We start from the raw sequence: 56,515 nt of genomic DNA on the forward strand, positions 1-56,515 counted from the left end.
TGACCATAGATAACCCCCCTAGTCTCCTCGTGTGGTATGTAACATCTCTCTTGATCAGGTTCAACCTATTCCCCCACAACGTTAGGAAGAACAGGTTGTAGACCCGGGTCCAGAGACGCTCTGGCAAAATGCATACGCTGCCCAGGTAGATGAATAAAGGGAGCAGGTATGTTTTGATCAGGCTAACTCCTTCCCGAAGGGTTAAAGACCAACCCTTCCACTGATTAACCTTGTGAGTGGCACCGTCCAGCCTGTCTACCCAATTTTGCATGGGGTAATCCCCCTGGCCAAATTTGAATCCAAGAACTTTTGCTGAAGTCTGGGGCACAGGAAGAGTGTCCGGGAGATCAAACACAGGATCCCCCCTTCCTAACAAGAGACTTTCGCACTTATCCCAGTTGACCCTGGACCCAGATGCCTCTGAGTAGCCATCCACCTCCGACACAACAAACTCCGTCTCCTCCCTTGAGGATACGAAGAGTGTGACATCATCGGCGTATGCCACTGCCCTCAGGGTAGCCTCCGGCACCGCCCGGTCCATCCCAACCCCTGCTATAGGTCCACGATCAACCCTCCTAAGGGAGGGATCTATCGCAAACACATACAACAGGGACTTAGAGGACAGCCCTGACGGACACCGGATCCCACCTCAAAAGGGCGGCCAAGCCAACCGTTCACCAGCGGGAAAGTCTCAGCCCCTGCATACAATGTTCGCAGCCAATCAACAAACCCCACTGGCTGTCCGTATCTCAGAAGGACTGACCAGAGGTACTCGTGATTAACCCGATCAAACGCTTTGGCCTGATCCAAGGACAGCAAGTACCCCTCCCAGTGACCAGCCCTACCCTGCTCCACTGCCTCCCGGACACCGAGAACAGCGCTAAAGGTGCTACTGCCTCTAACAGAGCAATGCTGGGCCCCCGAGAGGAGACGGGGTGCAAACTTGACCAACCGATTAAACAGCACTTTTGCCAGAACCTTCCTGTCCGTATTGAGAAGCGCTATGGGATGCCAGTTCTCAATACGGCTCGAGTCTTTTCCCCCTTGAAAGAAGGATCAAAGCTGACCTCCTCATTGACCTAGGCAGAGTGCCCGAGGAAAGACACTCATTTAATACCTCAGTCAAGAGGGGACTCAAGAGGTCCTTGAAGGTCTCATAATACTCGGATGTTAGGCCATCCGGTCCTGGCGACTTTTTGAGCCGGAGCCCATCAATCGCCAGTCTAACTTCCTCTATTCTGATCTCTTCTGTCAAAACATCAAGAGAGGTGTCTACCCCCGGCTCAGGAACAGTTTCAGCCAGGAAAGCCGACATCACTTCCGAATTTAGATCCCTCTTTCCCAAGAATTGCGAGTAGTAGGATCTGACGACCTCCAGAATCCCTGATTTGGATCGATTCAGGGACCCCGTACTGTCGATCAGTCCAGTGACCACTTTACTATTCACTGACATCCTACAGTTTCTGTAAGGGTCGGGCGAGTGGTACTTCCCGAAATCCCTCTCAAAAATCAAGGATGCGTGTCTATCATACTGGCACTTCTTGAGCAAAGATCTCACTCTGGAGATCTCCTCACGGCTACCTCCAGTCAAAACGAGATGTTCAAGTTTTCTCCTCAGGCCGTTGTACAGGCGGTACCTGTCCAGGCATCTGAGGTTGGAGAGCTCACGGAAGAACCTCGCCGCCCTCCTCTTGAACATCTCCCACCACTGACTTACTGCTACAGAGATCCAGTAATGGTACCTGGCTCTGCAGAAAATCCTCAAAGGACTGTCTTATCTCTACTTCCTCCAGGAGTGACGAATTCAGTCTCCAAAAACCTCTGCCCATCCGGGGAGTCTCTGCAACATTCAGTGAAAACAATATTAGACAGTGGTCGGAGAATTCTACCTCAACAACGGACACTGGTGAAGAGATGGCTTCCTCCTTCAAATAAAACCTGTCTATTCTAGACCTGCTCTATAATAGGTGAACCCCTCATGGCCTGGGGTGTGTCGGATGTGGACATCCACCAGGCGAGCCTCGCTAGCTATGCTATTAAGTACGACGCTGTCAAAAGTTAACCACCTGTCTCCAGAGCCTTCCCTATCGCGGGCTCTTGTGACTGCATTAAAGTCCCCTCCAAAGACAACTTGGCGGCTGGTAAAAAGGTAGGGCTTGATCCTCATAAAGAGACTCTTCCTGTTCTTTTTTGTCTGGGGACCATAGATGTTCACAAGTTTTAATTCTTGTCTCTTCATGAGGACATCTAAGATCAGGCACCTTCCCGTTTCTAATTCAATTACTTGCTGACATTCAACCGCTGCGGTAAAAAGGACCGCCACTCCGCTATATGGCTCGGCCGCAAGAGACCAAATCAGACAGCCTGGTCTCCTGCAAAAATAAAATGTCGGCTTCAACGCGGCCTAGAAAATCAAAGGCAGCAAATCTAGCCGTATCCGACATTAATCGATGCCAGAGTCAGAGGAGTGGGCGCCGCCATCATGAGTGATTAAATTAGATGGCTTTCTTCCTCACACCCGTTTCCTCGGGGTCGGAGGAAAGCCCCTTGCTTCTTTTCTTGGACACAGATGTGTCCATAGCAGGGGATCCCCTGACCCCATCATCCTTGTCTCCAGGTTCTAGAGTAGCCACCACCCCGGAAGGAACTATGCCTCCATGAGGAGGAGACCCAGCGCCCCGTTGACCCTTTCTGTGCTCCAGGAACCTTGCCCTTTGCTTCCCCCTCAGAGGAGGAGGAAGAGATGTCTTGAAGGACTCGGATCCTATTGGAGAGTCCAACTGGAGGTGAGCAGGCTTTTCCTTCCAGTACTTGGCCCAGGGTGGGAGAAGATCTTGAATCCCCCCTTCGTTTCCTCCTCGTGGCACCTAGATTATGCCTTTTCTCTAACCATCTCTTGCCTTCCTCATCCACACTTTCATAGTGGGAGGAATCTGCAGAGTTGGTCTCCTCCCTCTGGATCCTCCTGTCCTCTTCCTCTAACTTGCTGCCCTCAAAGCCTCAGCCGCGAGATTTGCTTCTGGAACAGGGGTCACCATCGACCCACCTGCTGTGGGCGCTCCCGTCAGCTCCCTGCTCCGTCTGCATTTCTCCTGACGCCTCTGTTCAGCAGGTATCTTTTTCCAGTTCTTCCCTAGCTCCTGAGCTCCCCCACCTCTGCTGGTCCCCTCACCCCCGGAGGCCACATCATGACCCCATCCGTAGGGGCCGAGACCGCATTGGCAAAGGAGCGCGGACAGCGGCTAAATGGGTGACCGAGATCACCCCACAGGTTACACCTAATCTCTGTACAGGAGGCGGCTAGATGACCCAGACCCCCACACAGAGCGCACTTCAAGATCTTACAAGCGGCGCTCAAGTGTGAGGGGTCACCGCACCTGTGGCAGAGCTTTGGCTGCCCCTGGTAAAAGGCCAGGATACGATCCCTGCCAAGGAAGGCTGCAGATGGTATGTGTGCCACTGAGTTTCCTGAACGCTTCAGCTTGACCATAAACGTCCAGGCCCCGGACCAGATGCCGTGCTCATCCCTGTTTTTCTTAGGCATTTCCGTCACCTCTCCGTACCGACTGAGCCACGTCATAATGTCAAAGCAAGAAAGTGACTCGTTATGGGTCAAAACGGTCACCTTCTTGATATCGTTCTGGTGAGACACCACCTGGATGGCGAAGTCTCGCCAGCCGGGCTCGTTTTTCACCAGCTCATAATTCCCCCAGAGGATTTCTGGGCGAACGAAGCTGATGTCAAACTCAGACGTGCCGTAAGGATGAATCAGGGCAAAGATGTCAACCATCCTGAAGACCATCTTCAGCAGAAGCTCTACTACCTTCCCCATTGGGGGACATGCATCATTGCCCCTCTAACGAAGATAGACCACATTCCTACGAGCTACGTCCTGCCTGGGTTTCGGTAGGGACCAAATGGTCTCCCCCCTTTGCTCTCGGAAGGCCCCTAAGCCGTGTCTCTCTATCCAGAGAGATAGGTTCACCTCTCTTCCTCCAACTGTAATCGAACTCTCCCCCTTCCGCAAAGCCCCCAGGAGACGCTGTTGCAAAACGTCCTCCCTAGAGCCCGGAGACAAGGAGGACTCCACCCCCTCCAGCGGCGATACTGGCATAACTCCTGCCAGGTGTTGTCGCCGCAGGAGGGGCGACTGGAACCTGTAACCCCTCTTGCCTTACTACATTACTATCCCTTGAACCTCCACCCAAACCAGCGTCCACTTGCGCGGCATCACCGCTGCCAGATGTACCCGAGGTGCCTGAAGACACAGCAATAACAGAGGCACAACCAGCATCCCCCAGCATCCTCCCCCCCATCACCAGCATTCTCTCTCACTTTCAGTCGTGTAGCTGGATCTGGACTTTGGATCTTGGCTTTTCCAGAGGTAGATGGTAGCACCTCATCAGTTTTGTTTTTATTCTTTTTCTTGTTTTTCCCTTTTTTCTTTTTGGCCTCTGCATCACTGGAAGCCCGGGATCCTGCTTGGCCAGGAGCCCCCTCCGCATCACAGGTCCCACTTGCAACGTTGCTTGTGGCACCGCTGCCACTCTCCTTGCCTGTGGCACCGCTGCCACTCTCCTTGCCTGTGGCACCGCTGCCACTCTCCTTGCCTGTGGCACCGCTGCCACTGTTCTTGCTGTCACCTTGGTTACCTCCAACTGTACTGGCTTTTCCTGCGCCCTTCTTCCTGACCTCTCTGTCCCCATTACCAACTAACACAGGGACAGGGGGTCTGACCAGCTCAGCCCTTTTCTTCCCAACGCCCCGCTCCGGGACCACCTCAGAGCCTGAGTTAGGGGGTTCTTGAAGTCAGAGCCCTGATCCAACTTTTCAGCTAGACCAGTGCTCTCAGGGACTGACACAAACACCAGCCTCTCCTGCACCTTCTCTGGTTCCTTCTGTTGCCTTTTACGGACGAATGAGTCCTTTTCTGGCAAATCATTGATGAACATGAAGCCCCCCATATCAGAAGAGGCTTCCAGCTGTCAGGTCTTCTGCACCTGTAGCAATCCCGTTATCCTTTTCCCCTCCACCTCAGACTCCTCTGATGTCGGTGGCAGTTCTACCTCCTCAGGCCGGGGACTTCTGACACTTGTGGTGCTGCTCTGCGTCAGTGATTGCTCACCAGAACACACAGGCTGCTCCCTCAGACTCTCCTGCACATCCTCATACTCCTCATCCGAGCTCTCACAATCACCTGAAGTATCAGTTTGCGCATGGCCACTGCGCCCTGCCACCATTTTTGCAAACCGATCGTCATTAATCAGTTTCTCCTTAAAGGGGCCGCTCTCCTCCAAGATCTTCTCTCTGACTTCCTGCCACATATTGATGCAGTCTCTGCAGTCTTTTATTGCCCTCCTGGCCACTGCTTTGTCCTCCTTGGAAGACTTCTGCTCCTTCATCATCCTAGCAGATCTCAGTTTCCCCTTCTGCAGGACAATCATCTTTCCTGCAGTCTGGTAATCCTGCATATGCTTTGCCAACCGGGAGGCCATGTCTAATATAGATTCCTCCTCCCGTCTATCACTCCATTTGGACAGTTTTTTCGCTGTCTGTGGCTCACATTTTATCCTGCGGGCCTGACTGCGGGTCACAACATCACCTCCTGCGACATCCATCGTGGCCGCGCTACCAACCCGGGCCACGTCTCTGCACCCACAACCAGAACCCGCTCTCCTGACTGTGTTGCTTGTAGCTCCAAGCCTCCTCTTTGTTGCTGGCATCGCTGGTTTCTCTGGCACCTGTAGCGAAGATGTTGCTGTTGCTGTCGCTGATGCCGCCGCCGTCATCACTGCCCTCCAACCGAGATCGGAGGGAGGAGGTGCGGGACTCCATCACAAAAACACACCCAAAAGAGTGCACTCTTCCTGGGATCCCAGCAAGATCTTCACCTGGGACTCCTGACCACACCCTGGTTCCTGCAGAGCTCTCTAAGACACAACCTACTCCAGAGCTGCACTCACTATTCTGCTGGTGGAGTCACTGTGTACATACATCACTTATCCTGTACTGATCCTGAGCTACATCTTGTATTATACTCCAGAGCTGACCAAGTCAACTAGAGGAAGTGCAGTTGCTTGTTAAAGGGGTGTTCATAACTTGGGTTTGCATGGCCGATATGGGAACATCTGACTGCTGTGTTCTGACCACCCATCAGAAAGAGCTGAGCACTAAGTACAGCGTTGTTTCCGTAGTGCTTATTGAAGTGAATGGGAGCTACAGAAATGGTGTTGCACAGCGTATTACACTACACTAAGCACACAGCTTTTTCCATAGGCTTCTGCCGGGTGGCTAGTAGCCATGGCAGTGGTTTCCCATCTCAGCTATGAATAGTCGAGATGGGAATACCCCTTTAATGGTACCCTTCTGTTGCTTATTGAGGGGGTGCAGAGAGGGAGGCTGCCCTATACCTCCTGTAGGGCACATGGACATGAGTTATCTGAGTTATTCTCGTAGCACAATAATAGAATATGGCGCATTTATACACTATATTGACAAAAACATTGGCTCCCCACACCTATCTTGTGCTGTCAGCCGAAAGGGATATGCAAATCAGATGTGTGAAGAAGAGTGTCACACAGACATGTCCCAGAATGCCCAAGTTGTAGAACTGACAACAGGGTCTGGTGGTGGGATGTCACCAGGTGTAGAGCAGACAACGAGGTCTGGTGGGGGGATGTCACCGGGTTTGGGGGGATAACGGGGTCTGGTGATGGGATGTCACCAGGTGTAGAGCTGACAACGGGGTCTGGTGAGGGGATGTCACCAAGTGTAGAGCTGACAACAGGGTCTGGTGGTGAGATGTCACCAGGTGTAGAGCTGACAACGGGGTCTGGTGGTGGGATGTCACCAGGTGTAGAGCTGACAATGGGGTCTGGTGAGGGGATATCAACAGGTGTAGAGCTGACAGCGGGGTCAGGTGGGGGGATGTCACCAGGTGTAGAGCTGACAACGGGGTCTGGTCGGATGTCACCAGGTGTAGAGCTGACAGAGGGGTCTAGTGGTGGGATGTCATCAGGTGTAGAGCTGACAACGGGATCTGGTGGGGGGATGTCACCAGGTGTAGAGCTGACAACGGGGTCTGGTGGTACGATGCCACCAGGTGTAGTGCTGACAACGGGGTCTGGTGGTGGGATGTCACCAGGTGTAGAGCTGGCAATGGAGTCTTGTAGCAGGATGTCACCAGGTGTAGAGCTGACAATAGAGTCTGGTGGTGGGATGTCACCAGGTGTAGAGCTGACAATGGGGTCTGGTGGGGGAATGTCACCTGGTACAGAGCTGACAATGGGGTCTGGTGGTGGGATGTCACCAGGTGTAGAGCTGACAACGGGGTCTGATGGGGGGATGTCACCTGGTACAGAGCTGACAGTGGGGTCTGGGGGTGGGATGTCACCTGGTTTAGAGCTAACAATGGGGTCTAGTGGGCGGATGTCACCTGGTATAGAGCTGACAATGGGGTCTGGTGGGAGGATGCCACCTGGTATAGAGCTGACAATGGGGTCTGGTGGTGGGATGTCACCTGGTATAGAGCTGACAACGGGGTCTGGTGGGGGAATATCACCAGGTGTAGAGCTGACAATGGGGTCTGGTGGTGGGATGTCATCTGGCACAGAGCTGACAATGGGGTCTGGTGGTGGGATGTCACTAAGTGTAGAGCTAAAAACGGGGTGTGGCGGTGGGATGTCACCAGGTGTAGAGCTGACAATGGGGTCTCGTGGTGGGATGTCACCTGGTATAGAGCTGACAATGGGGTCTGGTGGGGGGATGTCACCAGGTGTAGAGCTGACAACGGAGTCTGGTGGGGGGATGTCATCTGGCACAGAGCTGACAATGGGGTCTGGTGGTAGACTGTCACTAAGTGTAGAGCTGACAACGGGGTGTGGCTGTGGGATGTCACCAGGTGTAGAGCTGACAATGGGGTCTGGTGGTGGGATGTCACCTGGTATAGAGCTGACAATGGGGTCAGGTGGGGGGGATGTCACCAGGTGTAAAACTGACAATGGAGTCTTGTGGAGGGATGTCACCAGGTGTATAGCTGACAACAGGGTCTAGTGGGGGGATGTCATCTGATACAGAGCAGACAACGGGGTCTGGTGGTGGGATGTCTACTTGACCGAAACGTCGCTTTTTTCTATGTTATGGGGTAAATAAACAAGTTTTGTATTTTTCTATATCCTGGATTGCTGCCAGTTATTATTCCCTTTAATGGGGTCTGGTGGTAGGATGTCACTAAGTGTACAGCTGACAACGGGGTGTGGCGGTGGGATGTCACCAGGTGTAGAGCTGACAATGGGGTCTCGTGGTGGGATGTCACCTGGTATAGAGCTGACAATGGGGTCTGGTGGGGGGATGTCACCAGGTGTAGAGCTGACAACGGAGTCTGGTGGGGGGATGTCATCTGGCACAGAGCTGACAATGGGGTCTGGTGGTAGACTGTCACTAAGTGTAGAACTGACAACGGGGTGTGGCTGTGGGATGTCACCAGGTGTAGAGCTGACAATGGGGTCTGGTGGTGTGATGTCACCTGGTATAGAGCTGACAATGGCGTCAGGTGGGGGGGATGTCACCAGGTGTAAAGCTGACAATGGAGTCTTGTGGAGGGATGTCACCAGGTGTATAGCTGACAACAGGGTCTAGTGGGGGGATGTCATCTGATACAGAGCAGACAACGGGGTCTGATGGTGGGATGTCACCAGGTGTAGAGCTGACAATGGGGTCTGGTGGTGGGATGTCACCAACCAGTCAGTACGGGACATTGCAGCTTCTGGACCTTCGAGAGTCCACTGTTGACCATGTTATTGGGAGATGGAAACCATCCGGTGTGTGCAGTGCTACCATGTTCAGGGTGAACTCGTAAACTGACAGACCATGGATAAATTGAAGCCTTGTACGATCTGTGATGATATCACCCATATTGTCACAGGTCATTGGCACATCAATTAGTACCAGAACCATCTGTGTGACTTCACACAACCTCCCAGTAGTGAATGTACAGCGGCGCCTGCAATGGGGCTTGGAGCATTGGACGTGAGTCAAAGCAAGTGTTGTGGATGGCTGAATCGTGGTACACCATCTTCTGACCGGATAGCCGTACTTGGCTGTGGCTGTTGTCTGGAGAGCGGTTTCTACATGACTGCATCATCCCAACAGTGAAGTTTGGAAGAGGTTCTGTTATGGTGTGGGGGGTTTCTGCTGAGAAGGACTAGGGCCATTGGTTATAGTGAAGTCCACCAATGCCAATGGGTACAGAGACAATCCAGACAATGTGGCATCACCTACCCTGTGGCAATACTTTGGTACAGCTCCGTGTCTCTACCAACATGACCGAGCACCATGTCATACGGCACGCAGTGTTGAGAAGCAGAATGTCTTCAAACTTCATTGCCCAGCTCAAAGTCTGCATCTCTTTGAGCATCTTCGAGAAGAACTAGAATGATGTATCCATGCATGACCAACATTTCCATCCCCCCCCTGCATCGCTATCTGAAGCTGTCCTCCAGGAATGGAGGGAAATCCCTCTACACATCTATGAGAATTTGGTGGAAAGTGGCCGAGGAGGGTTACGGCAGTCATTGAGGCCAAAGGCGGCCCAACATCGGATTGAGAAATGTGAATAAAATCAAACCATCCAATAATTTTGTCATTATAGTATAGATCTGCCTAGATGGTCCACCTTCCAAACTGGAAAGAGTGTGTAGGATGAGCGGTAGCAATGAAGATCTACTACAACTCAAACTTTAAATATTTTGGGGTATGCCATCCATGACACAGCCCCCTTGTGAACCATGGGTGTGGCAGAATAATGGTGTGGAGATTACTGAGTGGTTATGTCACTAAGGGGCGTTCACACCACATTTTGGTGTTCATCCCTGGGTTCTATCTTAATACCTGCAAAGAGGATTCAGACAAAAACCTTGATAAAACCATGGGCTTCCATTGCTGCAATGGAGACCAATAAACTCTCAGATTGAGTAGTTTCTATTTCGTTCTGGCATTTGCGTCGGCACATTAGTCAGTCCAAAACAAATGCTGGAAATAAAGAGAAAACTGCTCAAACAAAGACCTTATTGGTCTCTTTTGCGCAATGGAAGCCTATAGGTCCGTCCCAGAGTTTCATTTGAATCCTGTTTTTGAGGACAGATACCAAAAGGTGGTGTGAACATAAGTTTGAGTAGTATTGGTCCGCTTTAATGCTGTACTTTTTAATCGCACTTATAAGTGACATGCGACTTAGGGAAATAACTATTCACTGATCTCTTCTGATGATATATCTTTGCCTGCATCACCAACATGACCTTCGTTGCTAGCATTTCAGTGAGAATATTGTTGTGGAGAGAATGTTCTACACCAGATCTTGTACGAGGTATTGGCAGAAGACTGGGAAATTCTGGGCAAAAACCTGCTGTTGTTTGCAAGAGAACTGCAACTTGGCAATTAATTTTCTGGCATGACAATCCAAACTTAGGGACTGACCACACTGCTTTATTTCGCCTCTGTTCTACGTATGGCCTGCCCACGAATCTCTGGACCCAAACTCTAAGGATCATACGAGTATATAAGGCTTGGCGTTCGCATCTGGAGACCCGCGGTCAGGCTGGAGCACACTTCCGAAGTCCGTATGTAAAACAGAGGCAAAATAAAGCAGTGTGGTCAGCCCCTTAGAGCCGAAGCTTAGTAGGAGTGGATTAGTAAAACAAAGTTATGAGGTGACCAGAACGCCGCTTACCTGACAAGGTGCGGGTGAACTTGAAGACACAGTTGATGTTCATTCGTAGTCCTCATGTTAAGGCATGCAAAGTTTCACAAAGACGTTGGGTTAAGAATAGAGATGAGCGAGCGTACCCGCTAAGGCAAACTACTCGAGCGAGTAGTGCCTTATGCGAGTACCTGCCCGCTCGTCTCTAAAGATTCGGGTGCCGTGGGGAGCGGGGAGGAAGGGGGGGGAGATCTCACTCTCTCCCCCCGCCGCTCCCCGCCCCCCGACGGCCCCCGAATTTTTAGAGACGTGCGGGCAGGTACTCGCATAAGGCACTACTCGCTCATCTCTAGTTAAGAATTTTGTCGATTTACATAGTTTGTTCAGATCATGGTTATTGCTGTGATTACCACGAAACGACAGCAAAATGCCACAATTTCACAAAAATGCAGCATTTTGCAGTAATCTCAGTAATAACCCATAATTTGACTGAACTGTGTGAACGCGCCTTGTAGCGCCCTACAGATGATTGAGAACTATCCACAGACATGAGGCTATCAAATGTAGTCCTGCTCAATGCTAACTATAAAGGGGGTACATATTTACGCATCTGCTAATTGTAATGAATGCATTTGTTTGCGGGTACCTTCACACAAGACAGTAATAGCCCAGATAATTGCTTGAATCTTTTGGATGATAGTTGGCCCGGTTCACCTCCAGTTACTGAACAACGATCATTCCTGTGTAAAATCACGGGAGCAATAGTCATTGACTTTAAATGGGTTGTCCAGAGATAGAGAATCATGGCTGCTTTCTTCTAAATACAGCGCCACACCCATCCATGGGTTGTTTTTGGTGTTGCAGCTCTATTGAAATGAATGGAGCTGAGCTGCAATATCACACACAACCTGCAAATAGTTGTGGTGCTGCTTTTCTAATCCTTAAAACCCTGTTAATAAGTTTTTCTGTGTTGATTAGATTGAAAGCTCCGCTGAAAATGTTAATCCGAGAGAGGGGGAGTTTATTTTTAGGTACTGTATATTGTTTTTTATACTACCCCAATACAACAACTAACTGGAGATGAGCGAGTATACTCGCTAAGGCAGATTACTTGAGCGAGTAGTGCCTTAGCCGAGTATCTCCCCGCTCGTCTCTAAAGATTCGGGGGCCGACGGGGGGCGGGGAGCGGCGGGGAAGAGCGGGGAGGAACGGACCGAATCTTTAGAGACGAGCGGGGAGATACTCCGCTAAGGCACTACTCGCTCGAGTATACTCGCTCATCTCTACAACTAACTAATAAGCACCAGCATCCTCTCATAGTAACCCATGTATAAACTTTACTTTTATTTGAAAGTGATCAGTGTTATATATAGTCAGCAAATATCAGGTTATGACCTGTACAGATCATCGGTGCAAAGGAATGATTCACATAGTCCGCAAGGTTAGTGGGTTGGAGTGAAATACAGAGAAAAACAAAGGCTATACAAAAAGTTGACTAGTTACTGCATACATCAAACCTGTAGACACTTCTTATTACCCAATGTTCAATTCATACGCTGAACCCTGTTATCCTGTAGTACATTCTACTTTGTATAATTAAGGTGCCGGGTGTCTATGTAGATCTCTGCATAGTCTTTGTAATCGCTCTACATGACAATGATTTTTGAGAAGACCACGAATGGCAAGGTAATCAGATAGCAGATCCTTGACCAAATCAAGTAGAGCCTTCCACTTGGCATCCAGAGTTTTATCGTATTTGAGCCATACCATGACGAGTCCCAACTCAATGGTGAAGGCGACTTTGGCTTGGAAGAGTTTAAGGCTTGACTCAAGACAGACAGGGAAGTCATGAACACCATAGTCATCGAGAGACCTGAAGACCCAATCTGAAGACAGGAGAGGAACACTGGTTGTATGGCCACCATGGGTCAACTGGACTATACTCAGTGATCTAATGCGACATATAGAGGTGTTCTACTCTCCATGTTCCAGAACGTGGACTATTAGCAGAATGTGGCATAGTATACTGCTAGTTTTTGGATCTATGGACTGTTTCATTCACAAATCTTGTGCAAAACGTCATTTAATCTTCCCTCTGGGTAGTTGAACGACACAATCAGGATAGACATGTAAGTTCTGCTTTCTGGCTTGTCCTAATCGTAACAGTTTCTGCCTCATGTAATACTTCCTGTGGATTTTTATCCCTATATAAGGAGTCACTACAGAAAGTTCTGCTTTGTTGTTGACTCAGGATTTCTTCAGTGGCTGGTAACATTACAGTCTTTGTTCTTGACATGAAGTGGATTCTGTATCATGATTTAGATTAATTGTTTAGAGCTACAAGGGTTGGGGTTGTTTATCCTCTGCAATGACAAACACAAGGTTTAAGACCTTTTTTAGAGGTGGCCATGTTTTTGCATTCTAAAAATGTTTTGATGCTTAAAACTGCCTCTTAAACCAGGCCTAAGGTGTCTTAATGGCAAGGGTATGGAAAATGTTCCCGGTTTTCCTAATCCCCTACCATCAACACTCTCAGTGAACCTGGAAAAGGCCAAAGTAGGTGAGGAAATGCTCTACTCTCAAGCTAACTTTGGGTAGAGTTTTGATACGAAGTGTATTGCCGGGGCGAAGAACCACAAGCCCCGAAACACTGCAGCTCTTTAGTTTGGGGTTACGGATGCTTGCGGCAGTAGCAGAAAACTCTTGTAAGCTGCGAAATATCAGATTTCCATCTAATAGTAGATCCAACTTAATATAGCTGCTTCGGTCTTCATTAAAGTGTACCTTCGAATGAAGGAGACAAAAGCTTTAAAAGAAAGCATTAATGGGACAATTTAAAGAGGTCAGCAGTGACAGAGTATGACTGAAGAAGTGGTAGAACCAAGAGAATGAAGAAGTCAATGAATTTGAAAATAGCAGTAGGTTGGATATTCTAAGTTGATGGTAGACCAATTTTATATAGGAGACTTGTTGAAGACAGTATGAAAGCACAAAATTACTTGAGATTTAGCATGTGGTCAGGTGAGAAAGATAAAGGTAGGATGATGCTAGATGAAGAAGGTTGATAGTATGTAGGGTATCAATGTAGGCTATCAATCTACATACAAAGTAGATGAAGAAGCTGAGAAGATGATATTGATAAGAAGTTGTGGTAAAATCAAAGCAATTTTACTAGTGTTATGAGGCTTACCAAAATTTGTGACTAGTAGGAGATACCTGATTACTATCCATTTGGGATTGTGGCACTACTTTATACTACCACATATGTTATCCTGGGGTCTTTAGTGAAATGTTAATAAAAACAACCAACTAATGAGTATTTTAGACCAGAAATGTAGGGAATCTTGCCATATACTGATTCTCCTTGTGGATGTCTAGCTAGTAGGGAGTCCTTAGGACAATGCTCCCACAAGATTTCCACAACAGCGTTGACTAGAAATGAGCGTTAAGGCGTCAATAATCTTGTGGTGGATTTAAGAAGAAGGATGAAGGTGGTTTATAGTGGTAGTAATTATGACTAAATATGTGGTAGACCACAAAAGAAGGTGAAACAAGATGAGATAGATGCCCAATTTACTTCATTACAGGGAAAGTGAAGATCAAAGAGATGAGTTCCTTCTCACCTGGCAATACAAATAGAACAGTCCCTTGACATTAACTGTAAACTCCCCCTTTCCATCATCATATTTGACGGGACTGGTAGAGTTTCTTGCTACTTCAGTCCAGTGCAGAATTGTACCATTATCATCTGAAAAAGGAGAAGGTTTAGCATTTATATCGCATAATGGAAAAAGAGGGCAACGCGTCTGTCATTTGGCTTACCTGCATTCATCTGTTGTCCTCCTTTAGGCATTTTAACTGCAAAGCACAAAAGAGACTATTGATGTCCAGCAAGAGTTTGTTAACATCATCTCAAAAACTGGCAAAGACCCATTTACACCTATCCCTTCTGGAAGGGTTTCTGGATCATCAGATCTAAAGCAGTAAAATGTAAATCTAGTGTAGATATGGTGGCCACTTTCCGATACTTGGGTATGACTCTTCGTGTGCTCTCCAAACATCCTGAGTTATATAGTAAAGTCACATTATTATGACTACCTCCTACTTTCGACGTTGGAAGTGACGTATTACGGTCTGGCTCGGTGGGTATATAAGGGGTGCAATAGGCAGTCTGCTCACATATCACTCGTTAGGTAAAGAAGGGGATTTACATGGCATGGCTTTTGACGCACAAGCTCTCCTCGGTGGGTAGAATCCAGGACCTGAATTTCAGAATATTGTCTAGGTGGTACAGAACACCGGGTCGGCTCCAGGGGATATTTCCTCAGATCCCCTCCACTTGTTGAGATGTAATAGCAGCAGAGGCACAATGATAAATATCTGGTGGGGCTGTTCTCATGTGTTGAATCTTTGGAAAGAGATGATAGAGCTCTATAACCATACATGCCACACAGGGACGACCCCTACTCCGGAACTGGCTCTTCTTTCTATGTTTCCCAGTTCGACGAGAGAGGCAAAAAGGAGCCGCCTCTGATTTTTTATTATAGCAGTCAGACGAATTATTCCGAGACTGTGGTGCTCCAGTACTGCCCGGATAATGTGGGTGGAGGAGCTCCACACTCCCATGCATTTTGAGGAGTTGGGGGTAGAGGAACCGGAGGCATGGGAAAAACTACTATACCTGGCAGGCCTGGGCGGCGTTCAGGTGGAAGGTGGATAGAGTCAGGCACCTCCTGAGATGGAGGAAATAGGACTTTGGGGGGCACACCTAGATGATGAAGGGGCCTGGACTTGAACTCCCATCTCCTCCTCACCTGTTCCCTCCCCTCATATCGAACTATGGACGCGACCCTTCCCAGTCTGTGTTTTTGTCTGGTGGTACTTATACGTTTAAGACCCTATCTCGGGTCTACTACCAGAGGAGCAGGCTTGTGGGAGCTTAGTCGGAGGGGGGAATCTACTGGGTGAAAAGGGAAAAATATAGCTATTATTGACTGTATATGAAAGTTCAAACGGATGCCCAAGATGGCACTAACCCAATCCAACACAGTCAGACCTCCCCGCTTGTTTCAATAGGAGTTAAGTTGATCAAGTTTATCTGTAATACGGTGACCTCCGATGGTCGAGTTCTTCTTTCTGAAATACTGCTGAATTTATAGATTGCAATGATTAATCCAGAAAATTCCTTGCCTCATTGAAATAGCCATATTGTGTAAGACTCAAGATTGCCCTTCTCTACCCCCACCCTGCCCAATTTCCTTTATTTTTGTTAATGTAAACTTGTATGTTGGAAAATGTTTAAAAAACTATTTTTAAACTTAAAAGAGTTGCGAACTTCTTGATGATGAACCACAGGGTGGCCGTATTTCTCAGACAGACAGCTCAGTTTGTGAACTGTTCGCATGTATCATAAGCGGACAAACGGCACCATTGGAATTATTGACATAGAAACTGCGGAGCGCCATCCATTGATGTGACAGCTGATTGGCGGCTATGAAGGTGTATGAAGGCTGACCGATATGTTACAGTTGAGACGCTCATCATAGAAAAGGAACCAGGGAGCTACCAGACATGTGTCTAAAACATCAGTTTAGCGAACCCTACTGCGTATGAGGCTCCGAAGCAGACGGATGGTCACTGTACCTACTGTAAACTAACTAAGGTGCATCGGAAAAAATGCTTCATCGAACGGATGGACGTCGGTGTGTCAGGCAAGAAACATCTGAGAACAATCACCGTGCAACCATTGCTGGAAGAACACAAGCCAGTGGCGGTCTGGGGAATGTTTCTGTGGTGTTCTCTGGGCTGATCGTCCATGTGGAAGACACTCTGAACTGATCTGGCTATGAATTCATCCTTGTAAATCACATGCACCCATACATGTTGATTGTCTTCCCTGGGGCAAATGGGATCTTCCAGCCACATAATGTGACATGTCATATGGCTAGAAATGTCTGACAGCGGCTGGGACTTCCAAGTACTTCCCTGGTCCCCCAATTCAACAGACATGAACCTAATTGAGCATCTGTAGGACCACCTTGAGCGTTGTGTTCGCTGTATGAATCCTTCTCCATGTACCCTCCTCTGTTGGATGCAGTCAGCATGGTTCCAGATACCTGAGACAACCAACTAGCACCTTACTGAGTTACTCCCAGCCCGTCCAGCTGCTGTCCGTGCAGCACACGGTGGTTACTCAGAATTTTAGGTGGTGGTCAGAATAATGTGACTTAATTCTGTATTTATGTCATGGGTTCAAGATTATCATCCATGTTGACACAATAGCATTGGTGGCTGTTGCCGCATGCTGCAGACTATTCATTCCACCAAAGTGGAAAGGTCTTCTACTTGGTTGACATGTTTTCAGTGTTGATCTATTGGAGTCGACTGAGCTTACTGTCATGTTACTATCTGGCGATGACGTTTTTCCATCCTCCGGGAAGTATTGATGATTAGACTATAGCTATAAAGTGTTGCTCATCATTAACAACAACACTCAGGCAGTGACAGAGTCAGTTGGTATCAGTCAGTTACTGCAAGTTTGGCTCCAACAAACAGCTGATTTTAAATATGTGGCCAGCGATTGGCAGCTGTAGACAAATGGCCATCCATTTAATGTATGGACAACTGGAGTCCACTGGAGCAGCTCTTCCTTTTGGCCCATATAGGAGGGTTCTGAGTAAGGAACTCCCCTCTATGACATCAAGGCCCCTACCATTGCATATGGACAGAGGTTGTCTTCATGAGAGGCCTAAAATAAAAATTTCACTTTTATTACCTTCATAATGCGCCGCCGTGACTGTTGTAGATCTACGATTATTTTGTCTGTTCCTTCTGTTTCCATTGGCTGGAAAAGAAATAGGAATAGTTAGAAGATAATCTCACATTATAATATCCAAAAAGTTTCTTTTATCCTTAAGCCGAGCCATTTCACTTTTAGAGTTGGACATGTTTTAAGTACACACTATAATGAAGCTCAACATTTTGGGCAATTTGTTGTAATACTTTTTGGAAACGTACAGCAAGGGACAAATATTTGGACAACTTTCAGTGAAACTCAACTATTTGGGTAACTGGCAGTGATGCTAAACCTTCTGGGTAACCTACAGTGAAGCTTCACCTTTTGGGCAAAAAAATCTTAAAGTGAACCCTACAGGAGCAGAGCAGTGAATCACAGCAATTTCCATATATAATGTTCCTCTTGAAAGCAAAACCTCCTATAAAATCTCCCATGCCGCGTGGAAATATCTGCGGTCCAGTGGGCTGGCCCGGACCGTCTCTTCTGCTTGGAGTTTTTGGCATAAGCCCGCCACCTTGGCTGCTGACTACCATGTCATCCATGGAGCGTTTTGATTTCTCATACATGCGCTGGAAGTTTGCGGACCGGCGCCCAGACGGGAACAACCAATCTGCTCTCAAAAGGTACCCTTGATCTGCACATGTGCCGCTACGCAAACTTCCCATAGAAAACGTCTATGCAAGAAATACACATGAAACAAAGTTATATATGTAGATTGCTGTAATTCCCTGGTCTGCTCCTGTAATTAGTTTAGTAGGGTGGAAACCACTGTCAGGTTCCCTTTAATGTTTAGGGTAACTTATCGTAAAGTTTCACTTTCTGGACCGCTTAGGCTGGGTTTACACCGGACGGAATTGCCGCAGATTTTCTGAGCGGCCATTCCGCCTGTGGCTTCTAATCCTGGGATTAGCCAGCCATGTGGACAAGATTTCACAAATCCTAGCGGGAACGGACATGTGGTGCGGAATTCAATTCTGCGTTGTTCATCTATGTTCCACTATTGTGTGGTATCACCTGAACGCCTGTGACGTCTCCGATCTTCTGTCAGCTTCTGATAAAGGAGTTGATGTTTTTCCCAAATATTCTGGTAATAGATCTAAAAAAAATATGTGGTTGAGTATTAGATTGGACACCATGCCAAGGCCCATGACTGTGGAGTCCATCTTGGATCATTATAGCTTAAGTAGATCAAGGATCTTGTAATGCTCCCAATGTTTGCCAGCAGAAGGAGACCAACACCAATGGGTGGGCCAGGAACCCAGTGAGATAATGCACAGCCATACAGTATACAAGACTACTTTTCTATATGAAGGTCGACATAAATCCAATGGGACATGGAAGATCATGGTAAGAACAAGAGGAAAAAGGATGTGGATGAAAAGTAAGGGAAGGATTCCCATAGACATAAGGTACCTTTATTAACACTGGAATCAGCGAATTTGGGTGACAGTCACATGTTCAAGCAGCCGCCGACGGCACTGAGCAAGAAATCACTCATCAGAAATGCTTGATTTTTAGCAGAACTTAAAACCAAGCGACTTTCGGCCTGTGTAAACAGGCAGTCGTTCAACTGTGAATGTAGGTGGGCTGGAACGATCCCTGGCACGCTCCACCACTATTTACAAAAGTACTATCGCTCCTGTGTAGAGCAAAGGAGTAATAGTGGGTGGGAAGGCCGTCAGGTGCTTATGCACCCAATAGTGGTCCCATGTAGAGGTATCGTTAGTGTTAATGAAGATAAGAACTAAAATTAGAGGAGACAGAAGATGGAGGAATTGAGAAAGATGATCCAAGATGATGAGATCTCCAAGAGCCTTGGGAATTGCTATAGATCACAAAAACAAGGCTACACCTGTCATAGCAGCTATGATACAGTCAGATATAGCTAAAACATCCTCCTCTAAGTGAAACACAATGTAGACCCACAGGTAAATGAGGGCCACCAAAGTAGTGGACCGACAATGGAGGCTGTTGGTTAAGAGAAGATTTTGTACAACATGGACACATAAACGATGGTGGTTTCATTCTATGGATCGGCTTATATTTGGCAATTAAGCCGAAGTGCTTTAATGTTGACCACTGCATCTTCATAAGGTGAAGACCAGCAGACATCCTGTTAGGTCATATACGGGAGGGGGTGGGGTGCTGATAAGTGCTTGGCATTGTGATCTTCATGTGTTCTGACATCACTGACCGTTATATCATTAGCAAGCTTAATCTTTGCAATACTTTGTGAGCAAACTTTGGCCTGATCTCATATGTCATCCTTATGTTATGTAGGTCTGAAGACAACATGGTGGCGTCTGCAGCAGACTTCACTGCTAAGGACAGCAGAGCAGTGAGGAGGTTCCCGTTTCTGAAAGGGATGTCGGCCAAAGTCATGTAAGGTGACATGGTGCAAATATTAGGCAATAAGTGTTCTTCCTACTAAATGGTGAACAATTGGATTGCTAAATTTAAAAACGGCCTTTTCAACAGAAACGATTAAGACGCCCCATCCTCCATCCGTGACTTGATTCTCGAAAGTTTCTGCTAAGATGATGGCCGAGGCTCTAAACATTGCCAGAGAAAGAGTTGAGTCCGTAATTAACGATCATCTGGGTATGAGGAAGGTGTCTGCCAAGTGGGTCCCGAAATCAGAAGTGCACACCTACTGGGGAATTCTGCAGTGCTTTCGGCAGGATGCTGATGCTTTCCAGTGACGATGGGTGAGAACTGGATTTTTATGTATGATCCTGAGTCAAAAGACCAGCAAAAAGAATAGAGACACAATGGTTCCCCACTTCTAAATAACGTCTAAAAGACTCAGAAAGTAGATCCAAGGTGTCGTGTTCTTGCCCAACAATGGCTCATCCCACACAGCGGCCATCACCTACAGCAACCTGGGCATCAAGATGCTCGATCATCCTCCTCATTCACCCGATCCGGCCCCCTCGTACTATCACCTGTTTTATAATTTGAAGATCAGAAACGCTATCTTTTCTCCTTTGGGAGAGCACCTAGACGGTGAGTGAGGAGACTCAAAAGGCCATTTATGCTCCTCTAGGTAATATGCAAATAAGGGAGATGGAATCATTATTCCATCTCCCTTATTTGCTAATGTGAAGAATCACCTCAGGGAAACCAAGTTTGTCTTCATTTCTGATGCAATTGTTGATCGAATTCCTGCAGTCTGGTTTGCCGCCCAACGAAAGGCCTTCTATCTGGGTGGGTTGAAGACGTTCCAACGCCGCAGTCAGAAGTGCATTGATAGCCGATGGGACGGCGTAGAATGACTCTGAAATATCATTATTCTGGGTCAGTTTTCTGTGATCAGATCCAAAAACTTATCAGCACCCCTCGTATTATTCAATGACAAGTTAGTATGAACTAAAACATCTACAAAATCAATAAACAGTGGTACAGCAACGTAGCAGCTAGAAGCCCAGTACCCCGAGTATTATGTGGCACTGCCGTCACACCTGGAGGTAAGGGAAGAATGTAGCAGCTAGAAGCCCAGTACCCCGAGTATTATGTGGCACTGCCGTCACACCCGGAGGTAAGGGAAGAATGTAGCAGCTAGAAGCCCAGGACCCCGAGTATTATGTGGCACTGCCGTCACACCTGGAGGTAAGGGAAGAATGTAGCAGCTAGAAGCCCAGGACCCCGAGTATTATGTGGCACTGCCGTCACACCTGGAGGTAAGGGAAGAATGTAGCAGCTAGAAGCCCAGGACCCCGAGTATTATGTGGCACTGCCGTCACACCTGGAGGTAAGGGAAGAATGTAGCAGCTAGAAGCCCAGGACCCCGAGTATTATGTGGCACTGCCGTCACACGTAGAGGCAAGGGAAGAATGGGACTCTCTTACCTGGGTATCAGCACTGGGCTCCTGCAATGGATGCACCTGAAGTACAAACAAGTATGATGTAAGAATAAAATGGGTATTGAGACTGGCATCATGTCTTATACTCCGGTCATCTGCAGAGTTACGTTTAACCCTTTCCCAACGGTAAGTTTATGTCGCTGCTGCCTGGGTTCTCCGCACAGCAGCAACATAAATCTATGTCACCTGCTCCGCTCATGATTGTGGCTTCCCGCAGTGGGTAGAACACCCACTGAATTAGTAACACCCTGTTTGGGTGCTATCATCGGGAGCTGATTGGTTCAGGTCCCGATGACGTCATCACTGACACTCGGTCACAGAACTATAGTATACAGATTTTCCTAGCATGTCAGTGCTGCATCAGTGTGAGGTCAGAGGAGAGATAAGGAGAATATAGCATGTAAGACCCATGCGTTAACCCCTTCCACACCTTAACCCCACATTAAACTCCTCCTACTACGATCACCTGTACTATTTATAGGGTTAATGTTTAACAGAACATCTAGAAATACATTAAATTCTTAAGGGTATGTTCACAGATCCGCAGCATTTGGTGCAGATTTTGGCCTGGATCTTAGCGGATTTAACCCATTCAAATGTCTGGGTGAGGTCTGTTGCGGATCCAGGTCAAAATCTGCGTAAGAGTCCATAGCAGTGGTGTGATGTGGAATTTGATGGGGATTTTCCTCAATGTATGCTTACTGTAGTTTATTACATAAATTAATTATTACATGAAGTTAAGGGGTTAATCATCAGTACCATGTATATACATTAAGAATTATACATTTAATATAAATTAAAATTAAAAACTATATATGTCAAAAATTAATTATAACTTAAGCCTCCTAAATTACCCAGAATCGTGAAAAACTTTTCAATGTGCCTCAATAATAAAGTAAATAAGTGAAAATATATATCTGAGGATAGGCCATCAATAGCAGATTGGCAGGAATCCAGCTGTCAGGATCCCCACTGATCAGCTGTTTGGACTCATGCACTGAGCCGATTTCTCCAGGAAGTAGACAGCTCCATTCCTACTGCAGTGGCCAGGCTTGGTATTGCAGGCGCAGCTATCATTGAAACGAATAAGAACTTATGCCTGTAATACCAAGTCTGGCCACTGTAGTAGGAATGGAGCTGTCTACTTCCTGCAGAAATTAATTCAGTCATAGGTGTACCGTAAGGGGTCACTGGGGTCAAGGTGGCGACCCGGCCCCTGCGCTCAGGGGGCCCCAAGGCCGCTCTCCGCCATACACATATGCATATGCAGTGCATTAATGGCTGGCCACTCTATCTGCAGCAAGGTTCCGATCATGGGGCAGGCAGTGCGGCCAGCCTGAGAAGAACTAGAGAAGAGCAGCGTGGGAGGAGGAGGGAGGCAGTCCCATGGGCGGTAGGGCACAGCGATGATGTCAACATGTCCTCCCCCTGCTCCTGCTGAACGGCATCTACTGCATCTGCCTGTGCTGCTGCTGCTATCAAGGGAGAATTGGTCTGGGCCCCGGGGTATGTGTATATGTGTGTCTGTATATGTGTATATAGTGTGTGTATATATCTGTGTATAGTGTGTGTATATATACTGTGTATATAGTGTGTGTGTGTATATACAGCATATATAGTAAGTGTATATACTGTATATATAGTGTGTGTAAATATACTGTGTATATATTGTGTATATATACTGTGAATATATTGTGTGTGTATATACTGTGTAAATATTGTGTATACATACTGTGTATATAGTGTGTATATAGTGTGTGTATATACTGTGTATATAGTGTGTGTATACATACTGTGTATATACTGAGTATAGAGTGTATGTATATACTGTGTATATATTGTGTGTAAATACTGTGTATATAGTGTGTGTGTATATATATTGTGTATATAGTGAGTGTATATACTGTGTATATAGTGTGTGTGTATATACTGTGTTTATACGGAGTGTGTATACTGTGTATATATTGTATGTATATACTGTGTATATAGGGTGTATATATTGTGTATATAGTGAGTGTATATACTGTGTATATAGTTTGTGTATATACTGTGTATATATTGTGTGTATATAGTGAGTGTATATACTGTGTGTATATTGTATGTATATACTGTGTATATAGTGTGTGTATATAGCGTGTGTAAATACGTTGTATATAGTGTGTGTGTATATATTGTGTGTACATACTGTGTGTAGTGTGTGTATATATTGTGTATATACTGTGTATATATTGTGTGTAGTGTGTGTATATATTATGTATATAGTGAGTGTATATATTGTGTATATATTGTGTGTATATACTGTGTATATAGTGTGTGTTTATTCTGTGTATATAGTGAGTGTACATACTGTGTATATAGTGTGTGTATATATACTGTGTATATAGTAAGTGTATATACTGTGCGTGTATATGCTGTGTATATAGTGTGTGTGTATATAGTGTGTGTATATACTGTGTGTGTATATAGTGTGTGTATATACTGTGTATATAGTGTGTGTGTATATAGTGAGTGTATATACTGTGTATATATTGTGTGTATATACCGTGTATATAGTGTGTGTGTATATATTGTGTATATAATGTGTGTATATACTGTGTAAATAGTGTGTGTATGTATATCTTTTTTATATCTATGTCATATTTATCTCGCTATCTATTTCACTATCTATCTATCTCATATCTATCTATCTCACATCTATGTCATCTATCTATCTATCTATCTATCTATCTATCTCTCATATCTATCTATCTCACATCTATGTCATCTATCTCCTATCTATCTATCTATCTATCTCATATCTATCTATCTATCTCCTATCTATCTATCTATCTATCTATCTATCTATCTATCTATCTATCTATCTATCTCATATCTATCTATCTATCTATCCCATATCTATCCCATATCTATCTATCTATCTATCTATCTATCTATCTATCTATCTATCTATCTATCTATCTATCCCATATCTATCTATCTATCTCATATCTATCTATCTATCTATCTATCTATCTATCTATCTATCTATCTATCTATCTCATATCTATCTATCTCATATCTATCTATCTATCTATCTCATATCTATCTATTTCCTATCTATCTATCTATCTCATATCTATCTATCTATCTCCTATCTATCTATCTCTTATCTATCTATCTCATATCTATCTATCATCTATGTATCTATCTATCTATCTCATATCTATCTCTTATCTATCTATCTCATATTTATCTATCCCATATCTATCTATTTCATATCTATCTCCTATCTATCTATCTATCTCCTATCTATCTATCTCTCATATCTATCTATCTATCTCATATCTATCTATCTCTTATCTATCTATCTCATATCTATCTATCTATCTCATATCTATCTATCTCCTATCTATCTCCTATCTATCTATCTCCTATCTATCTATCTCATATCTATCTATCTATCTATCTATCTCATATCTATCTATCTCATATCTATCTCATATCTATCTATCTATCTATCTATCTATCTATCTATCTCCTATCTATATCTATCTATCTATCTATCTCATATCTATCTATCTATCTATCTATCTATCTATCTATCTCCTATCTATATCTATCTATCTATCTATCTATCTATCTATCTATCTATCTATCTATCTATCTATCTATCTCCTATCTATCTATCTCATATCTATCTATCTATCTATCTATCTATCTATCTATCTATCTATCTATCTCATATCTATCTATCTATCTCCTATCTATATCTATCTATCTATCTATCTATCTATCTATCTATCTATCTCCTATCTATCTATCTATCTATCTATCTATCTATCTATCTATCTATCTATCTATCTATCTATCTATCTATCTATCTATCTATCTATCTATCTATCTATCTATCTATCTATCTCCTATCTATCTATCTCATATCTTCCTATCTATCTCTTATCTATCTATCATCTATGTATCTCTCTCTCTGGTATAAGTTATATCTCTCTCTGTATTTACTGTATATATTTTCACTCTTTAGGCCTCATGTCCACGGGCTAAATATGATTTAAGATCCGCAGCGGATCACCCGCATGCGGATCCGCATCCCATAGGGATGCATTGACCACCCGCAGGTAGATAAATACCCGCGAATGGTCAATAAAAGTGATTAAAAAAAAATGCAGCATGAAAAAATCTGGACCATGCTCCATTTTCGTGCGGGTCTCCCGCGGGGACGGCTCCCGCGGGCTTCTATTGAAGCCTATGGAAGCAGTCCGGATCCGCGGGAGACAAAAATCAGAATATACTCACCTGCTCCGGATCTTCCCTTCGCCGCGGCTTCATCTTCTCTCCGTCGCGGCCAGATCTTTTTTCTTCGGGCCGGCGCATGCGAGCGGCACGCAACCAACGTGCCGTGCACATCCACCGGGCCGAAGAAAGAAGATCCGGCCGCGACGGAGAGAAGATGAAGCCGCGACGAAGGGAAGATCCGGAGCGTGCGAGAGGTGAGTTAATTCTTATTTTCAGCGCTCATGTCCGTGGGGCAGGAGGGACCCGCTACGGATTCTCCATGAAGAATCCGTAGCGGGCCTGATTTTCCCCGTGGACATGAGGCCTTACACACAATTAAAATACGCACCAGAAACACATGTGGTTATCAATAGTGTTTGCAGCTCCTTAATAACGTTCGTGGTCTTTAAATACCACATGCAGGTTTTTTATGTATTTTTCTTAATTGTGGTTCTAAAGTACAACAAAAACATGAGTACCCCTTAAGGCTGGGTTCCCGCGGGACGGGTTCCCGACAGAAATCCCGTGGTTTGGCCGCAGTGAAAAATCGCGAGATTTCCACCAGGAGAACCGCTGCTTCAAAACCTGCGGTGCTTTTGAAGCGGCCCGGCCGCTCGCTCTTCCGCTGCGGCCGGCGCTCTCATAGAGGAGAGTGCGGCCGCAGCGCAAGAAAAAAAGCCGGCTTCTGCTGGCTTAACCGCAGCGGATTTGCCGTCCCGTGTGGCCGAGATTTCTGAGAATTCTCGTCCACATGGCTGGCTAATCCCGGGATCAGCGGCCGCATGTGGATTTGCCACGGCGAAATTCCGCACAAATCTGCCCTGTGTGAACCCAGCCTTAGGCCACGGTCACACGGGACCGAAATTCCGCGGAAATCTCGTGGAATGGCCACACGGCAGTACTATGAGATTTCTACGGCAGAAATGCAGCTGTATAACTCACGCCGTCCGGCGCGGGTTTTGAAGTGGCTTCGCCGTCTGTATTCGGCTGCGCCCATCTCTCCGTATAGTGAGGAGAGAGGCCAACGCGGAAACGGCGATACAATTGACCTGCCACGGCTTTGATTTCCACACGACATGACAATTTCAGCGCGGTTCGTCTGTGACGGACTGGCCGCAGCGTGTGAACGAGATTTTTGCAAATCCTGTCCACTTTGCTGCTTTGCCCCGGGATAACAATTGCAGGCGTAGTTTTCGTCCTAAGGCCGCGCCGCTCTCACATGTGCGTTCAGAGAACGCAGCTTGTAATCGGGGCATTTTTATCAGAATTTCGAGCAGCGTTTTTGAACACATGGTACAGAGTTTGCAGCGCTTTTTAATGCACCCCATCATTGTGATGGGCGAGGAGGTAAAAAAACTGCAAAAATAGAGCAGGCAGCTCTCGAAAATCGCGGCGTTAGGAACACCACGTTCAAATGCAGGTTTGGGTAACCCCAGTAGATCATTAGAACTGTCTGTATATGTCCTATTATATAGATCCTGAACCAGCAGGGGCTGCAGTGGGATGGGAAGTTCTACCTGCTAGAGGCTGGTAGGAAACTATCATGGTAACTACCTGTAGTCATCAGTAGGGGGCGCTCAATGCTTGTGGGTTGCAATGTGACATCATTGACAATCATGGCAATGTCACATGACCCAAGTCACTGATTAGTCCTACAGCGGCCACAAAGTCCAATACTAGTTGTATAAATCCATGCACACTCATCTGCATGCAGCTCTGGAAGTGACTAGAGTATAAGACAACGTAACATGAGTACAAGAGGACGGCAAGCATGTAACATGCTCCACAGGGGTGGGCTGATGGGAAAATGATATTCCCTGTGAAACTGCATTATAAGTATTCTTAAAGGAACGCTGCAGGCTGACGGTGCCAGGCCTGTGAGGGCGCAGCATGACGCAAGGGCGCTGTCACTGGTTGAACCTCTCTGATGAGGCGTCTATGTTCTGCGCAGTGCGGATGCCACACGCCATGGCCTGTTACTGTAATATCACGCTACAGTCAGTACGCTGACATGTAACGGCTGTCAGTGGAGGGTTTTCGCTGGGATAGGAATGCACCGCCGACTGCCGTGCCAACTCCATAACTCCGATGCCGGACCAACTATACAGAGTAATGGCGTCGCGAGAACCGTCACCATAGAAAGGAATCAGACACTGAGCCGGTGTATCTAAACCTATCATGTGTGATAAAGTCTGCCAAGATGATGTATCTAATACTACCATGTGATACAGTTGAATAATCTGTGTATCTAAGCCTTTGTGATAATATCTGCTGAGCCTCTGTATCTCAGCCTCTCATGTATGATCCTGTGTGCCGAGCTGTGTATCTAACCTTATATTGTGTGATACTCTTAGTTGAGTCAATGTATCTAATCCTATCACCTGTAATAGTGTTTGCAAAGCTTCTGTATCTAAGCCTGTCAAGTGTGATACTGTCTGCTCAGCTGCTGCATCTCAGCCTATCATGTTATATCATCTGCTTAGCATGCATGATTCTGTATGCTGAGCTTCTGTATCTAAGTTTATCATGTGTGATACTGCCTGCTGAGCTAAGCTACAGGGTATGATACTGTTCACTGAACCTGTGTATCTAAGCCTGTAATGTGCGATACACTGCAGTATTACATGCAGTGTACACTTATTAGTTATCGCCTCCAGCAGAGACCCCGACCGAACACATTGTGTCCACAGACCGGTTCAGTATATAACGGCCACTTACCCGCTGCTGCTGTGCCGGTCCTTGGCACACGTTTCGGCCCCAGGAGGTGGTAGTCAGTAGCAAATTCAAAGATGCCAGGACAAGAGAAGTGCCCCCTAGTGCCAGCGCCAAGAGTAGCAGCGGAAGCAGAGCACCTCTGCCTGGTCCTTTCTTACTCCAGCGAGACATTGAGGTCGCTCCTTCCCTTCTAACTCATTCTAGGGTCCCGCCGCCCGCATCCACCTCCCGTTGCCAAAAATACAAATATCCTCTCTAAAAGACCACGCCGGACGCTGAACTCTACATTTCTCCAGAGACACAGCCGAATTCTAAGAAAAACATTCAAAAGAACGTTTTCAAAAAATTTTAAAAAAAAATGTAAAAAGAGAAGTATTCCTGGAGAATTCGAAGCGTTTCCCCCTCGGATCTAGAGAATGAATAAAACCTGCTGAAGACCAGACTCTATCCACCCAAATGATGAAGACTGGGGGCTATGTCTTAAAAAAGCCCCCCCAAAAGTTGGCCTTCCCGAAAAAAAGTTCAGCAGAAGAAACTTTAAAAAAAATTGGAGACGCTCAGAAAGTTCCTTCTAGCCGTGAAAGGTCAAGACGATGAGTGGATGTTGACCGTAGAGCAGCCATGTTGTATCGCCTCGCTCGTACTGTCACAGACAATGGAGGGTTACGGGGATATTCGGAAGCCCCCAGAAGGCCACTGAGAAGAGTCGTCTACTGTAAAAGAGTGATGATGATGGAGAAGATCCTGCTGAAGGATGGCCTCTCAAGGAAGTGACAGGCAACTTGAGGTGGACGAGGCTTGAACTTCTGGAGAAGAAGGGAGACTTGAGTGGGTACTCTGAGGAGTTGTGCTCAGCTGGTCGGCTCAGCTCTCATGTTTTTCTTGTCTCTGGATGAGCTCCAGAAAAGAAGAAAAAAAATAAAGAATGACAGGAAATAGAAGGAAGGAAGGAGGAGCGAGAGGGGCTGACGGCCAGAGCCTGCCTGACAGGAGGAGGGGGGGAGTAACGACAGCCAGGAGTAACGGACTGAGGAAGAAAAGGACAGTGACCAACAAGATGGATGGAGATGATAATAAGACAGGACATAATAGTAGCAGTAGTCGTAGTAATAGTAGTTGTTGTAGTCATAGTAGTATTAGTCGCAGTAGTCGTCGTAGTATCAATAGTCATAGTATTAGTGGTAGTCATAGTAGTAGTATTAGTAGTAGTAGTATTAGTAGTAGTAGTATTAGTAGTAGTAGTATTAGTAGTAGTAGTCATAGTAGTATTATTAGTAGTATTAGCATTAGTAGTAGTAGTCGTAGTATTCGTAGTAGTCATAGTAGTATTCATAGTAGTGTGTGAGAGCTTCTTAGAGAATGTAGAGACAAGTGCCTGTGTGGTCCCATCACACTTGGCGGCTGCAGGATCGCCTGTCTGGGCCAGCACTGCTCAACGGGGTAGAGAGATGGTAAAGGACGCACGAGAGGACCGGGGACAACTCCAGGACTAGCGGAGATCTAGGGGCATCACTGCGGGTGCAGCATTCACAAGGCCAGTGATAGATGGGGAAAGTTACACTGAGCATGTAAAACTGTGCAGTGTGTATAAGAGAAGCGGTGCTGTGCAGTGTATATATAGGAGACGCAGTACTGTGCAGTGTATATATAGGAGACGCAGTACTGTGCAGTGTATATATGAGAAGCGGTACTGCGCAGTGTATACACAGGAGAAGCAGTACTGTGCAGCGTGTGTGTGTGTGTGTATATATATATATATATATATATACACACACACACAGGAGAAGCGGTGTTGCGCAGTGTATATATAGGAGACGCAGTACTGTGCAGTGTATATATGAGAATCGGTACTGCGCAGTGTATACACAGAAGAAGCGGTACTGTGCGGTCTATATATATACTGGAGAAGCTGGGCTGTGCAGTGTATATATAAGAGAAGCAGTACGGTGCAGTGTATGTGTGTGTGTATATATATATATATATGTATATATATATATGAGAAGCAGTGCAGTGCAGTGTGTTATATAAGAGCAGCAGTACTGTGTAATATATATATATATATGAGAAGCGGTGCTGTGCAGTGTATATACAGGAGAAGCATTAATGTGCAGTGTGTATATACAGGAGAAGCAATACTGTGTAGTGCGTATATAGAGGAGAAGCAGTACTGTGCAGTATATATATAAGAGAAGCGGTACTGTGCTGTGTATATACAGGAGAAGCCGTACTGTGCAGTGTGTATATACAGGAGAAGTGGTACTGTGGTGTATCTATATACAGGAGAAGTGGTGCTGTGCAGAGTATATATAGGAGGAGCAGTACTGTGCAGTGAGTATATAGGAGAAGCAGTATTGTGTAGTGAGTATATAGAAGCAGTATTGTGCAGTGTATATATACATTAGAAGCGGTGCTGTGCAGTGTATATATAAGAGAAGCGGTACTGTGCAGTGTATATATACAAGAGATGCGGTACTGTGCAGTGTGTATATACAGGAGAAGCTATGCTGTGCAGTGTATATATAAGAGAAGCGGTACTGTGCAGTGTGTATATACAGGAGAAGCTATGCTGTGCAGTGTATATATACAGGAGAAGTGGTACTGTGCATATAGGAGAATCAGTACCGTGCAGTGAGTATATAGAAGAAGTGGTGCTGTGCAGTGTATATATAAGAGAAGCGGTACTGTGTAGTACGTATACAGCAGAAAAAAGCTGTACTGTCCAGTGTGTATATACAGGAGAAGTGGTACTGTGGTGTGTCTATATGCAGGAGAAGCCGTACTGTGCAGTTTATGAATACAAGAGAATCTGTGCAGTGTATATATACAGGAGAAATGGTACTGTGTGGTGTATGTATATATACAGGGAAAGCAGTACTGTGCAGTGTATGTATAAAAGAAGCGGTACTGTGCAGTGTGTATACAGGAGAAGCAGTACTGTGCAGTGTGCGTATACAAGAGAAGCGGTACTGTGCAGTGTGTATACAGGAGAAGCAGTACTGTGCAGTGTATATACAGGAAAAGTGGTACTGTGCAGTTTATGTATACAAGAGAAAAGCTGTGCAGTGTATATATACAGTAGAAGTACTGTGCAGCATATATACAGGAGAAGTGGTAATTTGCAGTGATTATATACAGGAGACACAGTACTGTGCAGTGTGTGTATACAGGAGAAGTGGTACTGCGTGGTGTATGTATACAGGAGAAGCTGTGCTGTGCAGTGTATTTATACAGGGGAAGCGATGCTGTGCAGTGTATATATAGGACCAGTACTGTGCAGTGTGTATACAGAAGAAGCGGTACTGTGCAGTGCGTGTATACAGGAGAAGTGGTACTGTGTGGTGTATGTATACAGGAGAAGCTGTGCAGTGTATTTATACAGGGGAAGCGATACTGTGCAGTGTATATACAGGATAAGCAGTACTGTTCAGTGTGTATATACAGGAGATGCGATACTGTCCAGTGTGTATATACAGGAAAAAGGGGTACTGTGTAGTGTCTATATACAGAAGAAGCAGTACTGTGCAGTGTAATTATGCAGGAGAAAAAGTACAGCGCGCTGTGTATATATAGGAGAAGTGGTACTGTGCAGCATATATACAGGAGAAGCTGTGCTGGGGAGTGTATATACAGGAGAGGCGGTACTGTGCAGTATGTATATATAGGAGAAGCGATACTGTGCAGTGTGTATATACAGGAGAAGCGATACTGTGCAGTATATATACAGGAGAAGTAGTGCTGTGCAGTGTATATATAGGAGACGCAGTACTGTGCAGTATATATATGAGAAGCAGTGCTGTGCAGTGTGTTATATAAGAGAAGCAGTACTGTGTAGTATATATATATGAGAAGCGGTGCTGTGCAGTGTGTGTATATAGGAGACGCAGTATTGTGCAGTGTATATATGAGAAGCGGCACTGCGCAGTGTATACAAAGGAGAAGCAGTTATATGCAGTGTATATATATATATATATATATATATATACACACACACAGGAGAAACTGTGCTGTGCAGTGTATATATAAGAGAAGCAGTACTGTGCAGTGTATATATAAGAAGCGATGCTGTGCAGTGTGTTATATAAGAGAAGCAGTACTGTGTAGTATATATATGAGAAGCGGTGCTGTGCAGTGTATATATAGGAGTATCAGTGCTGTGCAGTGTATATATAGGAGTATCAGTGCTGTGCAGTGTATATATAGGAGTATCAGTGCTGTGCAGTGTATATACAGGAGAAGCATTAATGTGCAGTGTGTGTATACAGGAGAAGCAATACTGTGTGGTGCGTATATAGAGGAGAAGCAGTACTGTACAGTGTATATATAAGAGAAGCAGTACTGCGCACTGTATATATAGGAGAAGCCGTTCTGTGCAGTGTGTATATACAGGAGAAGCTATGCTGTGCAGTGTGTATATACAGAAGAAATAGTACTGTGTGGTGTATGTATACTGGAAAAGCTGTGCTGTGCAGTGTGTATATACAGGGAAAGCAGTACTGTGCAGTGTATATACAAGAGAAGCGGTACTGTGCAGTGTATATACAGGAGAAGTGGTACTGTGGTGTGTCTATATATAGGAGAAGTGGTGCTGTGCAGTTTATGTATACAAGAGAAAAGCTGTGCAGTGTATATATACAGTAGAAGCAGTACTGTGCATTATATATAAAGGAAAAGCTGTGCGGTGCAGTGTGTATACAGGAGAATCGGTACTGTGCAGTGTGTGTATACAGGAGAAGCGGTACTGTGCAGTGTGTATACAGGAGAAGCGGTACTGTGCAGTGTGTATACAAGAGAAGCAGTACTGTGCAGTGTGTATATATAGGAGAAGCGATGCTGTGCAGTGTATATATACAGGAGAAGCAATACTGTACAGTGTGTATAAACAGAAAAAAGAGGGACTGTGTAGTGTCTATATACAGGAGAAGCAGTACTGTGCAGTGTGTATATACAGGAAAAGCAGTAATGTGCAGTGTGTATATATATGAGAAGTGGTACTGTGCAGTATATATACAGGAGAAGCTGTGCTGTGCATTGTGTATATTTAGGAGAAGCGATACTGTGCAGTGTGTATAGAGGAGAGGCGGTACTGTGCAGTTTGTATATATAGGAGAAGTGATACTGTGCAGTGTATATAAACAAGAGAAGCGGTGGTGTGCAGTGTATATAGAGGAGAGGCGGTACTGTGCAGTGTATATACAGGAGAAGCTGCACTGTGCAGTGTATATAAACAGGAGAAGCGATGCTGCGCAGTGTTTATACAGGAGAAGTGGTACTGTGCAGTGTATATATAGGAAAAGCTGTACTGTGCAGTGTATATACAGGAGAAGCTGCACTGTGCAGTGTATATAAACAGGAGAAGCGATGCTGCGCAGTGTATATACAGGAGAAGTGGTACTGTGCAGTGTATATATAGGAAAAGCTGTACTGTGCAGTGTGTATGTAGTTGAAGTGATACTTGATCATCTTTGAAACAACTTGGAGTCACCTGTGGGAAATTCAGTGGATTGGACACAATTTTAAACCCTCCCTTCCCCTCCTGTCTATATAAGGTCTCACCACTCACAATGCATATCAGAGCCAAAACCAAGACATGAGTAAGAAATAACTGTCTGTAGAGCTCAGAGACAGGATTGTGTGGAGGCACAGATCTGGAGAAGGTTACAAAACATTTCTTCTGCACTGAAAGTTCCCAAGAGCCCAGCGGCCTCCATAACTCTTACATGGAAGAACAACCAGGACTCTTCCTAGAGCCGCCGACCCCCAAACTAAGTCATCGGGGAAGAAGGACCTTGTAAGACAGGTGACCAAGAACCCAATGGTCCCTCTGCTGAGCTGCAGAGATCTTGTGTGCAGATGGGAGAAACTTCAAGAAGGGCAACCATCACTGCAGCCTCCACCAATCTGGCTTTATGGCACAGCGGCCAGAACGAGCCTCCTAAGTAAGAGACACGAAAGTTACCGAAAAGCATCTAAAGGACCCCCAGACTGCGAGAAACAAGATTCTCTGCTCTGATGAAACCAAGTTGGAACTTTTTGGTCTCAATTTAAAGAAATACGTCTGGAGGAAACCAGGGAGGCCTGGTGGTGGCGCATCATGCTGGGGGAGGGGAGGCCAGTCAGGGTTGGTGGAAACCAGGCGCCGCTTATCACCTGCCCAATACCATCCCTACAGGGAAGACTGGTGGTGGAGCATCATGCTGGAAGAGGAGAGACCCGTCAGAGTGGAGGACACCAGGCGCCGCTTATCACCTGCCCAATACCATCCCCACAGTGAAGCCTGGTGGTGGAGCATCAAGCTGGGGGAGGGGATACTGGTCAGGGGAGAGGAAATTAGGCGCCGCTTATCACCTGTCCAATACCGTCCCTACAGTCAAGCCTGGTGGTCGAGCATCATCCTAGAAGAGGGGAGACCGGTCGGGGGGGAGGAAACCAGGCACCGCTCATCACCTGCCGAATACCATCCCTACAGTGAAGCCTGGTGGTAGAGCATTATGCTGGTGGAGGGGAGACCGGTCAGGGGGGATGGAAAGCTGAATAGTGCAAAGTACAGCAATAATGACAACCTGATCCAGAGTGCCAGGGACCTCAGACTGGGCAGAAGGGTCACCTTCCAACAAGACAATGACCCTAAGACCCCAGCCAAGACAACACAGGAGGGGCTGAGAGACAACTCTGTAAATGACCTTGAGTGGCCCGGCCAGAGTCCTGACCTGAACCTAATCCAACATCTCTGGAGAGACCTGAACATGGCTGTCCACAGACGGCCCCCATCCAAACTGACAGAGGGCAGAGGATCTGCGGAGATGAATGGCAGAAAATCCCCAAATCTTGTGGCACCATACCCAAGAAGACCGAGGGCTTTAATTGCTGCCAAAGGTGCTTCAACGAAGTACTAAGTACAGGGTGTGAATACTTATGTCAACGCTAAATATTGGGTTAACAATTTTTTTTTTTTTTTTTACAACATTCTGACTTGAATTTTTGTTTCAAGCTGCACAAGACCGCAACATTACAAGAGGTAGAAAAAGTGAAAAGGTCTGAAGACTTTCCGGGCCCCCTGCGTGTGTGTATATATATATAATCAGTGTCCTGCGCAGTGCACCCTTTTCCCAGTTTTGCTTCCTCAATTATTCATCAGTCGTGTGACCGTCCTTCGTGTTGTTGCAGTAGTGGCGTAATTACTTACGGTCATGTGACAGTGGTTATTTATGTATGCGTGGGATCTGTGTCTTTTCTGTTTCTACATGTAATTCCGTTTTTATCTATGACACCTGGAAGTAGCGAGCAGCAGTGGGGTCTTGTGCCCGTCGGTTCCCAGGCCGCGGTAATTGGCGCCATTAATACTTTCCTGCCAGAGCCAAGGAGGCTTAGTAACACCTCAAAACTTAAACTGACGTCTTAAAGGGGTTGTCCCGCGCCGAAACGGTTTTTTTTTTTTTTCAACCCCCCCCCCGTTCGGCGCGAGACAACCCCGATGCAGGGACGTACAGACAGCTTACCGGAGCGCTTACCTTAATCCCCGCGCTCCGGTGACTTCTATACTTACCTGTGAAGATGGCCGCCGGGAACCTCTTCCTCCGTGGACCGCAGCTCTTCTGTGCGGTCCACTGCCGATTCCAGCCTCCTGATTGGCTGGAATCGGCACGTGACGGGGCGGAGCTACACGGAGCCGCTCTCTGGCACGAGCGGCTCCATAGAAGACTGCTGAAGACCCGGACTGCGCAAGCGCGGCTAATTTGGCCATCGGAGGCCAAAAATTAGTCGGCACCATGGAGACGAGGACGCCAGCAACGGAGCAGGTAAGTAAAAAACTTTTTATAACTTCTGTATGGCTCATAATTAATGCACAATGTATATTACAAAGTGCATTATTATGGCCATACAGAAGTGTATAGACCCACTTGCTGCCTCGGGACAACCCCTTTAAGTAATAAGCCCATGGAAAGCAGGTAACACAAGAGGCCGGTGTAGTTTGGTGGCAGAGTGTCCGGAGGTGAGAAGTAGAGTTGCTAAGAGAGTAGCGTTTGCAGTGTGCGGTGGAGTAATACGGCCACCAACCATTGTTTTCAGTGTTTCTAGAGATGTATCGGAGTCCTGCCAAGAAGCGGACGCCGGACACTTACCGGAGTGATGACACCGAAGCAGCAGCGAAATAGAGCACAAATCTAAGAGAAATGCTGACCTTATACCTGAGGATATGTCTGCGAGACAGCTTGATTCTAACAGAGCAAGGGCACCTGGTGTAAGAAGGGACTGATACCGAGAGCATATTCTAACATTGCGACTATACAGAGACAGTTACTTCCTATAATACATTCTGTATTACTGTGCATGTCGCACTGCCGGACAGTAAAGGTTGATTTCAGCCACTGCCTCGGTAATTTTGGCGCCACCATGCAGCTGAGGATACTAATAGGGATATTGCTGCTAATTGGCCTCCATAACCTAATTCCTTCCACTAAGAGTTGAGGATCAGAAGTGAAGGATGTGGGATGAGACACTCGGCTCACAGAGCACACGAGGACCTCCGCTCAGCATTGGGCTTTCTGCAGCATCTGACCCACCCGACACCTGCTCAGCGATCCTCAGTGGGCCGTACAGGGAGCGGTAATGAATGATGCTCCGGCTGCCAAATCTTCCAGCCTTCTGCACATGGTGGGTGCGGTACAGGCCGAGCGCTCGATTACTGGAAACAGGCAGGAAGAGAACAGAAGAGCTGTGGCTGATACTGTGCAGGCGAAATAAGCTGGATGTCAGCAGAAGTCACTGTGCCAGTAGGGGGTGCTATGTTACTATGTCAGAGAGAGAAGGATGATATGATGATATGCCTTGGCTTCAGTGATGTCTCTCTTATCACTAGTTGGACTCTTCTACATGGAGATGAATGAATGATGTGATAGTTATATTGTTGCCCGGGAAGATAGGACCGAGCCAACAGCTTGTCGGGGACACCAGATGTAGACTGGGGTCAATCACCCCCCTTAGGTCCACCGGCCAGATGATCTCCCTCTGTCGGCAGTATCTTGTGGAGCTACAGGTGCGACAGGTTTTACCCTGCTTATGATAGCAGAAAGTTATCTTAAGCGAATAAAACCCGTTGCACCCTGGAAATAACCCCCCCCCCCCCCCCCATCGCCGATAGCACAGCACACCACGATATCATGTAGAGTCAAGCTAAAGAAATACCCATCTGTAGATGAATCATCCTCCTCCTGGCTCTGGCTCCTCCCCGCTGATGTTCTGAAGTCTCCCTACCACACAATCCCTTTGTTCTGCTGCTTATTAAAGTTATGAGCTCTCTTCTGGTATTGTATCCATGTACTGAGGTTGGTTCTTGTGCTGCATTAATATACTGAGTTTGGTTTGGGGGCTTTATTTATCCATGACCTCTTCACCAGTAAACACTTGAACTTGCTCGCCCTCACGGAAACCTGGATACAGCAGTCCGATTCTACCTCCCCCGCTGCATTGTCCTATGATGGCTTGCAGTTCTCCCACACCCCCAGATCGGATGACAGACGCGGTGGAGGAGTAGGCATCATCCTCTCCCCAAACTGTACCTTCCAGGTCATTCCCGCAGCTCCCTCGCTTACCTTTCACTCCTTCGAAGTCCACACCCTGCGACTCTTCCGCCCACTGCCTCTGCGTGTCGCAGTTATTTACCGCCCCCCAGGTCCTACCCGCCTGTTCCTAGACCACTTTGCTGCCTGGCTCCCCCACTTCCTATCCTGTGAAATCCCAACCCTCATCCTTGGTGATTTCAACATTCCTACTAACGACTCTAGCTCCTCATCTGCCTCCCGGCTCTTAACACTTACCTCCTCCCTTGGCCTATCGCTAATCTCTGACTCCCCCACTCATAGAGATGGTAACACTCTCGATTTAGTTTTCCTCCGTCTCTGCTCTGCTTCTCACTTTACTAACTCCCCACTTCCACTCTCGGATCACAACCTTCTCTCTTTCTCCATCAGGCACCCTAGCATCTCTCCTGACCCTCCTATCTATCGCACCTCTAGGAACCTCCAGTCTGTCCGCACTAAACAGTTTGCTGAAACTATTCAGTCCTCCCTATCGCCCATCTCTCGCCTCCCCTGCCCTAACCTGGCAGCCGAATACTACCACACCACCCTCAGCCGTGCCCTGGATGAAGTGGCACCGCCCGTGACGCGAGCTGTCAAACGCAGACCACGGCAACCCTGGCTCACGTCCCAAACGCGCTTCATCCGGCGGTGCTCTAGGTGCGCCGAGCGGCTGTGGAGAAAGTCAAAGCTGCCAGCTGACTTCCTCCACTTCAAATTCATGCTTAAAATGTATAACCTAGCCCTTCACCATGCCAAACAAGTCTATTTCACCTCCCTTGTCTCCTCACTATCCCACAACCCCAAACAACTCTTTGAGACCTTTCACTCCCTCCTCAGCCCCAAGGAACAGGCCCCTGCGACAGACCTGACTGCTGGAGAACTAGCTGCCTATTTCAAAGAAAAAATCGACCACATTCGAAAAGAAATCTCTGAAAGCTGCATGGTTAGCCCTGATCCCAGCTCCATCAGCACTGCACCCAGCACCTACTCACTATCTACGCTAGAACCAACGACAGAGGAAGAAGTCTCCAGGCTCCTTTCCACTGCCCGCCCTACCACCTGCGCCAGCGACCCTCTCCCCTCTCACCTCCTCCGCTCCCTTTCCCCAGCTCTCATTACTCACCTTACCACAATCTGCAACCTCTCCCTAACCTCTGGCACTTTTCCCTCCTCATTCAAACACTCCATTATATCCCCTCTGCTTAAAAAACCAACTCTGGACCCGACTAATGCTGCTAACTACCGACCCGTCTCAAACCTCCCCTTTATCTCCAAATTACTGGAACGCCTGGTCTACTCTCGGCTTACTCGCTTTCTCTCTGACAACTCACTCCTCGACCCCCTCCAGTCTGGTTTCCGCTCTCTACACTCGACCGAAACTGCCCTTACAAAAGTAACAAATGACCTGATGACTGCAAAGTCTAGAGGTGACTACTCCCTACTAATCCTCCTTGACCTGTCTGCTGCATTTGACACTGTCGACCATAATCTCCTTCTCACTATGCTCCACTCTATTGGTATAAAGGATACTGCTCTCTCCTGGTTCTCCTCCTACCTCTCTGACCGCTCTTTCAGTGTTTCCTTTGCTGGTTCTATCTCTGCTCCACTTCCTCTCGCTGTCGGGGTACCCCAGGGCTCGGTCCTTGGTCCCCTTCTTTTCTCTATCTATACTGCCCCAATTGGACAAACAATCCACAGATTCGGCCTCCAATACCATCTCTATGCTGACGACACCCAACTATACACCTCCTCTCGTGAGATCTCTGGACCATTCCTCCAAAATATCACCGACTGTCTGTCCGCTGTCTCTAACACTATGTCCTCCCTTTTTCTCAAACTAAACCTCTCTAAAACTGACCTCCTTGTCTTTCCACCTTCTAACCGACCTCCCCTCAACATCTCCATTCCAGTGTCTGGCACCATCATAACCCCCCGACGGCATGCCCGATGCCTTGGGGTCACACTGGACTCTGACCTCTCCTTTGCCCCCCATATCCAATCTCTGGCCCAAACATGCCACATGCACTTCAGAAATATTGCTAAAATACGTCCGTTCCTAACCACGGACACGCTAAAGACGCTCGTGGTTGCGCTCATTCACTCCCGGCTTGACTACTGCAACTCGCTACTCATTGGCCTCCCCTGCACTAGACTCGCTCCGCTCCAATCCATACCAAATGCGGCATCTAGACTCATTTTTCTATCCAGTCGTTATTCAGACGCCTCTGCATTATGCCAGTCGCTGCATTGGCTGCCCATCCACTGCAGAACTAAATTTAAACTCCTCTACCTCACTCACAAAGCTCTCCCCGGCGCTGCGCCACCATACATCGCCTCCCTACTGTCAGTACACCACCCAGCGCGCTCACTCCGATCGGCTAACACACTCAGACTAAACACCCCTGTAATACGAACCTCTCATGCTCGCCTACAGGACTTCACCAGAGCAGCACCCATCCTCTGGAATGCTCTACCCCAAGGCATCCGGACAATTCCCGATGCACGAAATTTCAGACGTGCCTTAAAAACGCACCTCTTCAGGGAAGTATACCAAATCTCCTGACCTAGTCCCTCGCCCCTCCCTATGGTGCTCCACCCTGCTTGCCTTCATATAAATGATCTGTACATAAAATTTCCTATTGCCTGTGTTCCCCACCCCCTGCACCTCCTGTACCACCCTCAACCCATTTGTGTCAAACCGAATGTACCTCATATTGTAATTGTTGTATTGTTTTGCATTTATCCATGCCTGAAAGCGCTGCGGAATAAGTTGGCAAATACAAATATATACAAATAAAGATTATTATTATTATGAGTTTGGTACTAATGCTATATTTTTGTACTGGGCTTTGTTCTGGTTCTGTATTTATGGTATGAACTTGGTTATGGAGCTGCATGTGTTATAAGCTTGGTTCTCAAGATGTATTTATGTACTGCGCCTGGTTCTGGAGCTGTATGTGTGTTACTAGGTTGGTTCTGGTGCTGCATTTATTGCATGAGCTTGGTTCTTGGATGTATTTATGTACTGAGCTTGTCTCTGGTGTGGTATTTATGTTATAAGGTTAGTTATGGTGCTGTAGTTATGGTAGGAGCGTGATGCACCTGCAGTTTTACTCCGCGGGGATAAGCAAAAAAGTCCACGCTGTTTTTCCGCAGTCTCCATAAATACTGTATTACAGGAGACCTCCGGCTGTGCTTAACTTGTTGCTTTATACACAAGCAGAATACAGGCAGACTGCCTATTAGTGCAATATATATATATATAGGGCTTTTTTCTTATGGGGAGGGTGCTAAAAAACACTTGGCACAGGGTGCATCTGGCCCGGTCACACAGTCACCCAGACTCCTATAAATGTAAAGTCCCTGCAGTTCCTCCTATTATCTGCATTGGTAATAGATCAAGATGTCTTGGGACCCGGGGCCCTCACAGATGTATATATAGCTCACAATGTATATATATATGTATAGATACCTCAGTCTATATAGCTGACAATGTATATATGTATATGTAGCTCAGTCTATATAGCTGATGATGCAGTTATTGTGCAGACAGGACATATCAGAAATACATTCTCATATATGTGAATCGGCCCAGAAAGATGGATAAAAAAAGTCAAGCAAATTTGGAAAAGAATCAAAAGTTTTGTCTCCTTTATTCCCATTTTGGAGGACACACATATTTGTTGGAGACGGGGGTGGGGGGGTGGACGGTGGCATCACTCATCCTCTGTGTTCCGGATACGTCTTCAGGCTCGGGCCTCGTCAGATCAGGTTCTTGATGAGGTTCTGCTCCTTTAGTTCCTGCAGGGTGTGAGCGTGAAGACGCGTGAGGTCGGCCAACTCCTCCCACACTGGAAGAATGAGAACGGTATGATGTGACAATATGGAAGAACTCTCTGGAACATGGAGTAGGGTTCCATTGGTCAGAAGAGATTATAGGTGTGACATTAGAAGTCATCGGTACGGACAGCCTAAGACCCGCTTCACATGGCGGAATTGGACGCAGACTCTCTACTGATTATGCATCTGATTTGCAACACGTTCCTTCATTTAAAGGGAGTCAATGTAGATTTTTACTTCAAATGCGGAAAAAAAGGGATGCCACTTTTTGGCGTGGAGTCTGCTTCTACGTGTATTAGATTCATTCATTCAGACTAAAATCCACACACATCACAGAAGGGGAAATATAAAAACAATCACAGAAAACAGCCATATACTTACTGAGTAAGGAAGGCAGATAGCTGCATCCCCTCATCATGCAGGCAGCAGACTACCAAATGAGGGAGCCAATTACACCTGTGAGGGACACCGATGAGAAGCCACTCACACAGCCTCTTAATATAGAGGGGGGTGGCTGCTTGGTGTATACTCCCACACAGAGTGGATACAGAGTGGCAGACCTTCTGATACATGTAGTGCACCATGCAGACCAGCAACCTGTTAATGACACCATAATAGTTCGGCAGGTTGCCCTGCATTTCCATCAGTGAACCACATTGGTACTGCCACCCTGGGCTCCCCCTGGAGTCTTAAAGCCGCACTGCATGTGAGTAATAGATAATAAATGCAAGGCATTGGTTGAATGTTGGCCAAGATACATGAGCCCACTAACCGCATCAAGGTTCCTTGCTTGTAGTGAGTCCCTACACTAATATAAATATGTCACAGAAAGGGGAAATATAAAAACAATCACAGAACATGGCCGTTACTTACTGAGTAAGGAGGGCAGATAGGGCAGATAGCTGCATCCCCTGCCCTCCTTAGTCAGGAAGTATATGGCCATTTTCTGTGAAAATCCGCACGCGCAATCACGGCAGTCAATGTGAAAATGTGCGGCATACGTTTGCGCTTCATGCGTGGATTCCTGCTGCGGTTTTCCATTGACGTTTGTATCATCCTGTGAGATACCCTAAAATAACCCTCCGGTAGCACTGATGCAATGTATTCTGTCCGGTGCAAGGCCTGGGGGGCAGAGCATGGCAAAGGAATGTAAAGAACCCCCCCTAGGGAGAATTCCCATCCAGCTCCGCCCCTCAGGCCTGCACTAGCTGCTACACAGATATTACTAGTTCTTTGTGTTTAAAATCGTAAATCCATGTACTCCACCATAAGATGTTTATTTGTAAAATGCTCCGTTCTCCAGATATTGCAGATGTTGATTCCTCTGTCCTCTGGTTGTTTACTGCTGGTTGCCATGGAAACGTCCACCTCTTCTGTGGAAAGAAATAGCAGAGCACAGCGGTAGCCGGTGGCCGGGCTGAAACCCAGTGTGCAGACACTCCTGAGATCCCGGCTATCTGATTAAGGTACGAGAAGTGCATGAGCGCCGGCCTCCTCTGCTATTTCTTTCCATAGAAGATATAGTCTGTTTCCATGGCAACGAGCAGTAAACAACCAGAGGACAGAGGAATCAATATCTGCAATATCCGGAGAACGGAGCATTTTGGAAATAAACCTCTTATGGGGGAGTGCATTGTGTTGCAATTTTGAACACATTGAAGGATTCCAGAGATGGGAATATCCCTTTAATTTCCTTAAATTATACCTCCCATTTCCATAATTTCTGGTCATTTTAAGCTCCACACCTTTTTCATCATTCCAAAATTGTCATTCTGCTACTTTTGACAGCAGGGATATTGCTACAATCTGAAAAATACTGAAATCCAGATTGACCTCATTAAAGTTGGTAAGGTCGGTCAGTGATTGTTCGGATCGGTCATGACTTCCATTACTCATTACAGTGCAGAGAAAATGATGGTTCCCCATGAGGACTTACCATAAGAAAACAATGCTGTTCCCCGAGGTTCGCGTAGTAATAGATTATGGAAAAAATTGACCAAAGCCCCTGATGAGAGCGACCTCTCCGGAAGCGGGAGGGATTTCAGGTAGGCAAAATCCACAGCCAAGGGGTTCCTCGGGGGCGGAGAAACACAGCTGCTGACCACATCCCACACAATGTGCCACACCCCTATATCTAGAGGACAGAGACACATAGACAATGCTTATAGGATAGTCATAATTACAGCATTAGAGATATAAGTACACAGTCATATGTACTTGACATATGGACGCTGATGAGCTGCTATAGGCATCCAGGTCACTTTACCAATCTATAGTGGCTCCTATATTGAACAAAGTCAAAAGGTTTGCTGATACGTATACATAGCTAAGAGATAATGAGATAAGTATACATAGATATGAGATTGATAGCATGAGGGAACCCTTAGCCTTGGGCCTTGGTCATCTTCCTCTTCCTGGTAGTCTGGACTCAATTTGGTTCTGACCCATATAAATCTGTTCCATGAGCTCAGTGGTGTATCTCCATGGAGAGCCTACGTTGTCCCTCACCAGTTAGGTCTTCAGTAACCAACAGCTTAGTGCACTTGGGCCACCACTAGGTGGCATGAAGGCCTCCTAATGGCTAATTACAAGGACAGTTGTAATGCTCACCTTTAGTGTCCCATTCAGTGTAAGACGACAGCATCAGGGGCGAGTCTTTATCGCAGAGTTCCATGCCAGTGAATCGTTGATGATTGGACCTCACCCACACATAGGGACGGCCATACTTGGCATACGCGGCCAGCAGAAAAAGTGTGCAGTGCGTTTCCTGAAAAGATTGTGCAAGATTAGTGGCTGATATGTCAGAAGAAATTATAGTATATATGAAACTGTTGAGTCAAAACACAAAGAGATGTCAGAATAGGCAGCATCCTAAGTGTGTAGGGCAATTAAGAGGAAATTTAAATACCCCTGGTCATCTAGGGCAGTGAAAGGGTTAATGTATGCAACTCTGGTGATCAAGGGTAGAAAAAAGTCTTAATATCGGTTTCTTCAGTGTTCTAAAGCAGAAAATGGGTTAATACTAGTATCCGGGTGGTCTAGGGCAGAGGAGGAGGTAATGTAATTATACCCGGTGGTCTAGGGCAGAGTAGGAGTTCATCTAATTATCCCTGGCTGTCTAGGGCACAGAAAGAGTTAGTGTCACTATTCCTGGTTCTCTTGGCCAGTAATGGGTTCATTTCAGTATCCTTAGTCTAGGGCAAAGGAGGAATTGCCGATCTAAACCCCTTTACTGGCCTAGACCATCAGGAATAGTATCATTATCACAGTTGGTCTAGGATATAGGCGTTAAAGCAACCCTTCAGTCCGGGAACTGGAAGTGAACATATATTACATGGTGCCCTCCTTTATGGCTATACTGACGCTGCCTAAACGTTTCCTGGGGCCCCTGTATCGGTTTCCAAGATGGCCACGCCACTTATTAGATAATTCGTTACACAGATCGCTGCTAGCGCATTGGTAAGAATCAGACACTACAAGCTGCTCTAATTGGTCAGTGTTGCCCACGGGAGCAGCACTGGCCAATCTGAGAGTAGTCTGTAGTGTGACTACTGATTCACAGTGTGGCCTTCTTGGAAGATCTCAGAGAATCACAAAGAAAGGGCAGATCCATAGCAGTATAGCCATTAGACCAATAATCAAGTGCCAAAGCTTGTATAATAAATAAGGACTACTCTGAGCTGCATAAAACAATCTTTAACCCTTTAGTGACCAAGCCCCATAAATATACGGTACTTGCTGCTGGGCTTTAAACCTGCGCTATAGTAAATTTATGGCATGGGTTTAAAGCTCCTCCAATCTAGCAGCAGCAGGTCCACTGCTCAGCCCTCTACTAACAGGTAAGCACCTACTGTAACAGCCAGGAGCAGTAAAACTTCCGTTTCCAATTGTTTAAATCCTTCCATGCTAAGATCAATAGCGATCACAGCATGGAATCGGTTGACGGGGAGGAGGCTCCCCGTCACCCATCTGCACCCTGTATAGTGATTGCCAGGTATCTCCATGTCTGCCAGTTATCTCAGCCAATCAGACATCCCTCATGAATATGCAAGACTAGTTCTGTGTGTGGCTGCTACTAATAAAATGCAAGCTTCTCCTAAACTCCTGCACAGATACATAAAGCAGACATATCACTGTAAGTGTGACGGGCAAAAAGATGGTGACAACGTTTCTATAAGGGACAAAATAGGCCGCTGACTAAGGGCTTAGTATCTCCGCAAAAATTGTAGGTACACCTCTGTGTACTAAGTGTAAATTTAGCAGCTCTTTCTCCCCTCTCTTAGCTAGAATTCCCAGCACAATTTCAAGCACTTGTCAGAGATTTCTGTATTTTCCTGAAGCTGAGGAGACTCCATCAGATTGGTGATTTAAGCTACATTGAAAGTTCTGCGACAAGACGATAAGTTTGGGACTTGGCTGGCAGCGGGGGATCTTCCAATCTGTTGTGGCACCAGGGTGGAGGCTTTTCATTCCTCACATTCTATTACACAGTACTGTTAAGAACCAATTGCTCCCCTCTATATCATCGCACCTTCACAACTACATTAATAACTACCTAAGCATGCCACAAATGTACAAGACAGTCTTACCGGAATGGCAATTTCCCGATCACATGGAGAAGCAGGAGGCAACAGGGCAGAACCGCTGGGCGGAGGCAAAAGAAAGATAAAGGTTTTAAGAGACTCACCAAGTCCTTAAAATACACAAACATGCACATTTTTTGAAAGAAATTGCAACTTTCTAATATGCTTTGTGTTTCAAGATCTCCGCTTGCTGTCAATGAATCAGAACATTCTTCTATACAATTCGAGGCTGGAAGCTGCATACTGTGCTCACACAGCTGATGGGGTTACTACCATTACTGATATGCTGTGACATACCCATGGCCGGCCTTAGCTATGTGCAAGCCACGTGGTCGCACAGGGTGCAGGCTGCCAGCATGTAAAGGGGGCCCCAGGCAGATGTAGGCTGGGGGCCATCCCACCCCCTCTTAGATCTAACCCAAAAGATGATCTGCCTCCTCCATGCGGCAGCATCTTGAGGAGCTGCATGAATCCTCCTCCTAGCTCTTTCTCCTCGCCTCTGGTGTTCTGAGGTTTCCCCATAACACAATCACTTAGTTTTGCTACTGCATTTATTTATTGGGCTTTTATGTTATAAGCTTGATTCTGGAGCTGCATTTATGCTATAATCGCAGTTCTGCGCTGTATCTATGTTGCGAGCTAGGTTCTAGTATATCTATATATATATATATATATATATATATATATATATATATATAAAGACGAAAGCCCTCACTGACTCACTGACTGACTGACTCACTGACTGACTCGCCACTAATTCTCCAACTTCCCGATGTCGTAGAAACATGAAATTTGGCACGAGCATTGATTATGTCTAATGAAAACAAAGATCTGGTACCGTGTTAGCCAGTAGAGCAAAATGTGATTGTTCTCAGCAAGAGAAACGACGTAATCCTGTAGATATGATACCTTTTAATGGCTAACAAAAATACATGATGTAATAATAGCGAGCTTTCGTACCGACGCAGGGTACTTCTTCCGGCTTAAATGGATTGGATCTGAAGAGGCATGCATATTTATACACACTTATAACATACATACTTATGACAAGGCACAGATATGGATGTGATTGGTTCGCACTTAAAAGGAATTCTGCAAACCAGAAAACAAACTTTTTTTGTCTAGGCACTGATAGCGGAGTGAAAGTTTTATGGTCACTAAATTACTGTTGGAGGGGGGGGGGGGGGAAAGGTCAACAGGCTCCAATTGTTATAAGAGATACACAAACATTTTTAGCTAAATACTGATAAGGGAGTGAAAGTTTATAAGACCCCCATCAACAGTAATTCAGGGACCATAAACTTTCACTCCCTTATCAGTATTTAGCTAAAAATGTTTGTGTATCTCTTATAACAATTCGAGCCTGTTGACCTTCCCCCCCCCCCCCCCCCCAACAGTAATTTAGTGACCATAAAACTTTCACTCCGCTATCAGTGCCTAGACAAAAAAAGTTTGTTTTCTGGTTTGCAGAATTCCTTTTAAGTGCGAACCAATCACATCCATATCTGTGCCTTGTCATAAGTATGTATGTTATAAGTGTGTATAAATATGCATGCCTCTTCAGATCCAATCCATTTAAGCCGGAAGAAGTACCCTGCGTTGGTACGAAAGCTCGCTATTATTACATCATGTATTTTTGTTAGCCATTAAAAGGTATCATATCTACAAGATTACGTCGTTTCTCTTGCTGAGAACAATCACATTTTGATTATGTCTAAAATAGGAAAAATTAATGGGTCCCAACTCGATTATTCAATTCTAAGCACAAAAGAACTAGCGTCCAATTTTAAGCACGGAATCTAATTCTCTCAGTTCCTGATGTCATAGAAACTTGAAATTTATAATGGGCATTGATTATGTCATAAATAGGAAACGCTAATGGGTCCCAACTCCATTATTCAATTCTAGCACAAAAGAGCTAGCGTCCAAATTTTACGTACGGAATCTAATTCTCTCACTTCCCGATGTCATAGAAACATGAAATTTGGCACGAGCATTGATTATGTCATAAATAGGAAAAGTTAATGGGTCCCAACTCGATTATTCAATTCTAAGTGCAAAAGAATTAGCGTCCAAATTTTAGGTATGGAATCTGATTCTCTCACTTTCTGATGTCATTTTATGTAAAGGAAACGTCGCATGGTTACCTCCCGTGGTGTTTCCTGGGTAACGCAGAGAACTATGCAAAATGGTGAACATATCTTTTTCCTCAGTATCTCTAAAGTAACCACGACTTCATAAGATTTTCCGTGTGAACACCAGATAAACACCAGTACCAAATTAACTCGGGCGAAGCCGGGTATATCGGCTAGTTATCTATATAGTAAAGTTGATTCTGGTATTGAATTTATGTTATGATCTTGGTTCTGGTGCTGTATTTATGGTATGACCTTGGTTGTCGTATTGTATTTGTTATAAGCTTGCTTCTGGTATTGTATGTAAGTACTGAGGTTGGTTCAGGTGCTGTATTTATTTTATGAGCTTGGTTCTGGGCTGTAGCTCTGTTATGAGTTTGGTTTGGGCTGTATTTATGTACTGAACTTAGTTGTGGGACTGCATTTATGTAATGAACTTGACTTGGTTCTGGGGCTTCATTTATCTTATCACCCTGGTTCCAGCTTGCTGGGGGGAGGGGTAATAAATAAATTACCTGAAAGAACTGCGGAATAAGTTGGTGCTATATGGCTGGGTTCACACATGGCCTGTCAAAAATCTCGTCCACATGTGGCGGTCAATCCGTCGCGGAAAAGCCGGGCGAAACTGGCTTTGCGGCGCGGAAGATGCAGCATGTCTTTTTTTTTTCTTCTGCTGCGGCCTCGCACCTCTCTATGGGGAGAGAAAGCCGCAGCGGAATTCCAGCGGCTGAACCGCTCCAAAACCCACGTCGGAAGGCTGCAGCTTTTTAAGCTGCGCTTTTCCAGTGGAATTCCCGCGTTTTTTCGGTGTGGCCAAACCGCGGGAATTCCGCTGGAAATCGGCCCCGTGTGAACCTAGCCTAAAAATAACAAGTCCCTTCCTTTGCTGTATTTATGTACTTAGTTGAGCTGTTATTCATTGAGCTGTTCTGGGGTGGGTATGCTGTTATTGTAGTGCTCTCTGTACAAGCAGACTGCCTTTCAGTGCAAGGCTGTTTTTGGCAGGGGGAAGGGGGACACACAAAAAAATACTCCATTGGGTGCCATCTAACCTATGGACGGCAATAAAACATACCCTCATCTGTGTGAGCAGTAATCCATTTGTGTAAAATGCGGAGATTAAGTTTACTTTTATGAATATATGTGAAATATTGGTGAAACCTGAAAAATCACCAATAACATGTTTTCATGGGAGCAGGGATGTCACCTCTGTGTCCAGACCCTGAATGGAGCAGCTCTTTCTCCATCTCTCACAGCTGCCATTTCACACATTCAAACTGTAGCACTTCTTTTCCTCCCACAATAAACATAATGAAAGGGCCACATGCATCTATGAAATGCCCATCGCCTTCATTATTTACACAGGCACAGCACCATACATACAGCTGTGGCTGTGCCTGGTACTACAAGTCAATCCCAATAAGTTACTGTATTCTAAAGCTGGGGGAACTACCTGAGATTACCCATCGCCTTTTCCAGATCTCTGCTAGTTGCATGTTAATGGAAACATCTTAATTTATATACAAAGACGCAGCCCCCACATATGGTTGATTAGGTTGTTGCATAATCATAAGGAAGAGTCCTGGAGTCCGGGAAGGTAGAATGATGTATAGGGTAGCCTATACTGAAAGAGCATTGCATTTCCTTGATTTTTCTGAACTTAGAGGGCCAGTGGGCGGTCCTATCTGTGATTGACAGCTATTTGTGTATGACTGTGCACACAGACGTAGCTGCCAATCACTGATAGCTCCGCCCATTGGACTGTTCAGCTCTGAAAAAGCAGAACAACAAAGGAATAAACTACAAGTTATACTGAATCTTTCCCAACAAAACTATATATGAATCTGCTCAGCTGCTCCTGCTCTACACCATCATGCCCGCAGATCCAAATGCAAATCCAATGTGACAGGTTCTCTTTAAACACAAGTATTCATACATCATTACACATACAGAATGATACGATGACAGGGACCAAAACTAATAGAAGTCTGGAGATACCGTGGTGTAGACTGCTCACTGCTACATGTAGGAAGATGAAAGCTGGTATCACTGCTGAGAGACCCTGGAGAGCGAGGTAGACTGCTCTAGAAGACACCGAGTAAGAGGAAAGAAGGAGTTTGATGCAGATGAATACTAGACTTCCAAATAGTACAAAAGTGTGAACTCACCAGATCATCATTCACCACAGTCAGTAAAATTTCTTCTCTCCCTCTCAGCCACGGCTGGAAGTAACGGAAGCCCTAGAAAGATAACGTAGTAATACCACACTGCAATATTCCCCTCCTGAGCACAAGAATATAACTATAATACTGCCTCCTATGTACAAGAATATAACTACTTTAATACTAACTCCTATGTACAAGAATATAACTACTATAATACTGCTCCTATGTACCAGAATATGACTACTATAATACTGCCCCCTATGTACAAGAATATAACTACTATAATACTGCCCCCTATGTACAAGAATATAACTACTATAATACTGCCCCCTATGTACAAGAATATAACTACTATAATACTGCCCCCTATGTACAAGAATATAACTATTATAATACTGCTCCTATGTACAAGAATATAACTACTATAATACTGCCCCCTATGTACAAGAATATAACTACTATAATACTGCCCCTATGTACAAGAATATAACTACTATAATACTGCCCCCTATGTACAAGAATATAACTACTATAATACTGCCCCCTATGTACAAGAATATAACTACTATAATACTGACCCCTATGTACAAGAATATAACTACTATAATACTGCCCCCTATGTACAAGAATATAACTACTATAATACTGCCCCCTATGTACAAGAATATAACTATTATAATACTGCTCCTATGTACAAGAATATAACTACTATAATACTGCCCCCTATGTACAAGAATATAACTACTATAATACTGCCCCTATGTACAAGAATATAACTACTATAATACTGCCCCCTATGTACAAGAATATAACTACTATAATACTACCCCTATGTACAAGAATATAACTACTATAATACTGCCCCCTATGTACAAGAATATAACTACTATAATACTACCCCTATGTACAAGAATATAACTACTATAATACTACCCCCTATGTACAAGAATATAACTACTATAATACTGCCCCCTATGTACAAGAATATAACTACTATAATACTGCCCCCTATGTACAAGAATATAACTTCTATAATACTGCCTCCTATGTACAAGAATATAACTACTATAATACTGCCCCCTATGTACAAGAATATAACTACTATAATACTACTCCTATGTACAAGAATATAACTACTATAATACTACCCCTATGTACAAGAATATAACTACTATAATACTGCCCCTATGTACAAGAATATAACTACTATAATACTGCCCCTATGTACAAGAATATAACTACTATAATACTGCCCCCTATGTACAAGAATATAACTACTATAATACTGCCTCCTATGTACAAGAATATAACTACTATAATACTGTCCCCTATGTACAAGAATATAACTACTATAATACTGCCCCCTATGTACAAGAATATAACTACTATAATACTGTTCCTATGTACAAGAATATAACTACTATAATACTGCCCCCCTATGTACAAGAATATAACTACTATAATACTGCCTCCTACGTACAAGAATATAACTACTATAATAATGCCCCCTATGTACAAGAATATAACTACTATAATACTGCCCAATATGTACAAGAATATAACTATTATAATACTGTCCCCTATGTACAAGAATATAACTACTATAATACTGCCCCCTATGTACAAGGATATAACTACTATAATACTACCCCCTATGTACAAGAATATAACTACTATAATACTGCTCCCTATGTACAAGAATATAACTACTATAATACTGCCCCCTATGTACGAGAATATAACTACTATAATACTGCTCCTATGTACAAGAATATAACTACTATAATACTGCCCCCCTATGTACAAGAATATAACTACTATAATACTGTCCCCTATGTACAAGAATATAACTACTATAATACTGCTCCCTATGTACAAGAATATAACTACTATAATACTGCCCCCTATGTACAAGAATATAACTACTATAATACTGCTCCTATGTACAAGAATATAACTACTATAATACTGCCCCCTATGTACAAGAATATAACTACTATAATACTGCCTCCTATGTACAAGAATATAACTACTATAATACTGTCCCCTATGTACAAGAATATAACTACTATAATACTGCCCCCTATGTACAAGAATATAACTACTATAATACTGTTCCTATGTACAGGAATATAACTACTATAATACTGTCCCCTATGTACAAGAATATAACTACTCTAATACTGCCCCCCTATGTACAAGAATATAACTACTATAATACTGCCTCCTATGTACAAGAATATAACTACTATAATAATGCCCCCTATGTACAAGAATATAACTACTATAATACTGCCCCCTATGTACAAGAATATAACTACTATAATACTGCTCCTATGTACAAGAATATAACTACTATAATACTGCCCCCTATGTACAAGAATATAACTATTATAATACTGTCCCCTATGTACAAGAATATAACTACTATAATACTGCCCCCTATGTAGAAGAATATAACTACTATAATACTCCTCCTATGTACAAGAATATAACTACTATAATACTGCCCCTATGTACAAGAATATAACTACTATAATACTGCCCCCTATGTACAAGAATATAACTACTATAATACTGCCCCCTATGTACAAGAATATAACTACTATAATACTGCCCCTGTGTACAAGAATATAACTGCTATAATACTGCCTCCTATGTACAAGAATATAACTACTATAATACTGCCCCCTATGTACAGGAATATAACTACTATAATACTGCCTCCCATGTACAAGAATATAACTACTATAATACTGCCTACTATATACAAGAATAGAACTACTATAATACTGCCCCCTATGTACAATAATATAACTACTATAATACTGCTCCCTATGTACAGGAATATAACTACTATAATACTGCTCCTATGTACAAGAATATAACTACTTTAATACTGCCCCTATGTACAAGAATATAACTACTATAATACTGCCCCCTATGTACAGGAATATAACTACTATAATACTGCTCCTATGTACAAGAATATAACTACTTTAATACTGCCCCTATGTACAAGAATATAGCTACTATAATACTGCTCCTATGTACAGGAATATAACTACTATAATACTGCCCCCTATGTACAGGAATATAACTACTATAATACTGCTCCTATGTACAATAATATAACTACTTTAATACTGCCCCTATGTACAAGAATATAGCTACTATACTACTGCTCCTATGTACAAGAATATAACTACTATAATACTGCCCCCTATGTACAAGAATATATCTACTATAATACTGCCCCCTATGTACAAGAATATAACTACTATAATACTGCCTCCTATGTACAATAATATAACTACTATAATACTGCCTCCTATGTACAAGAATATAACTACTATAATACTGCCCCTATGTACAAGAATATAACTACTATAATACTGCCCCCTATATACAAGAATATAACTACTATAATACTGCCTCCTATGTACAAGAATATAACTACTATAATACTGTCCCCTATGTACAAGAATATAACTACTATAATACTGCTCCTATGTACAAGAATATAACTACTATAATACTGCCCCCTATATACAAGAATATAACTACTATAATACTGCCTCCTATGTACAAGAATATAACTACTATAATACTGCCCCCTATATACAAGAATATAACTACTATAATACTGCCTCCTATGTACAAGAATATAACTACTATAATACTGTCCCCTATGTACAAGAATATAACTACTATAATACTGCCCCCTATGTACAAGAATATAACTACTATAATACTGCTCCTATGTACAAGAATATAACTACTATAATACTGCCCCCTATGTACAAGAATATAACTACTATAATACTGCCCCCTACGTACAAGAATATAACTTATATAATACTGCCCCCTATGTGCAGGCTTACAACTGTCTGTGATGCGGTATTATTACCTGTAGGGACCCCAGTAGTGACAGGTCAATGAGGAAGTGATCCAGTTTCTGCTTCTCTCCATCCTGTGTAAGCAGTGAAATGCGGGTTTATCTTCTGGAGCCGATATGGGATTGTGAGCAGATATAATAGAACATACATCACACTGTTATAACATATCACACAGCGGTGACATCTCTTCTCTCCTGGGATATCTGCAGAGCAGGTATGTCTGGTTTACTCCAGGGACCCTCTAGTGATAATGAGGGGGTTCATAGTGTGATCACTGTTGAAATAGACACCCACTTGGTATAAAGTCCTACTGGCTGCCTCTGAGCCTCCCCAGATCTGCTAGGTCTTCCTTGTACTCTTCTCCCTGAGTATATAGTGTATATACCGCACCTGTCCATTACTGTGCTGCCTGCAGACCCTCCCTCCAGATTATCCCCCCCATACACAGTCCTTACCCTCAGGGTCATGTTGTAGGCTCTAGATGCAGCAGTTGGGATTGAACCTGCGGTCACTTAGTCTTGTATGCTCATCGCCTGCTGTGTGCAGCATCCTCCTCCTCCTGCATCATCATCACTCCCAGCTTAGCAGGCCTGGAACAGGCGCTCGCTGCCGGAGCCGCCTGGATGGTCACCTCCTTTCTCCAGGAATCGGGGAGGGGGGTCAGTATACAGGAGCATTCGGCCTGTGACCTCATTCCTCTCTTCCATTGTAGGGGGTTTGAGAACGGTTACATCTGCGGCAGTAGAGATGACCTGCGCCATTGTCTGACCACCTTCTTACTGGCAGACAGCGCCGTTTGCAGCTACTTGGATTACCTCAAGCTCTTTCTATGGGGAATTTTTGACTTTGCGCATAAGATGAAATTCTGCGTCAGGGCGCAGCACAATCCAAAACCTGCAGGACCAACTGGGGGTTTGGATGCGGAATTGCAGGCAGGTTTTCAGCCATTTCCAATTCCGCATTAAAACCCATAGCTAGCCTGCGGTGCAATGTACCGTGGACTGCGGTGCGTTATGTTTGTCGGAGTCCTAGAGGGACCTTTCATAGAGAATGGAATATTCTGCAGCAGCGCTGCGGATTACGCTCTCCGGTGGATTTAGTCCCAAAATCTGTGGATTTTGGTGCTCAATTAAAGATACCAGAATTCTGCCGCCCATTCCAACAGAATCCATAGGCGGCCGTGTGGAATGCAAGAACAGAACACTGGGGCCTTGTTTTTTTCTACAATTTTAGTCCACACAGGAACTTGTGATCACTTGATCCCTCATACTATACTGTAATACTTCAGTATTGCAGTATTTAAATGTTTATTTTGCCTATGAAATCATGCTATGTAGGCAGCTTGATGGGCATCTATGCATGACATCACCGGGCACCTTCTGTAGATTCTAGGATGCCATGCTAGCCCATCGTCCGACCCCAACCTTCTTGCGGGGGGGGGGGGGGGGGGGGGGGGGGGGGAGGGGGGGGGGGGTTTAAACGCTCCTATATTAAGGGGGCCTCGCAGGCATGCGCTCAATCAGTGGTTTCCAGCGCTGTCTGCTCTATTTGTTCTATTTTACCGCACCTCATCACAATGCTAAACCTGAGGGAAAAGGAGAAAAAAAACCCTCAGGTTTTGCATAGCCCATGTTGCCATGATCAGAGCTAACTGATCGCGGTGGTCAAAAGCCAGATAGCCTCCGGTTACAGAGCTGACTTGGCTGCTGAGCCCGCTTCATAACTGTAGGATGTAGAGCTGCATTGTGCAGTCGTGAAGGGGTTAAAGGCGGTTTCCCAGTAACCTTGAAGGGATTTTCTTACGCAGCTATAGGATTAGAGATGTTGGGGTAGTCAGGGGTTTGTATGTAGAGGGGTCAGTACTCTTATATTCCCGGTTCCTGTGGTTTTCCCCTATGTGACGCCCTAAAGTCTGGCTCTTGTGCCTGGTGCTCATAGTCCTTGGAGGGTGATCTTCTACACAAGTCTACGGGAGA

At 45.2% G+C, this 56,515-nt stretch overlaps 2 protein-coding genes across 2 annotated transcripts; both read right to left on the reverse strand.

Annotated features, from left to right (window-relative positions):
- Nucleotides 1-12,025: 12,025 nt before the first annotated feature.
- Nucleotides 12,026-29,256, reverse strand: TNFSF12 (TNF superfamily member 12). The gene is made up of 7 exons (XM_066593830.1): nt 28,343-29,256; nt 21,341-21,376; nt 18,507-18,588; nt 17,472-17,540; nt 14,519-14,554; nt 14,320-14,444; nt 12,026-13,480 (listed from the first exon to the last, which is right to left on the reverse strand). Exons 1-7 carry the CDS (start codon nt 28,508-28,510, stop codon nt 13,229-13,231), a joined length of 768 nt encoding a protein of 255 aa, XP_066449927.1. The 5' UTR covers nt 28,511-29,256; the 3' UTR covers nt 12,026-13,228.
- A 12,310-nt stretch (nt 29,257-41,566) lies between these two features.
- On the reverse strand, nt 41,567-55,158 carry LOC136610893 (uncharacterized). The gene is made up of 8 exons (XM_066590092.1): nt 54,995-55,158; nt 54,551-54,613; nt 50,644-50,715; nt 50,474-50,559; nt 46,347-46,401; nt 44,368-44,524; nt 43,694-43,891; nt 41,567-41,768 (listed from the first exon to the last, which is right to left on the reverse strand). The coding sequence occupies exons 1-8, from the start codon at nt 55,004-55,006 to the stop codon at nt 41,680-41,682; spliced, it is 732 nt and encodes a 243-aa protein (XP_066446189.1). The 5' UTR covers nt 55,007-55,158; the 3' UTR covers nt 41,567-41,679.
- Nucleotides 55,159-56,515: the final 1,357 nt, after the last annotated feature.

Source organism: Eleutherodactylus coqui, chromosome 2, assembly GCF_035609145.1.
Source record: "Eleutherodactylus coqui strain aEleCoq1 chromosome 2, aEleCoq1.hap1, whole genome shotgun sequence".
Taxonomy (NCBI): Eukaryota; Metazoa; Chordata; class Amphibia; order Anura; family Eleutherodactylidae; genus Eleutherodactylus; species Eleutherodactylus coqui.

What these genes read in the sequence shown, in the direction of transcription:
- TNFSF12 (XM_066593830.1), bottom strand. Translation starts at nt 28,510, where the DNA reads ATGTCTCGCTGGAGTAAGAAAGGACCAGGCAGAGGTGCTCTGCTTCCG. An exon ending in AGGACAACAGATGAATGCAG is followed by an intron (nt 14,445 to 14,518) that starts GTAAGCCAAATG and finishes CTCCTTTTTCAG; the next exon opens with ATGATAATGGTACAATTCTG. An exon ending in TGTTCTATTTGTATTGCCAG is followed by an intron (nt 13,481 to 14,319) that starts GTGAGAAGGAAC and finishes CTTCATTCGAAG; the next exon opens with GTACACTTTAATGAAGACCG.
- LOC136610893 (XM_066590092.1), bottom strand. An exon ending in ATCGGGAAATTGCCATTCCG is followed by an intron (nt 44,525 to 46,346) that starts GTAAGACTGTCT and finishes CAATCTTTTCAG; the next exon opens with GAAACGCACTGCACACTTTT. An exon ending in AACAGCATTGTTTTCTTATG is followed by an intron (nt 41,769 to 43,693) that starts GTAAGTCCTCAT and finishes TCATTCTTCCAG; the next exon opens with TGTGGGAGGAGTTGGCCGAC.